The sequence below is a fragment of the Dipteris shenzhenensis genome, chromosome 19 (assembly GCF_047967505.1).
Source record: "Dipteris shenzhenensis isolate YYH24624 ecotype China chromosome 19, Dip_SZ_1.0, whole genome shotgun sequence".
Lineage (NCBI taxonomy): Eukaryota > Viridiplantae > Streptophyta > Polypodiopsida > Gleicheniales > Dipteridaceae > Dipteris > Dipteris shenzhenensis.
The window spans coordinates 53818575-53890663 of NC_141614.1; the positions used below are offsets into that span (position 1 = coordinate 53818575).

Genomic DNA, 72089 nt, shown 5'->3' on the forward strand with positions numbered 1-72089 from the left:
GTTTGTTGGGTTGTAGTGAAGGAAATTGCTACTTGTGTGCCATTTCATATCAAGTTTAGTGTTGCACTAGCATTATTATTTGGTTGCTACACCTAAGACACCACTGCTCTTTGGTGGCATTGCCAAATCTTGGAGCGAGGACTAAAAGGACTCTGAAAGGACCCTATCACTTGAGTCTTAGACCCATGTTGCTACTATAAGTTGGTGGTTGGGCTAGCACATCGTGCGCCAACCCATGCATGTAATCAAGGTTTTGACCTCCAAAAAGGAATAGGGCACAACCTCTATGTAGCAACCTTAAGCTCTAGACTCAGCCTCCACTAATAAGAAAGGAGGGAAGAACAAGGATGTCGCTATGGCATGTCCTTCAACACACAACTTGAAGAGGGAAATTGGTAGTAAACAAGGCGCTTATTCTCATTGATACAAAAAATAAAAGTATCGACTCTCATTGGGTGAAAAATTGTCCGTCCCACTCCAAGGCATTTAGACTAACATAACATATGGTGCAAGATTTGAGGATTCACAAAGATAGAAATCTTTTGGACTTATTCTAGTCTTACAAAGGTATATCTTTTGGAATTGAACAACAACCAAGCTAACTATGACCTAAAAATATGAGCTATATGGTTGGAATTATAACCACTATCGCTTGAAATAGACACACTATACCTTGGACTACGCAAGTGTGGAGAAGCAAGGTGAAGCAACTATGGCTCTAATACTATGTTGTAGGATCTCTATACAAACTCTACACTTCTCTATAATATTAGCATATACAAACATGGATCTGTTGTGGCTGTAATTGCTAACATTGGGGATTTTCAAAATGAAGGTTATCATAATATATAGGCAAACCCTAGATTGGGAATAGTAGCGATTCCTTCGCACTTACACTTTACATTTGGTGCATGCCCTTTGTAGCTACCTTTATGCACATGATGCAACTTACACCATCTGAGTGAACTAGATGGACTTTGTTCCAATCCGATTGAACTAGGTGAACTAGGTTTAGTTTTCCCTAAGGGTCTAATCTTGTTGACTTCATAAACTAAGGGTTTTCCTTCAAGTTCAACTTTCCCTTAATTAACTATTCACATGTAATTTTGTGAATTTCCAATGGTTCCCACTCCTCGTAGGTGGGTCCATGGGCAAGCTAGGCTATTGGTGTCTTCAAAGCCATGGCACTTGTTCAGTACAACTTAAACAAAAACTTTTCTTTCAACATTTTGCTAGGATTTTGATTAATAGCCCTTGCAAGCATATAGCCATTCTTTTCGCTAGGATTTGGGTTAATAGCCCTTGTTGCGAGCATATAGATATTCTTGCCCTTACCAAGGCCATGGCCATTAACTACCTTCCCCTAGGATATATCCATTACATGTCCTAAAATGGATCGTGCCTTACTTATCCAGATCTTATATATATATCTTTGGATTACCATATATATTTAGAGCATATAGAAGATATATCATCGAACTTACCCATTGTGGCACCTTTATAAGAACATTCCTGTTGCAGAGATAGATGCCCATACTAGTTGCATAGGTCCTCACACTAGCAACTCAATGGATTAAAGATGCTTGATCCAATTTGCATTAATTATTACATGTGTAAGGGTAGCTTTAATCCTTACATACTTGTAACATTCCATCCCATTTCTATGGCAATTGATTCCATCAAGTCTTATCATTTTCCACTTTAAAAGAAAATAATGCATTTGCATCCACAATATCTTGGGAGGTCATTGTGGAAAGTCTGTTATTAGCACTATGCTAATTAAGGGCTCGCATCCCCTTTTTGTCATAACCCTTCTTGGGCTCTCTTACCCAGTATGATCCTAATAGCTCATTCTAGGTCTATTATATGTGATTTATATGCTACTAATTAGCTAGTTCATCTTGATGCCTAAGCGAGCATCATCCTCTAACATTAGCTAGGACTTGGAAGTTTGTCTTTCTGCTTCACTGAGAAACACTAATAGGTATGTTAGAATTTAGAGCCAAATATTATCTTAACAGACATCCTAGGCTTTATGGGTCTTATGTGAGCATAATAGCTCCGTCAAGGGTTCGACAACCCTTAAGTATGTGTGCATTTGAATAAAAGAGCCCAATAGCCATTCCATCAAATCATGGAAGAAAGAATATCTTGCTTAGCAACCCCATGAATCTTAAACAATTGGCATCATTTTATGCTATGCTTTCTCAACATCAATCCAATGCTTGGGCACTAATTATTACATCTAATAAGACTTTGGGAAACTGCTGATAGAGATTTTAATACTACATGTAACGAACATTCACATTATATATTTGTCACATGTGAAGAGGGTTTCTTCCATTAAATGAAAAGGGAAGAATCCCATGTTACACTGTGGGATCAAACACTAATATCCATGACTTGTTAGTATGCTTATGTATAATCATAAGAAGTCTTCTTGAGTTCCTTTTAATATTTCTATAGCGGTGCTAGCTCCCACTTTTGATATTTAGAAAGCAGTTCATTCTCACTCTTTGATATTTATATAGTAGGTTGCTCCTGCTCTCTGACATTATATAGTGGGTGTTTTCAATATCTAGGTACCACATAATATAGTATTACAAACTCAGCCATCGTGGGCACACTCATGCTAGGGAACTTTGTGAGGCATCACCACAGGGAACACCTTCTATTTGCGGTTAGAGTTTCGTCAAGGATGACTATGGATTTTCAACTAAAATCAAAACACTTTGCACTGTCAAGCATTGGCATAATGCTAGATTGCTTCTAACAGTGACACAAAATGTATGTGTACAAGCAGAATCTCACTTCCTTTTAAGCGCAAATACTTATGCTGCTATGGATTTTCAAGTAAAATCCGAACACTTGGTAGCATTAGACCTTTGCACATTGCAAGGTTTCTCTCAACTATTGCACCAAATTGCTTTATGTACAATTAAACGTTGAGGCACTCATAGTTATGCTCGCTCTCTCTTTCGAATCTAAGCACTAATCGAGCGAAGTATCTTTCAGATGTATGAGCTTTACGAGCATAACATTAAACTCTTTAAATCAATCTTCAACTAGAGTTTCAAACTTGTTTTCAATTTAGGCTACATCCATCGTACAAGCCAATGCACCAATATGAGTGCAACATCACTTTTGGATGTTCTTAATCTTTAAGGACAACTTCTTATAATCACCATATGCATCATCACTTCTTAGCATTATTAACTAAGAGTAGCCATTTTGAGGACCATTATAGGCAATCCTCTTCTAGCATATGGCTAGGCATTTGGTTACCATATTGGCTTGCCTTTGTCTAGCTCTGGAGGTGAGCATGGCTATTGAAAGATCCATTAGGGTCATTCCCTTTCTAGCGTTTTTTTTTTAAGGGCAAAAAAAAGTGTTTGTACTATGTCTTTAAAAGACATGAAGTAACCACCCAAAGTTTCGATTACACCTAGTTCAATAAGTATATGAGAAAAGTACCTAAAGTTTCGATTACCAACCGGTTCAACCAATACAATTGATACACAAATAGACTAAGGAAACTAAAAGCAAATGGAGATCACACATCATTAATAGACTAAGGGTCTCTTGGTTTAGCTTTGAAATCCTTGATCAATGCCTTGACATCTCAATAGACCTTCTAACCATGTTCACATTTGATAGCTCTGAGCTTTTGTACTTTAGCTAAGGTTTTGTGAGTTCTTCTGCAATCCACAAAAGACCTTTCAACTTGTTAAACTATCCAAGAATATACATTCTTTCAGCTCTTGTCTTGAAAGTAAGAATACCATTCGCTCCTTCCTGATCAATCTAAAAGTCTACTTCCACCAACTCAATGCCTGGAATAGCTTTGTTGAGTTTTTTGTAGGTCTCTTCCCAAGAATCTTCTGCTACATTCCAATTGTCTCATAGCCCTCCAATCCCGAGCTCCTTTGAGTTAAGCTTACTTTCATCGTGTTCCTTTACTTCCTTCTACAATAGTGTAAGCACTTGTGCATCTAAGGAGCTCGCCACTTGTCCTTTGAGCTTCTCTTGAATCTCTCCCTTAAGCTACTTATGCATCCCTTCTAGTGGAGACTAACTCATCGTCTAAAGCTCAGTGGGACTCGGCTTGTTAGTTTGAGCTCAACAACCATCACTCTTTCCTCTAGTTCCTAAAATCTATACTTTAGCTTACTATTCTCCTTCTTGAGTAGCAGAATCTATTGTTGGAGAAAAGTATGATTTCATTCTACCTAGTGTTAGGAAAAGGTGATGCTAATACTACAATATAGGAAGGCTACTTATCTAATTTTTAGCTACCCTTTCTAGCATTTTGCTAGTTATCAAATGTAGTTTATCATTTCAACGATAACTGTAGTTTATCATTTCAATGATAACTGTAGTTTATCATCAAATGTAGTTTATCATTTCAATTATCATGCTATCTAGCAATCGTCTACATTCTTGGGAATTGTCCTATGTCTCCCAAACATAAATGCCCTTTAGAAATGTTTAGTCTCTTGAACATTCACTGTTCTAGCATCTTTACCTAGACTTATGAGCTTATAGCTTAGGAGATTGATCGACGTTTCTCGATCTCGCATATATTTAGATGAATCTAAGAACATGCCCAAACTCATCCTCTAAAAACAAAACACCTAGTGCAGTTTCAATCTCATGATAGTCGCTCATAAGGTTGAAAACCATAAACTCCATCAAACATGATAGTAGTAGTTACTATGACATCCAATTGACATCATCGTTGCATCCCTATTAATTATACCAAACCATCACATAGCATCATTTGGATGCTTGGTACAACTATGGCATAATCTCTAGCATGTTAGCTAGGATTATCTTCTCAATGACCCTGTGGTTGACCTTAGATTCCAAGGGGATCCTAGTCGAGGCTAGATACCCTTTAGGCATCAATCAGATGCTATCTTTTTGTGGCACCACTCATTTGCCTCCCTGAAACACTTGCATGCCTAAGCAAAACATTATCATGTCAAAACTGAATCCCCCACATAGGGGGGTGGACTCCACAGTTTTGTATGCCGATTTGGCAATCATGTACAAGAGTAGTCAGAGCATTCATACCATCAGTATAAATAAATTAGTGTACTATAGTTGGGAAGATCTGTGGTGTCTTTCATGCTTAAGTTCTTTTATGTTCATCTATTTTCCGCACATCTAGTCCCCGCAAGCTATAGGCAAGCTGATATCTCACCAATGGATTAGATGGAGATCTCATAAAAAAGGGGTACAACCATATGGCTACCACCTAACTCTAGGTAGAAAGAGGGATACAACCTATGTGTATATTTGATGATATTGCTAGTTATGCTCATTTTGCCCAAACACGAAAGATACTGCACTCATCTTGGTGACTTTACTTACTATGGGCTAGCATAATTGATATGATTCGGAATATGGAGTTTAGGGGACATTGATCTTTTCCAAAAGATTCATGCTCAAGAGACACTAGATACATAGACATGTTGAGGAATGCATAGACATGCAAGGTTCCCAAAGATGGAGCTATGCAACAGAAATAGGACACCCAACCTCGCCCACATGCTGGTTGAAAGATGCCACTGGAGGCTGGGAATCGATTGCTGAAACAAGGGGCAAGCCCTCTTTATATAGGGGCTGGAAAGGCCTGTTTTGGCCCGCGACCCAGCTAGCCAATCGGCTGGACTGGTCGGGCTGTTTGCTCAACCCTAGGGGATGACCTGGAGGGGGTTGAAGGCTGTCTATAAAAGACACCTCCCCCAGCCCACTTACTACACCAGATGCTTCTATGGAGCCCCAAATCCTGCCGAATATGTTGCAATTTGCTAACCAGGCAGCCAGTTGTCACTGCAACCTAGGCTTGACCCTGGTGCATGTGCATTCCCCTCTTCTGAACTTGTTGCTAGGCGGATACCTCGCAAAGCTTTGCCCTGGTGACCCGAATTGCTCCGCTGTGGCTTGTGACTTTGGAAATTGGGAATGGACCCATGTAGCTCGTGCTTGACTTTTCCCTAGACTAAGGCTCACAACCGGGTCCATGGTGCACGATAAAATATTTTGGGTCAGACTGTGTATCACAATGCTCCCTACTGTTAAGGGCCCATGTGACATTCCCTCCTGCTTAAATTCTGGATGAAGGTAGTTGCTGAGGGACTGAGTGAATCGACCAAGTGAAATTGATCTTGACGACAACCAACTGCTTGAAACTCCCAAAGAACTAGGGAATAACAATCTGGCATTGGTACTGATCGAGTACCACTCCAAGAGGCTGTGGAACGAATGCTCTTCTATGATAGCACTGCTGCCCAATAAAAACTCCTGAGAATCGGTACTGCCACCGCGAAGACTGAAAACCAAACTGCTAAGGCCAATCATCCTACCACGCTAGTACTGCGAACTCCTGATCCTCGGGTGGTATGGCACTCTGATAGGCTCCTGTTGTCCCAGTGAACTGCTGACTGACTAGGCTACTGATGTGGAGGCACTGCACTCTGGAAGGCTAATGGCAGGACACTGGCTACCAGCTGCTGCCATGCACCCTCCCCACTGCGGAAGATCCACCGACATAAAAATGCTGGTGCTACTCCATGAACTGCTGAGGTGATGATCAAGCCACTGAGGCTAGGCAACCACAACTGAAACCCAGAAACTCCAGGATATTGGAAACTAAGGTACTGCTGTTTGCATGACTATTGTGAGAGACAGATGGAGTACACACCTCCTCTACTAACGTGATAACTGTTGAGGATTAAACTCTGCCACCCTCCTCAATGCTGGAACTGTGGGTGTAAATGTCTCCTGAAGAACCTGAGTGAAGCCCGGAGCTGCGAAAAACTGTAGCTGTCTCTCTGAAAAACTCTGAGAGGGGTGGAACTGCGGATGTCTCTGCAAGGAGGTGAGAGGCGACTGCAAAGCATCCCTCCAAGGGGTAGACTTTATTGGATGCTCTCCGAAGGAACTGAGGAGCTGCAAAGCACCCCTCTAATGAATCTACTAAATGGGATATTGCTTGACAGGACTGTGAGATGTCCAGAATTGTTGAGAATACCTCGTCTACAATAAGTGACTTGTATACCTCTCAAAAGGACTTAGAGATGGATGGCATAGTTTGTTCCTAAACTGGGCCTCTCTCCCTGAGGACTAAGACTGATGAGCAGACTGATGAGCACACCTCTTATCAATCAACCCAACTGTAGTCATCACCAAGGGAACTACAGGTGTAGGCACTGGTCACTGCTACTGCTGGTGGCTCGAGATCTGACAAAGAGGACATTGCAATGACTAACCTCCGGGAGTGAAGGATACAATAATGGGGAGGCCTCGTTAACCTCTCTGCTGACAGGTAATTCAACTGATGCCTCCCTAAAGAACTCAGGAAGGGGAACTACAGAGGAAACTGCATGACTGACTATCCTCATTCACTACCAAGGAATCATCAACCTCGGTACTGCTGATAGCTACACTTGCTACTCAAGCTATGAGGGTACTCCCTCCTGCTAGGTCGGACAGTACTCTGGACTCCTGAGACACTCTCTCCTACTGAGCATCAAGACCAGTGGGACTGGAAACTGAGCCCACTAGTCCTGAGGTAGTCCTGAGCAATCGCTGATATCTGTGAAAACTAAAATGTCTCCAAGGCATCACTGATAACTGTGAAAACTATATGCTCCCCTAATAAAGCTAATCCAGCTAACTAAGCTCCTTGGGTGGAAGACCCATAGGAGCTAACTGGATATGATGAAGCTACTGGACAAGTGAAAAACCCTTCTGGCTCAACTGAATGATCTCCTCAGGTGGGAACCCCAAGAGAATAATCTGCTACAACTGGATGATCCCCATGGGTGGTAGACCCAAGAGGCACATCATCTAGGCGTGCTGACTGAGCTAAGCTGGTCCCAGGGATGGAAGACCCATGAGAGCTGGCTGTGAAAATGTCTGCAATAACCCCATGGGTGGGAGACCCTAAGGAACTGCATGTAGCTACTATGGAAACCGAGTGGTCCCCTGGACTAGTGGATCCAAGGAAAGCCACAGTGAGTTGCTGTAGAATAGTCCACTCAACTGTGCTCGGGAATGTAAGCCTCCTGAGTAGATAAAGGACCGCCTGCTTATGAAGAACTGTCTGTGGGTACTGCATAAGAATAGTCCACTACACTGCTCTAGGGTGGAGGACCCCTGAACAGATAACGGACTTTCACTAGTATAGCTGCTGGTGAGGATAGGAGCTGTGATGAGCAGGCCGTGAGAAACTGTTGATGCTGTTAAAGCATCTGCTCTCAGTCTCACCTGCGTTGGACCTCGTATGCTATCAAGTCAACACGGCGTCTGCATCAATGTGCGGCCCCCTCAAGGCGTTCATGTTCCAACAGAAGCCAAAAACGGTCCAATGTTGTTGCATCCCCCTTTGTCTTCTTTTCCAGCTTGGGCTACTAGCATAAGAGCCAATTCTGCTCAGGAGATGATACTCCTTGAATACTTGCCTAAGAGCTGCTATACTGGACGGATCCATGTTGGAAGACCGGTAGACCCATCAACTGCTGCAACAATGACTGCCAAAGGAAAAAAAAATCCCCCCTAACCTTGCCCTGCAAGGTGTAACGCATATGGGTGAAGACAAGTGCCGGCTCGATGCACGATGAAGGGAGAAGAGGCTAATGGAGTATGGTGCTACCACTAGTCCGGGACAAGGACAATATACAAAATTAGATAATATCCCAAACATGCTCCTTCCTTTGCTAACCAAGTCCCCACTACTAAGCTTTGCTGCTAGGACTCCCTCCAACCTATTTCAGATCAGAAGGAATCATACTGCTCTGATACCAATTTAGAATGTGGGGACTAGATGTGTGGAAAATACATGAACATAAAAGGAGAGAAAGACACCAGAGATCTTCCTAACTATAGTACACTGCTTTATTTATACTAAAAGCATAAATGCCCTAACTACTGTTGCACATGATTGCCAAATCGGCATACGAAACTGCACTGAGTCCACTGCCCTAGCTGCAACATGTGGGAGATGGAGCTATGCTGCAGAAATAGGGTATCCAACCTCGCCGTCTGAAAGGCACTGCTGGAGGCTGGGAGCTGAGTGCTGAAATGAGGGGCAAGGCCATCTTTATATAGGCGCTGGAAAGGCCTGTTGTGGCCAACCAACTAGTCTTAACTGGCCGACCAGCCAGTAGGCTGGTTGGCTGGGCTGGTCAGGCTGTTTGCTCAGCCCTAGGGGCCGACCTGGAGGGGGTTGAGGCTGCCTATAAAAGGTGCCTACCCCAGCCCACTTACCACACCAGTTGCCGCCCTTTGGGCACCCCAAACCCTGCCAAATATGCTGCGATTTGCTGCCAGTTGTCACTGCAACCTGGGCTTGACCCTGGTGCATGTGACATTGCCCCATTCTTTTGGTCATGCCATCTCATGGCAAGCTAGCATCCAATCACATACTAGGAGATGATGACGTTTATCAATGTCATGGAGACATACTCAAAAATGGCATGACAGGGCATTGAGGTATGACATGGCTTGAGTTCCAACATCTTTGATTATTTGTATTGTGGCCCCCTCCCATTCACTAGGGTGTTTCTTACCACCCTTGGGTACATATACTGCAAGCCCCTCCCGCATGCTTAGGGATATATTCCACGGGCCCCAGCCTCCCATAGTAGGGTGTTTCATCTTGCCTACAGCCTCAATACAGTACTAGCACATCACTAGCTAAATCCCTTTCTAGAGATTGCTGTGATAGCAAGTTAAAAGATACGTTTAGGAAGAAATTACATCTGGATTCTCTATCAAAAGGATACCTCAGGAAGTCTTGGAATCATCGCCAGGGACTTTCAGGTTGCTTGTCAGATTGGAGTCCCCCGTTCTTGCAATACCTCCAATCATGGCCACTTAATTGACATGTGATGTGCACCCTTGGTTGAACAGGAGATTGAAGTCCTCTTAAGGCCAAGGGATTATTGACAGTCGGCATTGGGGTGGATCTGTCAAGGGTCTCCTCAAGCCAAAGGATAATGCGATCAGTGACCTATTTGTGCAGTTGTGCACTATACTTCCACTAGGCTACTACCTCAAGTTATGCAATCATGCTTATCAAACCATGTACATTGTCTGCAAACAACTGATATACATGAACCTCGGAAGTAATTCTGAGGTACATTATAGCAAGCTCGCAAACATAAAATATTATCCCAAAATCTCACCCCCTACAAACTATTTAGCACCTGCCCTGGAACATACATTAATCCTCCATAGTGAGGCCACAATTACAAAGTGAAAAAGAAGTTAAAGAAGATCTACTCAACTTTTCTTTTTAATAAGAAGAGGAGAGACCACAAAACTTCATTGAGGATCTCAGGGTGAAATCTTTGTTCCTGCACCATTAATGCAATTTGAATGATGGTGTTGCACTACCATACATTAACTTTGATACCTACAAATTGGAAACTTACTTATCAAGACATGGAAATCAATAGAGTGGGCAATCTACATGACCAGACACCCTGTCCAGTTTACAACAGATGCAACCTCCCTGAGGCACCATGGAACAAACTTTCTTGCCAGATGGTGTTGCACTACCATACATTAACTTTGATACCTACAAATTGGAAACTTACTTATCAAGTGGAAATCAATAGTGGGCAATCTACATGACCAGACACCCTGTCCAGTTTACAACAGATGCAACCTCCCTGAGACACCATGGAACAAACTTTCTTGCCAGAGAGACACAGAGAGAGAGAGAGCGAGAGAGAGAGAGAGAGAGAGAAAGAGAGAGTCCCAAAGATTCCCATAAACCAGAGCGTTAACCATTGGAAATTCAAAAGAAATATTCTGGCTAGCTTATTACAGCTGGAGCTTGCTTACACAAAAGCCGAGTCTTCCTTGCCAATTTAAAAAAATTTCAGCACAAGTGTTGTCCAAACTCTTTGATGTGAACTCATTCCTGTTTCCAAGCAAAAAGGACTCCAACTGCTAAGCTGCTCAGTCAATTTTTATTAATCTCTACTGAGTGGGAAGTTAAACATTGGCTCGTTCAGAATACTCAAATTATGATTCAGTTCCAACATTTTATCGGGTGCCCACACCAGGACCACGTCTCCAAGGGTTACTCAGACCACCACCCTTTTAGATGTCACTGAGTTGCAAATCGATGCAAATTCTGGACCCTGGCATCCCCAAAGAGATAAATTAGTGCAGCTTATAGAGATTGAGCTTATGTTACTTTAAGAACAGCGAGAAAATTCAGCCTCATGGATTCCTTTTTTCATCTAATTTTGACCACCTTACTGACTGCATACAAAGTAACAGCATGTGTGTCCTGCTTCCCCATTGTTTTCTGGCAGCAGTTATGTGTAATTGAATTCTCCCAATCATCATTGGAGATTAATCTACGTTTCAAAAGACCTTGTCTTTGTGAAATCGTAAGAAAAGAAACGAAATCACCATGAAAATAGGCTCCTAAATTACAATAATGCAATATACGTGCAATCTAATATCATGTAATTTCTGCATAAATTGTACTCAACAAGATGCAATGTCCCAAAATTAGATCTATCCTCCAGGTTATAATACTTACATACATATGGTCTGTGATCATATAAACACAGATGTAACAAACTTCTGAATTCAATCGAAACATGTTGCTATACACATCCTGCCATAATTTGAGGGCCCTGATTCTCGCTTTTTAGCTGTGCTTTATATGCTGGAATTTAAATGGCTAAAACATCCATGCAAGTTCATACCATGTGTTAATTGTTGGGAAAGCAAACCTTCTTAGGGATGAATAATTAGCAGCCATGGGTTAATAGGAAGAGCATGTGGAAGTTCAGCATGCAAAGGTGGCATTTGAGATGATGGCGCGCACAACTACGAGATGATCACTTTGATTGTGTCGCATGCATTTGTTTAGCAGTACAAAGACATACTGTAGCCTGACTCGTTCTACAGAATTGAAGGCACAGTGCCTTGCGCAAAAGGCCCTGGCGAAGGAGGTAGCTGCTACTACTCTTTGCATGTTGATACAACAACATTAGTGGTGAAAGCCAAAGTGTTCGAGGGCAACATACGGTTCGTGCCTGAAAATGCTATAGTAGATTTGGCTCCCTATGTGTCATGGGCAATCCGGATCAAACAAGGCACAATCTCAACTGTGGTTGCAACTACGAGTGTCGTTGTGATAAAGGTGGACAGTGATGGTGGCGCAGTGGACCAAGTTGTTGCTGATGGGCCACGCGATCAGGACCGCGCAACCGTGAGTGTCTTGGCAGCAATTTGCTATTGCATTGCTTCAAGCTAGAGTGGTTTCTAATCCTTTTGTTGTGTTTGTAGCTCTCCTTCGTGTCAGAATAGTGAAGTGTCCTCAACCGCCTGAACTCAGGCTCTACCAGCCCCAACTGGTTGTCGACAACATCTGTATTACAATGGCTTGTTTCTGTGAGTCAAGGTGTAGTTTTCCTTGATAATGTAGTTCTCCAACAAGGCCCCTAGGTCTGAGGAGATGTAGATGTTTGATCGCCGTCTGGACCTTGGGCTCTACCAGCCCCTGCTGGCTGTCAATGTCTATCTCTACATGGCTCGTTGCTGTGAGTCCAGGTGTAGTTTTCCTTGAAGATGTATTCTCCACTAAGACCTATGCTTTTCATTATGTCAACTCTCTCTTTCTGACTGTTTTGTTATCTGAGCATATCTTTCATTGCATGCATAGATCTTGAGTATTCTCCAATGTTAATGCTGTCACAATCCCTCTTGCACTAATATTTACCCCTATAGGTGGTGCTCTCAACCTCAAACCAATGTATTTTTCCAGTGTATTTCACTGCTGGCTTTGTTTGTTCTATATTATCCCTCTATTGCACAAATGGTGCCTTGTGACATAGAACAAACTACTCTGACCTTCAGTTTCACAGCTAGCTTTACCAATCCTTAAAACCAGCATGAAGCCTTTAACATACTACAAAAGGCAAGTTGATAGCATAAGAGGAGCTATACCAAACATAAAAGACAGAAGGTTAACACCAACTGACCTTCAAAGAGGCTCCTCCAACAAGAAAACCATCGATATCCTCCTCCTTTGCTAGCTCTGCACAATTAGCTCCATTCACAGAACCTGCAAAGATAGAAGTGATGGATACATGCTAGTATTACACCCGTATAAACATTCACAAGGTCTCACCTTGAATTTTGGAATTACTGACAATTCTGCAGGCATTGGCATACTCATCCAAACAAACGGACTACATACAGCAAGGTTAAACTGGAACTTACCTTATTCATATTTGCCTTATCAATTTGAACCAAATAAAAAGCATTCGGTTAAGTGAAAGCATGTGAGGCAAAAAGAACCACAGTATCGTTCATTTACCACCATAGATTATACGAGTCTGAGAAGCAATTTCAGGAGAAACGTTTTCACTCAACCATTTACGAATAGCTTCATGCACTTCCTGTGCCTGTTGTGGTGTTGCCACTTTGCCAGTGCCTATGGCCCAGACAGGTTCATAAGCAATGACCACATCTGACCAACTTGGCAATTCATCTACAAAAACAAAAAGGTCACACATATAATCATGAGTTTAGGAAGAAGAACTTTTGAGACGAAGAGAATATGATATATCGCCAGCTCTTTTTGGATAGGAAGAGGTGGAAACTTATGAACAAGTATTGCCTAACAGGTGGTACTCACCTGCAAATGCCTTGAGCTGCTCAAAGCATACATCAAAGGTCTTTCCTGCTTCACGTTCCTCTAGTTTCTCACCAACACATGCAATGACTTTCAAGTTCTGTCCAATTGCATATGCAGACTTTTTACCTATAAACTGTTCATACACAGATCAGTAGCCCATCCACAAATGTACCTTATTTGATTCGCATGCAAAAAACAAAACAAAAAGGTAACAGTCAGTCTTCATTTCTACTTTTCTGCATATTTATTTCTACATTTTGCTTACATCGCTTGATTCACCAATGATGTGTCTGCGCTCTGAATGACCAAGAATAACCCAATCGCAGCCAATGTCCTTCGCTTGATGGGCACTGTGTAAGATCGAAAACAGTTTTAAGACCACATACTTCCAAAATGCCACCAACAACTTAATGCCACATATCTGCGAACTATTTATTCAAATGTACAAATGCTCAGGGCCTTAGAGAACCAAACTCGCGCATTAAGGAGAAACTTGCCTGATTTCTCCAGTGAAAGCTCCACCTTTTCCAACCCATGAATTTTGAGCAGAAACTTGGATGCGCTTTGTAAGGGACTTTACAACTTGGTCTAGGTAAACAAATGGAGGGGCGACCACAATATCTGCTCAATCATTCAACAATAACAAGGCAGACTAAACAAAATGCCCACTGAATACATCACAATGAAAACTTCAATTTGTATCCTGGTATAACCTATGTGCAAGAAAAAACACATCTCCTCAAAGCAAAGCAACTATAGACAAGTATAGCCTGGATTCCATATACATGAAATCTTACTCTTTGAACTGAAAACTTGGAAAAGTAATGGGCATTGCTGGAAGTTGTTTTACATAAATTACTGATTGTGATTCTTAATGGGAGGGGAATAATTGAGTCATGTTCCATTAGTGGCAAAGGAGTTCACGCTGTGAGGTACTGCATTGATTGAAACCAATACTGACCTACTTCATCCTCCAACTTTGCCTCATTTAAATCTCCTACCAGCTTGGCAATGGAGTCCTTTGAACCATTCTGTGAAATAAATTTTGTTAATCTGCAACCCCTCTCTCTCTCTCTCTCTCTCTCTCTCTCTCTCTCTCTACCAGCAGCTGCCCGTTTCCGCAAGCATATGAGGGCTTGCACATGTACCACTCCAAAACAATCAGGTGTGGTAGACTATCTCATCATCGACTCATATGCAGCCACACGTCATGCAAGAATTCAGAGATGATGCTCAGACACTAGAATCTAATCATGTGTGTGTGTGCGCACGCACATAAATACATACATGCCTTTATACGACTAAAACATATCCAATCTTACAAATGAATCTTTCCTTCAAATGAGCAAAAGAACAAAAGAGAGAGAAAAAGAGACAAGGGAAGAAGGGGTTTGTAAAAGATGTGAAACAAAACTAACAGTGACAGAGAAAAATACTAGTACAAATGAATTAGTAGGTAAAGCTACACTTATGTTCTCATCACAACCCAAGCATAAGCTGCCATTTCGGTTTTGAAAATACTGATTGATTCTCTGAGTCTCCCTCAGGGTTGAGGTGGCATTTTCAGCCTCCGCCTTGGTTTTTTATTAGCCAATTTTGAGCTGTTTTTTTTTCCTCGTGCATTGCATGATGTACTCGCACACTTGAGCTTGCTCTCGCAGTTTTCATTCATACTTAATCAAGTAATTTTCTTGGAAAAAAAATACTTATTGGGTAGGAACAATGACTACTTAATTATAAATTCCCAACCCAAACAACAAAAACTACGACAGCAAAAAGGAAGATAACAAAAGAGGAAAGAAGAAAAGGGAGAGAGAGAGAGAGAGAGAGAGAGAGAGCTTATTAAATGTCTTCGACAGACCAAAGGTTCTATGAGATTGAAAGAACCTGATACAATGAGCTCAAAGGGTGGAGCCTCTTACCTCTAAGAGGTCATCAACACCCAAGACAAATACAACATATCCATAATCATAGCGATACCAATACATAAGAAAAAACTCCCTGATCACATGGAAAGGCGACGTGGCATCACTCTAGCAAGGGGGGCAAGCCTAAGTGAGAACCCAACAGGCTGTGGTAGCATGAAGCTTGTGATGGGGCATTGAGGATGGTACCTCCTCCTTTAAGCCCCTTATTCCTCGACACGTGTGGTCCGGTGTGGTCTCCTAGCTATGGCTTTGCGTCAAACAAGTGCTACTATCACGGTCATGTCTTTGGTCTGGTGAGCATGGATGGAAGGTCCCTCAAATCTAATATGTGCCTCAACCCGTTGGTGGGGCTGTTGTGTCTCCCCCTTTGGTCCTCCGATCCGTCGTCTCCTTGATGCTTACTAGTCCATGCTGTTAGACTAGGAAAACTCAATGATCATGCTCTGAGTGGAGTCTCGATATATACCCTAATCTTGCCTATCTGTGTCGGACGGCCTCATGAATGAAAGCCACTAGGTATTGTTGATTTGGGTAGGACAAGAAACTAGATAGGGGTCCAAAGCCATCCTTGAAGAGACAATGATAGCGAGCTAGGATCTCATAGTATACAGGGCATCTGAAACAAAGAGCTCCTCCAACTCGATCTCTTGTCGATCACATAAAGTAGATGCGACCCACTCTGGGTATACCCACTCTCAATACGAAGTCTATGTGAGAGGAGCCCCAGATCTATATCCTCAAGCAATGGGGGAGATGAAATCCTGAATGTGTATGGTCGTAAGACATCCTCTCGGATATCCTAGTTCACCTTCTGATATGTGAGCGAAACAGAGGGGGTCTCAATGCTATACGGAAAGGGATGTAATCTGTCCATGTGGAGCCCAAACTCTCAAACCATTTGCATTTGCACGCGTAGTAAAACCTCTGATCTTGCTGCCAAAGCCATGGTAACCTACATCGGCATGTGGTACAAGAGCCGTAATCTCTGACGCGGTAAATGTACGCGAAAACCTGGAATATTGCATCAAGCTGTAGTGGGGAGGCTCCGAACTCAGCTAGGACTATCTGATATGTGACTGAGGGCTTACTGCGCATCATCTGTGACATCAAGAGAAGCTAAAGCCTCTCCACTTGAACCCACTCTGTACCTCATAGATCTAGCTCTCAACAAGGATCATGAAAAATGAGAGTGAAACGATTCACTGCTCAAGTCTAGCAAGCACAACGTATCCCTACTCAATCGAGCCTCTGCATCACTAGTCGCATCCTGAAATCGGGCAGAAAAAAGAACCCCCAAGCAAGTATAGGATGCAACAATCTCCATCTAGAGCAAAGTGCTCTCTGTGTGTGGATGCTCGGGATGTATTGAAGATCATGACCTTGGTTTTACCAAGGTTGTGTCTCGCACAAAGTATGCAGTGCATCCAAGTGTCGTGGAGGCCTCTGCTAAGGATGAGAGTAGGACAACATTATCTGCATATAGGAGGGTATAGCAACCGGCGAAGGAAGGGGCATCAAGGAGAATGTAGAGAAAAAGCGGCATAAGGGAAACGATAAGGGGATGTCAAAGAGTAGTCCCTTCTCAAGGACAATCCTCAGGCTACTGCAAAGACTCAAAGAAGTGCAGCGACCCAACCGATCCTGTAGATAGCCTCGGATGCTCAAGGCGACGAAATGGATACCAGTCGGTTGGGTAGCCCGACAGAGAAAGTAAGAGCAGAGGATGCCCAAGGAAATGTAAACACATTCAATCAAAAGTGCAAGGTTGTCGCTGATGGCTAGTCCTGGTGTTTCACCTATCATTCCAAAAGGCACGACGACTTACCCTTCTAAGCCAATAACTGTGCCGAATCTTAGTTTTCAAGGAACTCGTTTTATTGACCCGACCACGAAAGCAACTCTCAGGAAGCTCTGCACGCCAATGCCAACAATTAGTGTCAGGACTTCTTCGATGCAGAGTGAGGAGTCACCCAAAGAATGCAAATATATCCCTGACTTTGCAAGAGGCATCGTTCTTTCGGCCCTTCGGCATGTCATTTTAGGTGAGGGCATAGATCCCTTGTCTTCATTTTAAAAATGTCATGCCTCAGGATCTTTATCTCTGCCAATTGGCATAGCTTCAACAGACCACCTTGAAAGCTTCTCAGATAGTACAACATATTGTGACACATAGTCTTCCACCCACTCCATGAAAGGCAAGATCACAATCAGGTCACGAAGGGTGCCTGCGATTTCTACATGGCGCCGGTAGGCCACATGGGCGACCGGCATCTACAGACAAGAGCCAAATTGGAGAGTTTGAAGGCAACACACGTTGACTTGTAGGTAGAGCACGTAGGGTTGGCACATTAGTACCAAGAAGCGATGGGTCTGCTCCACATCTCATAGAACAAGGTGGATTCACAATGTCGACTCATGATGCATTAGGAGCAAAAGATTAAAGCATCTATGAACTTTGCTAGTGAACTCCAATAAGTTTGTTCACAGAATGTGTCCCTATGCGGCAAGGTGGCCACCCTTGAGCAGATCTAGGCTCTGATGTGGCAGCTCAACAAGCCTCAGAACCATCTAAGTACAGCTGCTCGACCTAGAGGGCCCGATGATGATGGAGCAGTTGGGCCAATAGGCACACACAACCACACAATTGGTGGGTACACACACCTCGACTACCACAGGACATACAACAAGTTTAGAGGCTCTAGCTAAAGGACAAACCTAGACCACCATACAAGTAGTGGCTGCGGACTCGGAGGACCATACAATGGCACAAACGCTTCTACTACTCAACCCTGATTTTCTGGTACCACTTCGCTTAATTGTTGTCCCGGGGATGTTGCTTGGACATAGGCATGCATACTTCACATTTCTGCATTATTCAAACATTGTAGTCCAGGCATCCCCGGAGCGGCATTCGTTTTTGGTTGATCATCTCTCTGATAATCAAGAAGTCTTCTTTGATTTGCCTCTTGGCAACCCCAATGCTTTTTTGGAAGTTCCGCACTGGCAAATTAATTTTCCCTTTCCTTGCATGCCATTGTACTTGCCACCTCCACATGTGACTCCACATGTGACTTGGTTTTCCACCCTTGCAGCAAGTATTTCAAGAAGCATTTTTGGATGAGCATGGTAATCCTACCACATAGGTATTCGAGTGGGTTACAAGTGCAATCAACCTAGTAGTTTGCAAATATCACCAAGCAACAATAGACTCTCTATTTCCTTGTCCTAGCTCCTCAATGATGCCTCTCAACATAAAACAGTAGTCCATCATAGCATGGTTTGCTCGAAGCCTACCTGCCCAAAGCGCTGGATCCCTCACACTCCAAAAATCGACTAAGCTAAGAGTCAAGTATTGATGCACAAATCTTGGACATGACATGCCCCGTAGTTTTTTGGACACTCATGGGATCCCTTGCCTTACGGATCGATACAATGTTGTTAAGGATCCATGTGTGTGGGAAACCGGTGCAAACTGCTTCGTCCAGTAGGTTGGCGAAGATCGGAGCTAGAGTGCTAAGTCCATATGCAATGTACTCAGTGCATAAACCCTCATGATATTTGGCTTGGCTATTGTGTAGCTTGAGAGTTGCATGTTTGATATCATTGATGGTAAAGAGTGAACAAGAAGTAGGGTGAGATAGCTGTGGAAGATCTAGTGCCAACTGATGAGGGATGTCATACAAGATGTGTGCACGTTTGCCAGATGATTAAGTCTGTAAGGGGGTATGGGGGACCTCCGCTCAAGAAACTTTTGCCAGACGTCCTTGGACTTACTACTAAACAAAATGTTTAGTAATTTCTCGTCATTATGGTGGATGAAGTCCCTCTTCTTTCAATGGACTAGACAAAGATATTCTCGTTTGGTCTCTGTCTCAATCAAAAGGTGAAACTTGGTCTCGAATCTGCGTTGACGGCGCAAGGCCTTACACAAATCATCATACCAGCTATTGTAAGGGGCCAATCCAATGGGTGTGGGCGGGTGGATCTAGTGGTGTGGGAAAAAGACCAAAGAGTGTCATCATGAAGGGAGTGGGTAATCAAGGTAGCTCTATCCTTTAATAGGATGATATCATAAAGATCAACAACCATAGCAAAGAGACGGGCAGTGTATGTGGAGCTAAATTGTGATCAAAGTGAATCTCTTGATAGGTAGTGTACGTGTGGTGGGATGTGCTTGGTGGCGAAATTGGGATGGACAAGCTAGAAAACACCTAGGTCGGCTCCAAGTGGGGACCGTGGGATGTAGAAATATAGCAAGTGAGAAGCAAAGACAAGGGCACCAAGGTGTGCTCTGGATGTCCGGAATTCTGCCCTGCAAGAACTGATGTGTTGATCCTTCAATCTCAATATGCTCTTATCCCTGAAAAATAATCTGCAGGCTGGGCTTCTGAATGAATGTCTGCCCCACAATAAGGGCCTTTTTAAACAGCACTGAGGGTACAGGGCCCCCATATTGGCTAACCAGCACCCACATACTGGCTGACCTGGCAGTCTGCCAGCCAGCCCCAGGCTTTAATGTTCCAGGTCAGCCGATCTGCCTCCCGGCCTCTTTAAGGCCTCTGCTGCAGGCGCCTTGCTTTTGGTCCCTGCTCCAGACTGCGGCGGACCACCTATACCTGCCGCAGCACCAGACCAAGCCTGCAACCCTTGCTCTGTAGCCAACCAATCGCAGCTGCTCCTGCCTCTGCCGGAGTGCTGCAGGCCTTCTGTACTGCCCTGTCCATAGTGTACCTGCTGCTGTTGCTGTACCACCTGTAGTACCTTTTGTACCTGCCATACCTGCTGCTGTACCCGCCCAGGTACCTTCACAACCTTGAGCTAACAGTAGATCTATGTGCTGGCCATGTGGCAGCCAGACTGCTGCCCACATGGCAGCCCTAAACCTCAGTCTCCCCCCCATCCTATACAGTAAGTCCTCCTCCTCCATGTGCTCCTCCTATGGGGGCTCACAAGTGGGGAGGTGACCCTCACATTCCAACACCCTGACCATCCCTATGAGGCCCAAGAGGAGGAAAGCAGCTGGGGGTGCAGCCAGGAGGTGAAACTTTGCATCCTACCTCCTGATGAGGTATATAACAGTTAGAAAATACTCAATATACCTTATGCCTTTTTGCCTGCGTATTTTATAAGCCGGGTAGCCAACAAGTCATAAACATATTTATGCCAATCCCAAAAGCCATATGCTTCGCTCTAGCCTCCATGCCTACCTCCAACCGTAGCTGATTCTACAAGAATTCAGTGATAAGACTAGAATAAGTCCAATCATACAAATTTAGAACACCATTCTTTCAATTTTTTCTTCACTTGAATTCACCTCACACACAGAAGCACCTTTTTTGGGCTTGTTTTATTGACACGTCCCAAAAAGGGTCATCATGGATCCCAAATGCGATGAACATGTTTGTTTAAAGTTGTGTATCAATTCAATACACCATCATTGATGGCCCATAATGGCAATTTCATCAATCCCTTGAGGAATAAAACCCTTGTTCCCTTCAGGTCTTCATCACAGAAAAACAAGTAACTTGCTAATCAAGTAGGTCTCATTGTTAGAGACTCACTGTTCCCACCTGTGAGCCCCCGTTTTGTGGGGACAAGGGGCAGTGAGAGTAAGGAGGGATGGGAAAGAGAGACTCAGCAAACAGCAGAGATTTGGGGGGGGGGGGCTCCTTGCCTTCCTAGAAGCATGGACTGGCTGCACAGGGCACCCTTTTATAGGGGCCTGTGGCAGGGCCAGTCGGCCCAACCAGGGCCACCGACCAGGGCCGACCCTGGTCGGTTTTCCAGACTGATCTGGTCGGTCACCAGTCAGGGGACCGACCCTGCTGGTCGGCCATACCAGCAGGCCTGGGCAGTGCCTATAAAAGGCCCACACTTCCCTTCATTTTGGCATCCAGTGCAGAACAGAAAGCCTCAGTTTTAGGCTGTGCTGTGCACTCAGATTTGGCATCTTCTGACAGAGAGAGTTCCTTCAGTTTGTCTCAGCACTTGGCTGAGTTTTGTATTGCTCTCCTGGAGCCAGTTTTCTGCCCACCATCCGGTGGATGAATATATTCTCTCTCTGCCTAAGTTTTCTCTTAGTGAGTATTGTATCTGTGATCAGTTATCTGAGTTGAGTGTTGCTAGAGCGGGAGAGATCTTGGCTGGAGGTTGGAGTGATTCTTTCCTTCTGTTTTCTAACATGGTATCAGAGCCATAGGCTCTCGACTCTTCCTCATCAAAAACACTCTCTGGCAACTCTGTTTTCAGCTCAGTTCAGTACAGAAGGTCAGTTCATTTATTTCTGTTTCAGTTATTCAAGTTTTTTAGCTATTCACCGAGATGGATCAGCGATCAGAAGCCTCTACATCCATTGCTCGTCCTTCCTCCTTCTCCAGTCATCTTCCTTCTTCCTTTATCCCTAATTTCGGTGAAGCTGGAAAGCTCGATGGTACAAACTTTCCAATCTGGAAAGTCAAGATCCGAAGCCATCTGTTGGCACGGAGGTTGTGGAAGATTGTCAATGGGACCGAAGAAAAGCCGAAGGACATTGTGGACAAGAGAGGTGAAGTTCTAGCTGAAGCAGATGCGGATGAGCTCTGTGCATGGGAGGAGAGGGATGCTCAGGCCTTAGCAATGCTTATAGGCACGACAGCAGATTCTGTTATTCCTCATATCCAGTTGGCAGAAACGTCTTCAGAGGCGTGGACCATACTGAAGGAGCTGTATGAAACCGATAATACAGCTCGTATCATCACACTGCAGCATCAGCTTTATAACCTTGATATGAATGAGGGTGATAGTGTTCATGATCATCTGACGAAGGTGAAAGTTGTGCGGGACCAGCTCGCAGCGGTTGGTCAGAAGGTGGACTCAAGTCAATTAGCATTACTCACACTCCACAAGTTGCCACGGAGTTTCAAAAGTTTTGTGACTACGGTCACTGCGGGTCAACGGACAAAGCCAATCAACTTTGAGGAGCTTTGTCCACTCCTACTTCAGGAGGAGGCTCGAGAGAAACTCTTCACGCAAACCGACGAAAAGGCATTGGTTGCCAAAGACAAGCCTGGCAAAGGCAAGTCAAAGGATTCCAAGAAATCAGAGGACGCTGAACATAAGAAGAAAATGAAGTGCTTTTACTGTGAAAAGCTTGGCCACTCCGCCAAAGAATGCCGGAAGAAGAAGGCGGATCAAAAGCGAAAGAGAGAAGCCAAAAACAAAGAAGAGCCTAAGAGTGATTCTGCCAATGTGACAACTGGACAGTTATTCTTACTCAGTGAACATTGTTCAGCTTATGCAGTTAGTGAAGGTCAAGAGGGTTGGTATGTTGACAGCGGTGCTTCTAAGCACATGTCCAACAGAAGGACGTGGTTCAAAACCATGGACAGTACACACCCGGATTCCAAAGTTTCTATCGGGGATAGCCGGACATGTCCTGTGAAGGGCATAGGTAGCATTCCTTTCATTACCACGGGCGGTGAGGAGAAGGATATCTCTAGAGTACTTTATGTACCCGACCTTTGCAAGAATTTACTATCTGTAAGTCAGATGGACAAAAACAACATGGCAGTTCTTTTTCAAGATGGTAAGGTTACCGTGACATCCAAAGGGAGTGGGCAAGTGGTGGCACAGGGTGTTGAAGAGAATGGACTGTACCGTCTCAGTGCAATGTTGGTTCATTATGATCACGGAAAGTCCAAACTTTGGCATGAGCGCTTCGGTCACGTCAGCTATGGAATCTTGGCTGAAATGTCAAAGTCGAAGATGGTGGATGGACTTCCACCAATTACAGGCAAGGATGATGCCTGTAGGGCTTGTCTAGAAGGCAAGCAGCACAGGGATAAGTTCCCACAAGAAGCTTCGTTTCGGGCCAGCAAACCACTTGAGTTGGTTCACGCCGACATTTGTGGTCCAATGTCTACTGCATCATGGGCAGGATCCAGGTATTCACTTCTCTTTGTGGATGATTTCAGTAGAATGACTTGGGTATATTGTTTGGCTAAAAAGTCTCAGGCTTTTGAGAAATTCAAAGACTGGAAGGCTAGAGTTGAAAAGGAGACAGGGGAAGATGTCAAGACATTTCGCACAGACAGGGGGGGAGAATTCACCTCAAGTGAGTTTAATACATTTTGTCGCAAGCATGGGATCAAGCGACAACTCACCACAGCACATACTTCTCAGCAAAACGGGGTAGCCGAGAGAAAGCATAGAACCACCACCGAGACAGGGCTTGCTATGCTCCGAGGGAGAAATCTTTCTAAAGCCTATTGGAGTGAAGCTATCAATACAGCGGTACATATTCTCAACCGGACCAAGACGAAGGCCGTCAAGGACAAGACTCCATATGAGGCATTTTATGGTAAGAAGCCCTCTATTACTCATCTCCGCATTTTTGGTTCTAACGCGTGGGTGCATGTGCCCAAGGAAGACAGGACCCAGCTTGATTCCCAAAGCAGACAATGTATCTTTGTTGGGTATAGTGAAGAATCCAAGGCCTACCGCCTCTTCGATCCAGTAATGAAGCAAATACTCATCAGTCGTGATGTTGTCTTCGCGGAAAAAGAACCTGAACCCCAGGAGGAGCCTCAGATTGAGGAGGAGGAGATTGTTCAACCCCCGATCCCACCCCGTCCCAGATTGACCATTCAAGAGGTTACCCAATCAAAAGCTGATATTCCACCCGATACTCAGGAAGAGCAGATGTTCCAGCAGAAGTTCCCGTTCCTCCTCCCACAGAGAAGCATAAAAAGTTGCCCCAATGGTACCTCCGGACATTGGAAGAGTCTCGTGTCACCTCATTACCCGAGAGTAGCAGTTCCGGATTGCGTCGGTCTCAACGTCTTCAAAAGACCCCATCCGTGAATTTTGCTTTGGTGGCTCAGATTGTTGAGCCAAGAACCTTCGCGGAGGCGAAGGACAATCCCGAATGGCAGGCTGCCATGCAGGCAGAGATGGATGCTATCCTGAAGAACCATACATGGGACTTAGTGGCCAGGCCCCTTCGACGGAAAGTCATTGGCACTAAGTGGGTATACAAACTTAAATACAAATCTGACGGTAGCTTGGATAAGTATAAAGCAAGGTTGGTAGTGAAAGGTTTTGCTCAAACAGCCCGCATGGTTACTATCCGGACAGTGATTGCCCTTGCTGCCCAATTCCAGTGGCCTATTTTTCAAATGGATGTGAAGTCCGCATTCCTTAATGGAACCCTGGAGGAGGAGGTATATGTGGAGTAGCCACCGAGCTTTCAAGATCCAGTGTCCCCATTAAAGGTCTGCAGGTTGAAGAAGGCGTTATACGGGCTGAAACAGGCCCCCAAAGCTTGGTACCAAAGGATTGATATGTTCTTTCAGAAGATAGGGCTCAGTCAGAGTCCTTCTGAGGCAAACCTTTACTTGTTCATTGAGAAGGGATTGCCATTGGTACTCATCCTCTATGTTGATGATCTTATCTTGACAGGTGATCATGTCAAGAAGATTTCACAGGTCAAGGAGCTACTCATGTCTGAGTTTGAGATGACTGACCTTGGGTTATTACATTACTTCCTTGGGATTGAAGTAAAGCAGGCTAAGGACAGGATCTTCATTTCATAGGAGAAATATTGTAGAGAAATTCTGAAGAGATTTCAGATGGGGGATTGCAGAACAGCATTAACTCCCATGGAGGTCGGGCTTAAGCTAAGTGTTCACGACACATCTCAGCTGGTTGATACTCTTTTGTATCGACGATTGGTAGGAAGTTTGCTTTACCTTACCAATACGCGCCCTAATATTTGTTATGCAGTTGGGCTATTATGTCAATTCTCTGCTTCTCCCAGGAAGAATCATTGGAATGCAGGTTTACGAGTGCTGAGGTATCTGAAGGGTACTTGCACCTTTGGGATCAGCACACCAAAGGCATTGAACTAGGCGGGTTCTGTGACAGTGATTGGGCAGGTGATGTTGACACCAGAAGGTCGACGACAGGATATTGTTTCTTACTTGCATCTGGAGCCATCTCTTGGCTAAGTAAGAAGCAACCCACAGTGTCCCTTTCATCTACAGAGGCAGAGTACAGAGCCGCGTGTACAGCAGCTTGTGAGACATTGTGGTTGAGATGGATTCTGGAGGACATGGACGTGTGTCACGAGAATGCGACAATGCTGATGTGCGACAATCAGAGTTGCATAGCTATTGCCAAGAATCCAGTGTACCATGCGCGGACCAAACACATCGAAGTTCATTACCATTTTGTTCGAGAGCTCATCATCGACGACGTGATCGAGCTTACCTACTGCCCGACCGCCGACAATTTGTCCGACCTTTTCACGAAGGCACTCCCTCGAGAACAGATGGAGCACCTCATCAAACGCATGGGGATTGGCCCACAGTTGTGACATTGAGGGGGGGTGTTAGAGACTCACTGTTCCCACCTGTGAGCCCCCGTTTTGTGGGGACAAGGGGCAGTGAGAGTAAGGAGGGATGGGAAAGAGAGACTCAGCAAACAGCAGAGATTTGGGGGGGGCTCCTTGCCTTCCTAGAAGCATGGACTGGCTGCACAGGGCACCCTTTTATAGGGGCCTGTGGCAGGGCCAGTCAGCCCAACCAGGGCGACCGACCAGGGCCGACCCTGGTCGGTTTTCCAGACTGATCTGGTCGGTCACCAGTCAGGGGACCGACCCTGCTGGTCGGCCATACCAGCAGGCCTGGGCAGTGCCTATAAAAGGCCCACACTTCCCTTCATTTTGGCATCCAGTGCAGAACAGAAAGCCTCAGTTTTAGGCTGTGCTGTGCACTCAGATTTGGCATCTTCTGACAGAGAGAGTTCCTTCAATTTGTCTCAGCACTTGGCTGAGTTTTGTATTGCTCTCCTGGAGCCAGTTTTCTGCCCACCATCCGGTGGATGAATATATTCTCTCTCTGTCTAAGTTTTCTCTGAGTGAGTATTGTATCTGTGATCAGTTATCTGAGTTGAGTGTTGCTAGAGCGGGAGAGATCTTGGCTGGAGGTTGGAGTGATTCTTTCCTTCTGTTTTCTAACACTCATTACCTGTCCTGCAAGAATATACTTTTGATCAAAATACTCGCTAATAGTACTGTCTAGCATGTGCCGACTCATATGACTTTATTGGAAAAATACTTCAATTAGGAAATTCACACAACAGTAGCATATTCAACCTGTTATGCAAAAATAAAAATCATTTGGAACTTCAAGCAACATGTGTCATTATGAAAGTTGGAAATATGGGAGAGAACAGGACATACACACTTCCAATTGCCTCCGACGAAAAACTGCAAGAAAAAAAACACAAAGATAACAATCAGCATCCATAAAAGTTGGGAAAAATTTTAAGCAAAGGAAATCTGTTTCCACATGTGACGAATAAGGAGGCAAGGCATCTACAAATCCTGGTTCATGAAGCCTTAAAATTTTTTGATGCCAACTATAAGAGAGCATTTAGTCTCAGAAATTTATTTCAAGTCTCAACTACAACGTACATAGAAGCAAGGGTTACAAAAAATAAAAAGCGTAGAGCAACACTCTCTAGAATGCAAGCTCTTCTTAAGAAGCCAAAGTCATCACCAATACTAAGAGCCTTACACTATACCTAATCAAAGTCAAAGTAAGTGCGAAGTGCCACAATAAATTTTGATCACAGGACAAAGACGGTTTGGCAAATCATAAGGAATGCAATATACCATAGAGACAAAGATTAGGGTATTCATAGCAAATAGTCAATAGAAGGTTCTCAGAGAGAGAGAGAGAGAGAGAGTGTGACTTTCTTAACACCTGCCAAAGGCCAAAAAAGGCCTATGAGAACAAATTCCAATGTGTCTTAAGTCTGAGTTGCAACTTCAGCAGCAGGCAGTGGCAATCTAGGGTTACCAAGGGGAGCACTGACAAGCAGCAGCATAGCAGTCCACATAAGACTGCCACATAGGCAGTCCATGTGGGACAGTAAGGACATCAGCATAGGCAGCCCACATGGGAGTGCAAGGCCGCCATTTGCAGACTGACCCCTTGGCCTGCAGTCTACAGCCTCTTCATTAGGGATGAGCCCCCAGTGGTATCAGCCTCTGCAATGAGAATAGCCACAGATGTATTCACCTTGTGATTTGCCACAGCCATAAGCAATAAAGCTGCAAGCCGAAGTTAGCATACTCAAGTCTTCCACTGTCAATGATAGTCTATGTGTGTATGTATTCAATATAGTAGGCCTGATTCTCTCTTATATCAGTTAGTAATTACTCTTCCCTACTCCTCAGTCAACACCGACCAGGCTTGCAAGAGACAATGTTAGCTTGCATGCTTGCTGAACTAAGTCCTCTTTACTTCTAATGAAGAGATCTTACAACATGGGCCGTGATGATCTCCCAGAGAGCATAGTGTACGTAGTGTGTATGTGACACACTACGTACACAATGTAAGAATGTGTATGTGACACAATGCAGTCAACTCAACGAGGTCCAGCCCTTCCCTTAAGTGGAAATGCCATCCTTGGGAATAGATCTTGTCTCTAAAAAGCTTCTGCTTGATCTACAGGTCCTCCCACCTGTTATCAGTTTCTTGTTGATGTTGTTCCTACTAGTATTTTTAGCACAGTCAAATACAGGTTAAATTGAAAAAGCTTGGGATCAGGTAATCAAATTTATAACTCCTCTAGCTTGCCGCTGGACAAGTCTGTTTCGAGAACCTAAACAGAGTCAGAGCAGGCGTTATCAAGCCCAACTACTAGGTGTAAAGTCAATCACGGTGTCGGTCACTGAGATTAAAACCACAATGCAAAATAGAATGTTCAATGGCACGTGCACTTGGCGTGGTAGAACGGAACGCTGCACCAATGTAATCTACACTAAACAGCGCATATGACGAACTCCCCTAATAGTGATAATAGTAGTAATCCACTAACGTCAAAAACCATAATCAAAAGATATTGTTCAAACACTGGAACAACGTTAATCCATCGTTCTGCAGCCGTATGAACCTGCACAGATACAATAGGCATCGATCCTGATTCCTCAGGGTAACGTTAGCTCCACCTTGCACACGTCTGCAACAGGTCGAAAAAATCAATTGAAGTGGAGATGGTAACTAAGGGAGTGTATCGTGCACAAACAAACCAAGACGACTATAGGAGCATGCAAAGACTGCCGAAATTTTACGATCCATAAAGTGACATGCAAGGAGGGACTAGCTAATAGAATAGCATGCAAAGACTGCCGAAATTTACGATCCATAGAGTGACATGCAAGGAGGGACTAGCTAATAGGATATCTCACCGATTTTTATCAATGTCCATATATATGCATAAACGTACACACACATATATGCAATCGTACAAAACCCTCGTTGAAAGTTAAGTCGCATCTCCTCAGGTGAATAACAGCCCTTAGAGGACTTGGCATACAGCTGAAATAATAACTCTTATACCGGAAAATTGCCAAAATAAACTGGGAATTGAAAGTCACAATTGAATTCTTCAAAAATCGTTTCCTAAAAGCCATCAGATGAGCGCAGAATATGGCCAATTAAGAGCACTTAAGACGATCTGCGGAGGACGTTGAACAGGGGAGAAGAATACAACGCAGGTAAGTTTCAAAACACTTCGATCGCTGAACGGACTAAGCATAAGATCTAAAACTGGCTACTTACAAAGCCCCTCCAAACCCGAGACAAAACCGAGAGGACAGATGTAGGATCTCCACTAAGGGGGCAGGTGAAATGCAGTAGCGCAAGGAGCGGATTAAAGTGAAAAGGAAGATCTGCGAGCAGGTCACTGACCTTTCCAGTTCCGGCCATGGAGACAACGCCTCGGGAGGAGTGAGGGCGAGTCTGAAGCTGAAGATCGGCGAAAGAGGGAGGGGTGCGGAGGGCGGAGGGGGAGGAGCGACGGAGGCCAGAGAATTGGGGGCAGGAGGGAGGGGGGGAAGGCTGGGCGGGGGCAGAGAAGGCAGCGGGGGAAGCCATGGATGAAAGAATTTGGAGAAGGAAGCTATGGCGGAAACCCTAATCAAGCTCTTGGAGCTTCAATGTTCTGCTCTGCTCTGTTCTGTTGCCGCATCTTCTTCTTCTTCTTCTTCTTCTTCTTCGCCCAAACGTCGATTGTCACGCCCACGTGGCATCATATCAACTATATCCTATTCCCCGCCTCCACTTTCGCTTTTCCTACCTGGCACCTTCTCATTCGCCCACCTCATCCCCCTTTCCTGTCCGTCCCTGCCTACGTGGACTTTCCTGATTCCCCTCCTGCCTACGTGGATTCCCCTGTTCGCACAAAACCTCTAACGTATATACAATCAACTGCAACATTTTCATTTTCATTTTTTTAATCACCCATGCCCACTTTCTTTTCTTTGGAACATTTTCATTTTCAGCTGCGAAAAATATTTTCTCAATTTGGTAAACATCTGCAATTTAGTTACATTTTAGCTTTTAAAATCTCAAGTAAAGCCTTCCAAAATTAGAATCCAATCTTCTAATCTATTCACAAAAATGTTTTCTTCTTGTGTGCACTCTTATCAAAAAACAAGTCCCCCCCCATGTGCTAATGGATTTTTTATGGTAGGCACCCTAGAGGCATTGTTTCGGTTCTTTGAGCCCTCCTTGAGCCATGTGTCACAATTGGAGCCATTGATTCTAAAAAGATCCAATGGTGTAACATTGTTTTATGCAAAATTAGAGGTGCTAGCTTTCTTTCACTTTAAAATTCACATCCACCAAATTTACTGAAAAAGCTTATCAAAAAGCTAACGCAACAATCTCTCTAAACACTACTTCACTCTATCGATTCTAGCACGATATCACGGTAGAGAATTTTTGTTGGGCAGGCTCCTATTAGATTACTGGATTTCTTTGATTGATCTCGTTTGGCCTTGTGTCTATGATGTAGGTGCAAGGTGCAGCAACAAGAATGCAAATTGAAGTTGTCGATGTTGGGACCAGCTGTGCTCCATGATCTGGATTCTTCTATGAGCTCGAAAAGTTGGAACTGTAAACAAGAGTGGAATTAGAAGTTGGTGAATTGTGAGACTCTTTTGGGCCAGTCCTTCGTCCCCCTCCGATGTAGGCAAAAGGTAACCATCCATTCGTTCTTCAATAAAGTGCTAAAATAATAATTGAGGCTCAATTTTCAAGTTAGTAGTTACGAGCTCCATGACGGAAGGGCTGCCTACCGCAATTCTAGTTTCTCTCATAGCCCCCTTATTTGGTAAAAATATGCAATTTAGTTATATTTTAGCTTTAAAAATCTCAAGAAAAAACTTCCAAAATTAGAACCGAGTCTTTTGATCTATTGATAAAAATGTTTTCTACACTCCTTTTTATGCCCCTTGGGCTATTAGTTCGAGGTCCTTGTCCATGACTAGACCCTTGTCCTTGTTTTTATGGCAAAAGCTCTCCATCTTAGTGGTTTGGACGTCCCATTGGCATATGAAGTGTACTATATAGGTCTCATATTAATATATTACTCAAAGTCCCACTTAATATAGTACTCTAACCCCCATGCTCCACGTGAATGATGTTCCTTTCTAACACACATGGAAGCTCCACGTAAATGATGCTCCTTGTTTTCACACATTTCAAGAACATAAATAATATCTTCTTTTTATTATGTTCTGTTTGGCCTTTTGTTTTGGGGGGAGGGGGCGAAGGGGGAGAGAAACGGGGGGGGGGGGGCCTATATAGGTGTGGACCATGACCAGCTAGTGTGTGTTTAAACGTAAGGTTTAATTAATGACCTAGGTGTGGACTAGTGTGTGTTTAAACCTAAGGTTTGACCAATCCCAAACACACACCATAAACCTAATGAACCTACTAATTGCAAGCTTCAAGCACTCAAATAACATGAAAGGAAGGTCTCATGTTAGATCATACTTCAAGTGTTCTTTTTAATCGATTATAATTCCTAAGTTAGTAGGCATCAAATCAACTAGAAACCATTGTTATATAAAGATATTACAACTAGGGCATCTTCATTCTACAAGTAAACTTCATGCACGTTGAAGAACCTTCAAGAATGTTGAACTATATCCCTTTATTTTGCCAAGCAGCCATGAAATATATATCAAGTTATAAAAGCTTGTTTGCATCAATTTCTATAATAAGGCGCATTTGAATGTATAAACCAATTTTTTTCTATGCACAATCCAAAGCGTAACATTTTTCAACATTTAATCCATAAAGCATTCAACAAATCAAGCGCACATATCTTTTATTGCCCCAAAGAGCATTGTCCTACTTGCTTACATAAATCTAGGCCTCTCATTATAAGGAGCTTTGTCCTCAAACTCCAATCGCTTTAAGAAAGATAGTATCAAGCTTGATTATGCACACAACCTATACAGTGGTATTAAAAAGGATCGGCTCCATTAAACCATTTTCACAATCTCTCCCAAAGGCAACCAAAATCCCAACATTCTTGATGCATTGGGCATTTTACAAATGCAAGAACAAAGGGCATTAAGGTATTATGCTTGAGTAAAGAAAATAGCACGAATTCCAAAACCCTTTGTGAGATTCGATGATACATCGTACATGTATAATGGGTGGCCTAAAATTATAGGTTTTGTTGAAATAAGCAAGGTTAAGAAAAGATGCAACATATATGCCATGGAAGTTAACATAGGCAAAATGAAGTAGCACTACATCAGGCATAAAGTAATTGTTGTTGTCCATTAAAGATGAAGGTATCTTAAACTGATGATGAAAACCTTTAGCTTGGGCTCCCATTGCCATTTAGCACCTAATGCAAGCCCTTGTACTTTAGTGATCCAATTCCCTAAAAAGTTGTTATAGCATCAAAGAAAATGTGACAAAAGCTCCACGTGAAGGAACAAAGCAACCTCTTATTATAGAGAGTGATAGGGCCCCTTATAACAAAGAGTGTTAGGGCTTGGTTAAACATTATATTTGAACTCATGGTCGTCCAATACCAAAACAAATATTTCTTGGAACACGGTCCCACAATGTGTGAACAAAATAAGATCACATACTTGTGCATGGAGAGTTATGATATGTAATGTGTAGAGACTGCGGGCATGAAAGTTTTTGTTAGAGTTGTGTTGGGTAGATGGGGAGGATTCTTGGTATCCAATGATTGTTTATAGTAAGCTCCAAAGTTGTGTTGAGAGTGACTTGATTATGATAGTTTTGGTATTACACCATGTGAGCAGTTCTAAGAGAGCTTCGAAGTTATATGTAGCTATAGAGATGTTGGCGAAAAGGTAGTTCATTCTTGTGATAGAGTTGGTGCTATGCTGTGCTATCTATATATCTATCTACACCCACACCCCCACACACACACAAACATACTATATGTATACACGCATACACACACACATATAGTGCATGTGTGTGTGTGCGCGCGCATGCACTTTAGTCATATCTACAAATCCTACTATAGACAGAATGACCTAAAGGTGAAGGCATACAAATGAGCTGCATTCACCCTTATGTAGAGAAGGGGACCCCTCCCTGTGTGTGTGTGTGTGTGTGTGTGTGTGTGTGTGTGTGTGTGTGTGTGTGTGTGTGTGTGTGTGTGTGTGTGTGTGTGTGTATGTGTGTGTATATATGTATGTGTGTGTGTGTGTGTATGTATGTATGTATGTATAGGTACATAGATAGATAGATATATAGATACTCTCTCTCTCTCTCTCTCTCTCTCTCTCTCTCTCTCTCTCTCTCTCTCTCTCTCTCTCTCTCTCTCTCTCTCTCTCTCTCTTACTCTCCCTCCCTCCCTCCCTCTCTCTGTCTCTCTTTATATCTATCTATCTATCTATCTGTGTGTGTGTGTGTGTGTGTGTGTAGTCTGTGTGGTGAGAGAGAGAAGCCCCAGCCTAGCCTACTGTATAGCCTTTGGGTGCTTTTCGTACAGCCTTCGTCTATTCTCCGTATAGTTTTGTACAGCTCTGGTCCATATGCTCGCCTAGGTTTTCCCGTCCATACTCTGTCAATTTTGTTTCCATACATCCTATACGGTTTTCACGTCCATACTCTATTGAATTCCCTTTCGTACATTACGTACGGTTTTCTACTGTTCTCTGCTCTCCTTTATTTCCCAGTTTTTTCCCCATGTCCGTACTGTCATTTCAGTCCGTACTCCTGTTGTCCATATGTCACTATTTTCTATCTATACTTTTTTCATGCCGTCATACGTTTTCCTTCTCTACCCTAGTCCCATACTACATATTTGTACCTGTTCGTACTGCCAGTCCGTATTTGGTTGTAATGTTCTATTTTTGTACTTTTTTCTCTTCTCTCCATACTCCTTTGGGCTACTGCTATCTTTTCTTTTTTTCTTTTCTACTCTATAATCCTTACAAGAGTAAAGAAAATAGCATTAATTCCAAAACCCTTTGTGAGATTTGATGATACATCGTACGTGTATAATGGGTGGCCTAAAATTATAGGTTTTGTGTAAATAAGCAAGGTTAAGAAAAGATGCAACATATATGCCATGGAAAAATGAAGTAGCACTACATCAGATATAAAGTAATTGTTGTTGTCCAATAAAGATGAAGGTATCTTAAACTGATGATGAAAAACTTTAGCTTGGGCTCCCATTGCCGTTTAGCACCTAATGCAAGCCCTTGTACTTTAGTGATCCAATTCCCTAAAAAGTTGTTATAGCATCAAAGAAAATGTGACAAAAGCTCCACGTGAAGGAACAAAGCAACCTCTTATTATAGAGAGTGATAGGGCCCCTTATAACAAAGAGTGTTAGGGCTTCGTTAAACATTATATTTGAACACATGGTCGTCCAATACCAAAACAAATATTTCTTGGAATGTTGGTCCCACAATGTGTGAACAAAATAAGATCACATACTTGTGCATGGAGAGTTATGATATGTAATGTGTAGAGACTACGGGCACGAAAGTTTTTGTTAGAGTTGTGTCGGTTAGATGGGGAGGATTCTTGGTATCCAATGATTGTTTATAGAGTAAGCTCCAAAGTTGTGTTGAGTGACTTGATTATATAGTTTTGGTATTACACCATGCGGGTAGTTCTAAGAGAGCTTCGAAGTTATATGTAGCTATAGTGAGGTTGGCAAAAAGGTAGTTCATTCTTGTGATAGAGTTGGTGCTATGCTATGTTATCTATATATCTATCTACACCCACACCCGCACACACACACACACATACTATATGTCTACACAAATACATATAATATGTATACATGCATACACACACACATATAGTGTGTGGGCGTGCACACGCGCACTTTAGTCATATCTACAAATCATACTGTAGACAAAATGACCTAAAGGTGAAGGCATACAAATGAGCTACATTCACCCTTATGTAGAGAAGGGAACCCCTCTCTCTCTCTTTCTATGTGTGTGTGTGTGTGTGTGTGTATGTATAGGTACATAGATAGATAGATAGATAGATACTCTCTCTCTCTCTCTCTCTCTCTCTCTCTCTCTCTCTCTCTCTCTCTCTCTCTCTCTCTCTCTCCCTTGCTCCCTCCCTCCCTCCCTCCCTCCCTCCCTCCCTCCCTCCCTCTCTCTCTCTCTCTCTCTCTCTCTCTCTCTCTATCTATCTATCTATCTATCTATCTATATGTGTGTGTGTGTGTGTGTGTGTGTGTGTGTGTTACTTGTGTGTGTGTGTAGTGTGTGTGTGTGAGAGAGAGAGAGAAGCCCTAGCCTGCCATATAGCCTTTGGGTGCTTTCCATACAGCCTTCGTTTGTTCTCCATATAGTTTTGTATGGCCCTAGTTCGTATGCTCGCTTGGGTTTTCCCATCCGTACTCTGTTGGTTTTGTTTCCTACATCCTGTACGATTTCACGTCCATACCTTGTCGGATTCCTTTCCATACATTACATACGATTTTTTGCTGCTCTCTGCTCTCCTTTATTTCCCAAATTTCCCCCTGTCGATACTGCCGTTTCTATGTGTACGTCACTATTTTTTGTCCGTACTTTTTCCCTGCCATCGTACATTTTCCTTCTCCACCTTAATCCCGTACTGCCTATTTGTACCTATTCGTACTGCCAGTCTACTTGCCGTACTGTTTTTTTTTTTTTGGGTACTTTTTTCTCTTCTCTCCGTACTCCTTTGGGCTACTACTGTCTTTTCTTTTTTTCTTTTCTGCTCTGTAATCCTTACAATCTCAGCTTTTGTTCCTTCTTTCAATGCTTGTCCTATTGTTCCCTTTTTATGTTCCTACTCTCCCTCTACTACAATGGTGGATTGTCCATATGAGAAGACCTATCACAACGAAAGATTGCTTTAGAGCAAAAAGCAAAAGCAGGTAATGGGTCATGATGATCCTCTACATGCCTCTGCAGAGGCTCAGCTATGGTGTATGAAGTAATGCATGAGGGCTTTGAGGATACAAGGAAAAGTTGGAATGATCTGGTTCCTACCACAGGCATCATGATTGAGGTGGATGATATCTTCGACCTGTGAAGGATTATGCCAAACATGCCATCATTATTTTCTTTCCGGGCCGGATGCCTATTGCTACAGATGTTGGCAATTGGTTGACTAGAACCCTGGGTGGTTGCTATGTCAAGAAAGTACATTATGCAGTGAGGGGTTTCTTTGAAGTGATAATGGTTGATGAAGAGCATAGACAGGTTTTACTGAAGCACTCTTTGCTCTTCTATGGCCAACAGATGGTCCATGTACTGCCCTAGTCTGCTTCCAGGGATTATCAGACATTGATTTGGCATCACTGCCCTGTATGGGTAGAAGTTGTGAATTTTCCTTAGTGCATATGTTCTCTATTACCAAAAATCAGCCTCTCTTGGTAAGGTGGTTTGTCCACCGAGACCAAATGACAATTCGAATCGCTTTTGCATTTTGTGGGACACAGATAATCCCACACCGGTTTCTTATTCAGTTACTGCTGTCAATAATGTTTCCATGGGCAGTGCTTTCTATAAGCTGAAATGGCGGCTGTTTGTAGGTGCTTGCTTTGTGAATGCAAGCAATTTGGGCATATGGCTTCACAATGCCCTTCCCGAGATCCCAGAATGCCAGTGCAAGCTGAAATGGTTCCGCCGTAGAGTAAGAATGCCAATGCCTCTCCTGTCGTCAAAAACAAAGGGGTAAAAAAATTTTTTGCTGTTCAAGACAAAGGCAAAGCCCCCGCTGTCTCGAATACTACTGGTCCTCTTCCTATGCCTTCGGCCTCTCCGTCTCCGGTGAAGGGTAAAAATTTGGATGAAGGATGGCAAACTCCTCGCAAAGTTATCTCTCCTAGGAGACCTCTGCCATCCAGGACTTGGAATGGTGCATCTTCACAGGCCAAGACACCAGCTAAAAAATCTAGTATTGGATTGACTTGGGCTACAATCACTGCAAATCATACCCTCTTCCTAGGAGAGGATGTTGCTGCTCTATTGTCTTCCCCTTAGGCTAATTCCTCTTCTCAGGGCAGAGGTCCAGATATTGAGGTGGAGATGTAGACATAGTCAGTTTGTTTATAGTTGTACATAACTGTCCCATTTCTGTAAATATGCTTGACCACATCAAATGTGTTACACTCAATGTACAAGGTTTGTGTGATCGTAGAAAGTGGAAGCTTGTGTGGATGTATATCAGACAATTGGAGCCAAACATAGTGGCTTTACAGGAACATAATCAGCACATGTATGCTGGTCACACAGGACATTTTGCTGGTTATGATATTTTCTATGCTGGAGAGCACTCTTTCTCTGGAGTGGCTTTTTTGGTGAGGCATGATCTTTAGCCCATTGTGGCTCTCAATGGTCGCCATGGTAGATGGATTATTATGCAATGCCTGGTTCAAGGAGAAATATTTGAATTTGCATCAGTTTATGCCCCTCAATCTTCCAATGGTCGAGTGTTGATTTGGGATGCCATGCATAATCATCTGTGGAGACACTATGCATTCATCTGTGGTGATTTCAACAATGCTCTGCAACCAAGAGATAATACTTCGGGCCACACTCATATGTTGGCTTCTAAACAACAGGCATGGTCTGAGTTTTTAGTTCAGTTGTGTTTGGTGGATCTCTGGAAGGAATTACAACCCACACTCTCAGGCTATACCTTTCAACACAATGCTCATTCTTCCTATCAGGCATGCCTGGACAGATGGTATCAGGTTGGCCTGCAACATTGTGATGCCTTTACTTGTCAACTTTGGGTTGATCATGCCTTCACGTATTTTGATCATGCACCTCTTTGGTTGAAGCTCTCCATGCATGACTTTCTTGATGACAGATTGCCTTGTAGAAGGCTTTTGTTGTGAATAACAGTTATCTGGAACATGTTGATTTTAAAGCTATGGTTTCTGATGCCATTCAGCCTCTCTCTTCTCATATGCTTTTTGATCTGGATTATGCACGGCAGGCTTTTGTTGCTTGAATGCAAATTATGGTAAATTATTTATGCGAGCCACATGAGCGACTGTTGTGCATGCTAAACTCACTTGCCAGAGTCTGACTAAGCTTAGTCACCTTCGGCCTTTGTTTTCTTATGAAAGCATGCACTTATGTCATGCCAAATTTTGTCTCCAATCAAATGATCGAAGAAAGCTTGCTAAATGGGAAACCTGATCTCAAAAAAGGGCTTTTTTGGATAAAGGCTGCTCTTTGAAGCAATTTTTCAAAAGTTTGCATTACAAACGACAGGCTACAAATATTTGTTGGGTCCAGATGCCTCATGGTTCTTGGTCTTAATCTCGCTTTGAACTTGTTGATTTTTGTGTGCAGCATTCTCCTCCCATTTTGGGCATGTGGACTTTCCTTCTCCTGAGATTTTGTCTACACGTCAGCTCCTTTTATAGCATGTCCATCCAATCCTTACTCAAGCTCAAGCTTTAGAGCTAGAACTTCCCTTCACTGAAAGGGAATTGTTAGATGCAGTTAAATCTTGTGGTAGATGGAAATTTCCAGGATGGGATGGCCTCACTGTTGAATTCTTTCTTGCTTTTTGGGATATCCTCAAATCCCCTCTGTTGCAAAGGGCTAATTCAGCTTGGGAAAATCAGCAAATGCCCCTGTCATGGAAAAAGGGACCGGTAAAACTCCTTCCTAAGAAGCAGATTTTTTATTTTATCACTGATTGGAGACCAATCACACTCATGCCAGTCATTTACAAGATCATAGCTAAAATTCTTGTTGACCGTATCAAAGGCTATCTACATGATGGGTTGCATCCTTCTCAATATGGCTTTGTTCCTCATAGGCATAACATGGATAATATTGCCAATGCCTATGTTGGGATTGAATATGCCAAGTACACACAGCAGGATTTTTGCTCTTATAGATTGACGTTGCTAAAGCTTTTGACACAGTTCAATGGGAGTTCTTCTCGCAAACAATGATATCCTTGGGCTTTGGAATAAAAATGCAGCATGTTATTTATTGGCTCTATAGGGATAGCAATGTTGCTTGTATTCTTTCTGGAGACATCTCTGAAGAAAATGGACTCTTCGTAGTTCAGTTTGTTAGGGCTGTCCCCTTGGTTATCCTTTGGGCTGGGGACTTACTCGATGACAGCAAATTGATTGGGTTCTAATCAAGCTTCAAAAAAAGCTTGAATACTGGCAACTGGCAACCTGGCCTTTACATGTTTGCCTCCAAATAGTGCAGTCCATACTTGTGGCGTACATTCCATTTTATTTGCCTTTGATCATGTTCACCAAGGCAGATCTTGATTCCTTTATGTATGTCATTATGGAGATCTCTTGGCATTCCAAACATGGTAGAAAAAGTCTCAGACTGCTTTCGGTGCCTTTCGGTGCATCGAATTTGTTCACCTAAAATGCATGGAGGTTTGAATATCACTAATATCCAGGTGCACATCCTTGCTCACAGTAGGGGAAAATGTTGCTGCAATTTTTGAAAGGTGATCAGCCCTAGGCTCTCATGATTCAATCTCTGGTCACACATATTAGTACTCCTGCTTTTGGTCATTGGCAACCCACTTAGTGGGATTTCTTGTTTGGATGCATTGATGGCACTTTGCATGGCTGCCCTATGGTCTCCAACTTGCTTCTTGACTAGAAGCATATTCTGTCTCACTTGGAATGGCATGATCGACAGTCTCCAATGGATAATCTTTGCGGGCTGAAAGCATTCACTGGTCCAAAGTTTTTCAGCCTCCGCTTGCTTTACATGAACCTCCCCATTCTTACTTTATTTCTTTTAAAGGGATCAATACTGTTGCTAATGTAATCAATGATGATGGCTCTATGCTTCCTTTTTCTATGGCAGCCACACAGTATGGTTTGGGTTCTCATTATCATACTTTGTGGCAACAAATCACTTGTATGCTTTTGCCTTTGATTTCGATTCCCTCTTTGGAACTCCAGGATCGCTTAGAGGATTGGACATTGACTTCCCTTAGGTCCTCCTCTCGTTCTTTGAGGCTATCTTAGATTACTGTGCTTGCATTATACAAAATCCTTTTGCCTCAACCCTAGGTTTCAAAAAGGGGTAATTCTATTTGGCGAATGCATCGACTAGCTAAGTGGTGGAGAAAAAGATTGTGGCAACTTTGGGCATACGAGGTTCCACTTCAACAATAGGCTTTTTTATGGCGAGTGCTTTTGGGAATTTTTCCACCTAGACAGTTGCTAGCCCGTGGGCACATTGCTCCTGCTTTATGTCATTAGTGTCTGACTTCTCAGGAGATTGTACTTCATTTATTCTGGCATTGCCCCTCTTCTCAATAGTTTCTAGATTCTCTTCGACAAAGGCTACAAGTGAGATTCCCGACTCTTCTCTATGGGAAATTTTTTTGGCTCTTTGGTTTTCATCCATAGCAACCAGAGGGGGAGGAGCATTTTCCGAGCAAAATCTTCCGAGCGTTCGAGCGAAGGAAAAAAAAGCTTCCAACTATGCAAAAATATGACAAAAATGGATCAGAAGAAAACATAGTTTCACTTAGAAATATGAAAAGTATTATAGGAATGCCTATTTTATACACGAATATTTATGTGAATCTTTGGGAATGGTGAGAACATAATGGGATGGCTTTTGAAGAAACCCACATGTAGAGTAGACTTCTCTATGAAAATTCCCTTATGATCCTTCTTACAACTTTTTACTTAATAGGGGGTAACATTGAAAGCCTCTCTCAACCTATCTTCATGAAAGGGTTTCTCCAAAGAAAACTCATTGAAGCAAGCCATCAAGGTAGTTTCGCCAGCGAAACCCCTTTGAACAAGGTCTTTCAAGGTAGTTTCGCTGGCGAAACTACCTTGGACAGCACTTTTAAAAGTGACATAACTTTCACATCCAATGTCCAAATATAGTCATTCAGCCACTCAAATTGATCGGAAAATCCCATTTGAGCACATCTATGGGGTTATATTTTGGAAAACCTTGAATATATAGTATTAAATATTACATGTATTTTATGAAAGTGATATATAATCCCAAGTTAATACTTATTTACAGTAATTTAAACTTCTGTAGAAACATGTCCATAAATATCTTGTTATTAATACTATAAAAACACTTGAAAGATATTGCCATATGATATAAATGTGTTTAATAAGTAATTATTTATGTATAATATTATTATATTGAGAGTGATTATGAGGGACGTTTCTTAAATGAATTATTTTTCAATACTTTTTTAAGGTAATAACAAGGGTACAAAGGGATGTCTATGAATAAGAAGATTTATGTTATGTAAAAATGAATGAGTGACTAGTCTGTATAATTTTATGATAAAGGGATCTAGTTCTAATGAAAATAAAAGTGTAAAAACTATGTTTCCCAAAGAAATACTATTTTTGAAATCTCTTGAAAAACATGCTCGTATAAACCTGCTCATAGGTTTTTGCTCGTAAAATTGACGCATCCCGACCAGAGTTTCATCTTTTCTTTGTTTGGGCTCACTATTGAGTACTTTGTACTTTATGGGAGCAGACCGCAATTGTAAAGTCTTTAGTGATCCCAAATTTTCTTTGTTTGCTTTCTTTAAGAGTTCTCTATGGCAATCTTTCTTTGATTGCTTGTAGACTCGCCAGATAGATTATGATGCATATTTGGCTTATATTGAGATCTTCAGTTGATGTATTTTCTAGCGCCTCTTTTCTGAGGTGATTATTCTTATACTATAATCAATCAAAGCTTTCACTTTAAAAAAAAGTGTGTGTGTGTGTCACACACACACACACACACACACACACACACACACACACACACAAGTACCACACACACAAGCATGCATGCACATGCACACACAGAGGCATGCGCATTCATGCATGCACACATGCAAACATGCGCACATATATATACATACATATACATATATGTGTGCACGCATGCTCTTGTGTGTGTATGCATGTGTGCACACGTGTGTGTGTGTATGCGATTGTGCGCATGTGCATGTGTGTGTGTGTGTGCACGCACATGCATGTGTGTGTGTGCATGTGTGTGCTTGTATGTGTGTATGCATGTGTGTGTGGGTGCATGTGTGCGTGTGTGCGTGCATGTGTGTGTGTGTGTGTGTTCATGCACGCACAGGCTTTTTCACCCCCAAAAGAAAGTGTGTGTGTGCGCATGCTAATAAAATTTCATCATACCTCAAGCTGCTCATGAGAGAAGGATAAGTAGAAGAGGGCACAAACACAAGTATTTGGCACCATGCTAACCTATCAGAGACTTTACTTGCAAAAAAGGAAATTATTTCCCATCTAGATATGGTTTACCCTCGACTCAAAATCTATTGCTACATTTTCTCATAGTATGGCTTTGCTTCTCTTCTTAATCTTCTACAAACAAAGATCACAAGCTACAAAAATGTCTGATCTATATCGATATCAATCTATTTACAAATAGATAGACACACATGCATGTGTACACACACACACACACAGACACAGAGTCTTGCAATGGCTATTTACACTTTGCACCAAAATTTTCAAGAGCTTTTCTTCTTTATTTGTGAAATGCCAATGGTCTTTGTATAACAATCCAAATTGTTGGGTATAGAATATTCAACATGCTAAATTGGTGTGTCTCTTCATTGCCTTATGATATAAAAGTTTAAGGTTCTTGGCCTTGCTTGTCCATTGGAATTTTGGGCTATATATGGCTATATATACCTCATCTCTTCAATGAGCCCACATCACATCTCTTGGCCTTGCTTGTCCATTGGAATTTCGGCATATATATGGCTATATATACCTCATTTCTTCAATGAGCCTACATCACATCTCTCTACTATGGAAACCTTTGGTGAAGCTATTAGTTTGGAGGTATCCATTCCTATGGTAGCAGTGACTCTTTCTTCTCGATCGAGGTTGCTTTATTTTATTCTCATTCTATTCCAATTTTTCACATGGCAAATAGATATATGTGACGTATGTGAAATTTCATTGTAAGTTATTTCTAGCTAACTTTGAACATTTTAGAGCTTGCACTCTACATAAAACTCGAGCATCTACTCTACTTCATCTTGTCTTTTGTTGCTCATCATGCTAGTCCTAGATCCTGACACTAGATTACCAAGACAAAGTTCCATAAGAAATGACAAACTTGATGTTTGCAAGGTATGGTATCATAGTAATTTGGCAAGTCCAAAGCTCCAGCACTTGACTTTCCCAAAACCTTGCATCCAAAGGGCTTAGCAATCCAAACCAAGTGTGTAGACACTCCATACTCGTTCTCCAATTCTACACCATTGCGCACACAGCCACATCCTTCTTGTAGCCATGTCTTTCACAAACTATAATGAGGTCTCCTTCTTGCCTCACTTTCTTCCTATTATGATGCACCATCATCTACTCTTGAATGACATTTGAGAGGCTTCATCTTAGCACATGCTACAAGTGCATTAGCCACTATATCTAAAGGGTTCACCAGTTGCACTAGTTACTTCTAGTGCATAAGTTCTGGCAAGCCTCTTCAAGTACTCAAGCCATAGTATATAATATTTAACTTGCACAAACTGGCAAAGCATCAGAAATGTTTCTTACAAGATCATTGAAAATTTATTGATGTTTTCTACTACTAAAAAAATCCTTAAGCTAAGGTATTTGTATTCATCCCAATCCCTAGAAGCTTCATCACATGGTAAGAAATGCTTTCTAACTCCAATTTAAATCTTTCCCATGTAACCAAACTTATGCCATCTTTTTGCTACTTTATCCCACCACCTATCTAGTGGCCTTTGTAAACATGTGAGTGGAGTTGTAGAAATTTGTTACGAGTTTGTTACATCATTATCCCCTTCACAAATGGAAAAAGCTTGATCCCATTTTTCAACTAGCCCTCAATGATGTCTAAATTCCTATTATCTGTATAGACTACATATTTCTCCTAGCCAATAGTTTGCTATATTAGGCCATTTGAGCTTATTTTTCTCAAATATTTGAATGCTAAACTCCAGTTCCTTTAATCCTTTACCCTTTTCCTCTCTAGAGTTCTATCAGCAGTGATGAGTACATGCATTACCTTTTGTAGTTCTTCTTGTAGTTATTGAACCATAATATGTCATAATGCATCCTCTAAATTCCCAATTGTAGTGTTCAATGATTGATTTTGACATGCCAATCAGTGTGAGACCTCAAGCATAATCTTACAAGCAGTCTTGCCCATAGGGATGATCAATATTAAGACTAAACTCATTGAGTTTGCATATCACCGCTGCCATTCATGATCAACCAATAGATGATGTATGTCTATTCAGCTACCCATAATATATATGTGATCTACAAATTGTCTCGACTTCTTCTTCCCAAATAGCCTATGTCTTTGTGTTAGTTACCTATATAATAATTCTTGCCAACTAAGATGATCAATATCAAACCAAACTCTTTGAGTTTGCACATCACTTCCATTCACAATCAACCTAATACATGATGTACAACTATTGAGTTATATTTATGTGATCTAGAAGATTTTGTCCTCTTCTTCCTAGATGACCTACATCTTTGCATAAAAATGGTGTAGATAATGTTAGCTACCTATATAGTAAGAGCTATTTCCACTCAAGTTCCAACTATCCCATGGGAGTATAGTTAGACTTCTGTGTGCTCAATTAGACGAGCCTTAAGGTGATTGCCTATCAAGTGGGACAATGGGTGCCTCAAGTGCCGAGCTCCTTGAACTATGAAATTGGATGGCATGGTAAAGAGTCGCCCATAATATTCAAGTTGCAAGAAAGAATACAGCTAAGGGAATATAGGAACATATGCATCAACTTGTGATTTTCTCCTTGTTATAGGCCAGAACACGTCTGCAACAAAGAACCATGCTACTTACAAGAGCCGCATGGAGAAATACTTGTGTTTCTTTATAACTCCTGAGGGGGTTGAAATGAATCTAAAGAAAATGATTACAATATCATTAAGGCCAGTTCTTCAGAGCATGATGACATTGTGATGATTCATATGATTTGTTTAGTTTTATAAAAAACATAGTAGAGGATATTCGGATATTATATAACCATTAATTCTTTTGATGTTGTATAACCATTTATTAAAGGATATTTTGATCATGTATTTTCTAATATTCCTATGATTTGTTTGGTTTTATAAAAAACATAATAAATGATATTTTACTATTATATAATATTTAAGTAATTTAACCTTAGAGAAATTACCTTTGATTTGGGAAAATAATCAACAAGAAGGTTTTAATACATTTAAAAAAGTGGTTGTTGATGGCCTTGTATAAAACATCATTGATCACCTTAAACTATTTTTTCTGGCAACTAATGCAAGCAGGTATATAATAGGAGCATTTTTACTTCAAGAGAGAAAGATGGTAACCTATGAGAGCAAGAACCTTTCATTCTCTCAAGCTTTTGAAGCTGGTTAGCTATGGCAACGTAAGCTTGGTCAAAGTCCTCTTACTCATGAACATAAGGAGAAGGCAATAACATATGGTATAGGCTTTAGTTTATCGGAAAAAGTTCCAATGTGTCTAAATTTGTTGGAACTTTAGCAAAAGGGAGTGGTGATCTAGGGTTACCTAGCAGAGCATTGACAAATAACAACATAGCAGTCCACATAAGATAGCCACGTAGGTAGTCCAGGATGGAACAGCATGAAGGATTCAATAAATGGAACAAAAAAAGGTGTTTATTCAAAAGAGGAGAGGCCCTTATAAGGGCAACTGCTACAATGCATGTGCCTCAAAGGAGAGCATCTCTAGATCCACAAATCACTCCATTGATTTCTCAATCACACACCACACTCCTAGATTCACTCATTCGCCCATACTAACTGACAGCATCAGTCACACCTAATCAGGCACACCTACACACATACATGTGTTCACACACTCACTCATGTGATCACACTCACAACCATAGACCTTATGACCCTTGGTATGATCCCATTACATTGATTTGTCCTTCATACCCCCCCATGAATTGATGACCTCAACCTTAGCAGTAGTCCATAGCAAACTTCATGGCTTGCCCATCTCTAGTGACAACACTCATGATTCTAACTTGGCACTAACTCTAGTTGCATCGGCATTAGACTCATTTGGATGCCCTTGCTCCAACATGATCTCATTCCGACTTTGGTCTCTTGGTTTACAATTGGAAGACTGGACAATGACTATGCATGGGGATTTCCCATGGGTATAACAAGGTAAAAGCTCAAACATGAGACTAACACTCATTTAAGGGGGACATCCCAAGGTAGAGAATCCTTATTGACCACAAACAAAAATTCTAAGTTGAAGATGTGGGGAAATTCCCCCCCTTGATGGCAATCTTTTTCTGGCATCGTTTCCAAGCCACCAAACTATCAAACTCATTAACTTGCTTGTCCATTGCATTGTACTTGGTGTCGATGAAGCAAAGCTTTCCTTCTTTGTGTATCTTCTTGGTATACCAAAGCATAATCTATTTGTGTCAATGTGAAGCAAAGTATCCAATTCTAGGCAAGGTGTTACCACATGGGCAGTGTCTAATGCCTTACAAGGTTTGACAAATAGACTCAAGCAAGTCGAACTTGAGAACATATTCTTTGAGAGCACAAGCATCATATCATCCGCATAGAAAGGCAAGAGCATAATGATGAATATAAGCTTCATTACTGAGTTCTTGTGGTGAAATACAGTAAACATATTCAAAACTTTTAGTCGTGTAAAACCCCCAAATTTTGACTGCTTGGTCAACTGTCTTTGACCAAAATATGAAGAAATTTGCTTGCAGAGACAGAGATCGGCTAGAGGGTGAAATTCACCCTGATTATAGAGGCTATGAAGGGGATCTTGGTGGCAAAAGAAGCCCTTATTAGTGGACAAAATCTATACCAGAGGATGCCTAAAAATATGCGCCAAGTCGCCGATGAGAACTACTTCAAAATCAACTGGTTTTTCTTTGATTTCTCCTTCATTTTTGGACCAAATGCACTCAAACTTAAATAGCATCTAGCTCATAAGGTCACCCAGCCTCCCCTAAGAGGAATTAGAGAGATTTTTTTCCAGCAGCTTGTAATTGGCAAAATAGCGTAGACTGAGTATTGTGTCGGCATGGGTAGATGAAGCGAGCATTTGTCAATTCCTCCTAGCCAAAGGTTTGCCCTAGCATGGAGATGCTTTAGCTCAGAGGACATGGGAAATGGCTGAGAGAATGGAGAGAACAATCCTAAGGAAAAATGAGCATAAGAGGGAAGAATGGAAGAAGAAGGTGGAGGGCAAAGAGAAAGATGATGATGTGGCTCAAGGAGGGCGTGGTGGCTCAAGGAGGAAAGTATGGCTTTGATACCACATGATGGAACAGCATGAAGGATTCAGCAAATGGAACAAAAAAAAGGTGTTTATTCAAAAGAGGAGAGGCCCTTATAAGGGCAACTGATACAATGCATGTGCCCCAAAGGAGAGCATCTCTAGAACCACAACTCACTCCACTGATTTCTCAATCACACACCACACTCCTAGATTCACTCATTCACACCTACTAACTGACACATCATCAATCACACCTAATCAGGCACACCTACACACACATGTTCACACACTCACTCATGTGATCACACTCATAACCATAGACCTTATGACCCTTGGTATGATCCCATTACATCAATTTGTCCTTCAATCCATGTGGGATAGTAAGGACATTAGCATAGGCAGCCCACATGGGATCGCAAGGCCAGCAATTCTCCACCTGGCACCAACAATAGGTACAACAAGGATAGAAGTTGGCTCTTTATAGACTGCTGAACAACCGATCTCTTGCTTATAGACCGAGGAACCCTTTGCAAACTGACCTTTTGGCCTGATTCATCAGCTTGCACTAGTCTACAACCTCTAGTTGTATCAGCCTTTGCCATGAGAATAGCAACATATATGTTCTTTGTGCACATTTTGATTTGCCATAACCATAAGCAATAAAGAAGAAGTTAGCATACTCAAGTCTTCCACTGTGGATGATAGCCTATGTGTGTATCTATTCAACATAGTAGGCTTGATGCATACACATGGGGTTTCTCTCTCATATCAATCCTTGGATGAAGCCAAGAAACCCTAATTAAGCTCTTGGAGCTATAAACATGAAGGCATACAAGCTTTTCTTACAAACGAGCTACATTAACACTTATGTAGAGAAGGGGACGTCCCTGAATCTTGATTTTACTTCTCTCTCTCTCTCTCTCTCTCTCTCTCTCTCTCTCTCTGTGTCTATCTATATAAATAGATATATACATATACATATACATATACATACACATATACATATGCATATACATATACATATACATATACATATACATATACATATACATATGCATATGCATATGTTATACATATGCATATGCATACACACACACACACACACACACACACACATACACTTGTGTATGCTTTTTATATCGAACTCACGAATCAGAGCTAGACCATGACTATCTTTTCTTATTCAAACATCTATTAGTTCGTACTGCTATCAAGCATTAGTAAATCTGTGATATGCTAATAGGTTATACAACCTATGTTAGAACAATACATAAGGATTAATTACGTGCTCATAATGTGTTAATGACAACCTTTTGATAGTGTATATAACTTTGAAAGAACTAAAGGCCCAAAAGACATTGGATGTAATCTCTTGATGTATATTATAGCCCGTATGGAAGACAAACATCACTATCAACAAATGACATTGATATATAATCTCTTGATGGGAGCCTATGAAGGATAATTAAGAAGATTAGTCGTTGGGATTCTTCTTCTTCTTTTTTCCAAAATACATTGCAAGACTATCTAAAAAGGGTGCTAAGATTTATGTGGTTTTTAAGGTATAAATGCATGAAAATTATCAAAGTCTTTTCGTGAAATTGCTCATGTAGAAATGGATCGACACATTGCAATGAACTGACTGAGTTGGCTTATTATGCGAAATGGCTATTTAAGCCATCCATATGGGCCATTTTGGCTCATTGTGTAGTCTCTTCCTCACAAGCTTGAGATGTATACACCTTGATTCTCTTTGCCCCTGGCCATAGCCGATAGTCTCGTTGCACTACTACTAAATGCTAGTAATGTGCTCTGCACATAGACACAGCCATCGTAGTGACCTCCCGAATGGGTCTTCTACTCCTCCCATGGAAGCATCCACAAGGATATCCAAGCTCATGGACAGACATATAGCCTTCGTGGCTTAGTATATGCATGCAAAAAAAGCCATGGAGGGATCAGAAACGGGAGGTCATGGTAGCATGAAGGATACCGCGGAAGCTAAAATAGCTAGCAAGGCAAGAACGGGATCTGGAGCACATAACTAACGGTATGATCGCATGATTATGACTATCTGTAGTCAAGGAATAACTTGCTAAGCATATAAATGTTTCCAATTAGCTATAGCTAGTTAGATTGTACTATGTATTGAGAGTAGTCGGAGCATTCTAACAATGCCCACTCTTCATGAAAGCCATCACGAGCATGGGTGTTATCTTATTACATAAAGGCTTTAGGAGCATGGTAATACACACACAAAGTGTGGAGGAAGTTGCGCCAATGAATCAAGAACACCCACGGAACGTTCTAATTGAGGTTAGTTGATCCCAAGGTTCCCCTATCAAAGCTCCTTATGTGCATATCTCTTTTTGGCACCTTATTTACCTCTCTGTCTTTTGGGCGGCTCATACACTCATGTAACTTACTATGTATATGCTATCTTACCATCCTACTAAACAATTGGCTAAGGAGCATCTTGGATATAGGAAATTTGTCCTAGCTTGGTTTTAATACCGGATGATATATGTCTGTAGTATGAAATTTGATTGGCTTGTCTAAGTATTTGTCTTATTTCTTTTAAGAAAACAAGTACCTTAGCAAAAAGATGCGGTCAAGGAAAAACAACTATGACTTTCACATAGGAATATGATCCTATATTATGATGACCATAACTCCTTTTTTATATACTGGCAAGATAGCCTTTTTTTTTGGGGAAAAGTTAACATTCAAAATATGACGTGAAGTCTCTTATGACCTCCTACTTGAAAATTTGTGATATGAAAATCCAGAAAGAAGGAATTACATACATCATTCACATGGAGCATTTGCATACCTGTGAGTCAAATGTTGAGGTGCCACACAATGTACCACCATCGAAGATTGATATATTTTACCATTATAGATGGCTTATGATATCGATAACAAGTGGAGCTACGCTGTGAAGCCTATAGTCCCACAAGTAAGGATCCTTGTTCTAACTTGTCTTTGTTGTGGATGGATGTAGGTGAGTGGAGCTCCTTCAATATCATTCGATATTTATAATTAAGCAAAATTACATGGTGTTTTTAATATAAACTTTCTTTGTAGAGATTATCTTATCATAGATTGTCTTGATTAATAAGTCTAAGATGGATAATGTTTGTCTTGAAATTTCATACACATATCTGGGGGATGGAGAAGGGAGGAAAACCCTCATCTATTGCCATCCATAACAGTATCCTATCTTTTTCTTGTTCTTTCTTGGTCCATATGTACTTTCACAGGACTATACTTGGCACGGTGATCTACACAAAATGGGTTATAGTGATCTCCTTCTGGCTCCTTCCATTGGGATCCAAGGATTTTTATCTATTATTTCTAGCAAGGAGATCTATAAATTTATCCAATAACATGACAATGGTTTAGTATTTCAAATTGGTGCTGCAACTGGGAACTTTCTACAAAGTCTTCTGACAATGCCCTTTCCACTATACAAAAGCTATCAAAAGTTATTGGTAAGATCATTTCCAATGATGAATCACAATATGAGGAATATAAGAGAAAATCTGACGAGGTAATTAAATCTTTTTATTGCTACCACAATGCAGAGTATCTTTTCAATAATAGTGGAGGAAGGAAACGTAACACCACAGTTACACCTTTTTCCACAAAATTACACTCTCTGATTCCTTTTGACACTTTATCTTAAGAAGAGAGAAATGTCCTTACAGAGGACTTCCTTACACCACACACTTTGGCTCTTAATATCAAGGATATTTCAGTTAATCCCCTTATCCCAAGAAGGATATTAGAAGGCCCGACATTTGCACATCAAGTGGACCATAAATTGTGGTCACTCAATGACTTAAGCATTGCAGCACCCATCACATTTGAAATGTGGGCAGCAAATTACTGAGAATATTGATGCTGTTAAAAAAGAATAGAAGAACATGGCTATTGAAGGGAAGACAGCACATACGGACAACATTATCTTGTTAGAACTCTTTGCACTAAATGATTTAGAAGAGTAATTTTGCACATCAAAATAAGGAATTTTTTGCAGCCGCAAAACTTTATTACCTGCAAAAAAAGTGCTGGATGTTTGGAATTATATGTGCTACTTAAAATACAACTGTAACAATATAGAATTACAATGCCCCAACAAGGTAATGTGGTTTGGCCATGCTATGTGGTACATACTCAATCATGTACACCAATTTATGCATGGCAACACCCTTACAGTCAAAATGTATGCCTTCATACAATGGTGCTCTTCTTTTCTTCAATTCTTAGTTAAGCAAGCCATGATTTTTTCTTGCTCTACCGGGATTTAGTCAATGAAGGTATCAGAGCCACAGTAAGTGATCTAGACATTGATCCATTTCAGGGGCTTAATGGAAAAGGGATTAACTTTTTGGTCAGGTCTCTTAACCCAAAACAGGTTAGAGTTATAGATGAAAGGCAACCCAGAAGTTCTAGAGGTGTAAACAGCTTGACACATGGTATGTGCAAAGAAGAGGAGGCTACCACCCTCCCATAAGTAGAGGTAGAGGGCAACATGCAGTGGACTCCTATGGCTTCAATAGGGGCAGTGATGCTGGGAAAAGACAAGATACTATTGATTTCTCCCCTGGTGGATCATCCGTGATGGATAGCTCAAGACATGGTAACACAAGATATGATGCAAAGGAGGGTAGTAAAAACTCTTCTAGAATATCTCTAGTAGAGGATGGGGATCCTACTAAAAGGATTCTTTTTTGACATAGGTTCACAGATATATCTCTTTTTTGGTTCATGGGAGGAAAGTGTTTAAAAGTACAAGAGAAAATGACTTTTCACACTTCATCCATGTTCTTTTTTATAACCCCTTACTTGAAGGCATAATTTTGAGAGACTTTTTTCTAAATGCCTGTAATTTTTGCAGAGTGATAGTGGAAAATACTATCTTTGATGAAATCTTGTTAACATGAAAACTCCACAAAAATCTACTAGGGTCTTCTCCTAAAGAGACCTTTGGCTATTATACTGAGTTATGATGCTCATGCCACAAATTTGGTAAATTTATCAATAAAAAATGGAGTCATTGGTGTGATTTGAGTATAATTGATTATGAACCATTAAGAAATGAGCTCAAAAAAGGACTTAACCACATACCAGTTAAAAGGCCTTGTATATGTGATGCTCATAAAGCACTTGAACAAGCTTGGAAAAATTTATGCCACATACTTGGCATTTCCCTACGAGCTACTTTAAAATCTTTCATAAAATTCTCTTATGATTGGCTATGGAACCAATACACAAAGTTACCCAACCATAAGAAATTTATGAAAGATGTATGGGGTGATAAATATTTTTAGCAAAATTTGAGAACTCTCAAGGACCGTTTTTTCATGCATGGTATTGACAAGGCTTCTAATAACATAGCATTGGTGTGTTGAAAATTTGCTCATGACTCAGCCTTCGAAAGACTTAATGATGGAGATTTCGAATTAGTAAATACATTAAATTTAGAAGTGAAAATTGAAACTGAACTCCAGGCATTTTTTGTAACACCTCTATCCACTAAATTACCATATGGGTATATACAAAGCCCATAAGAACACTTCTAGATGGATTACCAATGCTGCTAGTTGCACTTATGATGAAATTGGGCTTATCAATACATGCATATTAAAAACATGCATTTCATAACTTAAAAGTAAATGCGCTAAAACGCAACATGAACTCTTTCTAAGAGGTGGAGTCAATTGTTCTTGTTGGTGGGGGATTGAATCCCTCTACGACTACACTCTAAATCTTCCCAACAAAGTATTTAGTATTTTTTCTACAGACATAGCACAATGCTATGAAAGAATTCCTCTAGAAGGGGAACTTGGTCTAGTTAACATCATAAAGAAGGTAATTATTATGACATTCAAGGATAGTAGCTTCAATTTTATCTCTTTTCAAAAAAAGCCACACTCTCCAACTGAAGGTATATGGACTTTAATAGGTGGACTTGAGCTAAACTATGATATGGAGGCAGTCATTAAAATTAATTCATGGCTCATTTCCAACATGTACGTTCAACTTAACAACATGACCTAGAGGCAAAAGAAGGGAATTCCTATGGGCTTATCTTGCTCACCCATTTGGTGCAATCTTTACCTGTTTACTTTGAGTACAAGTTCTGCATCAATTTGGCCAAATAGGGCAAATGGAATATTTTGAAATGGTTTCAATATCCCTTTAGATACATCGATGACCTTTGCCTGGTCAATATACCTAACCCTATGATATTTTGTTCCCTTGGAGATAATTGTATTTACCCTCTTGAGTTCATGGAGATTATTTGCTGATACCACAACTTTTTCCCGATTGGAGAATGGTTGTATAATTCGAACTAGTGCGAAGTTTCTTAGTAGAGAGATCATTATCACATTAGTACATGATGGAGTCTTCATCATCCTAAAATATGACAAAAGGGATTCCCTCCCTTTCAAGGTTTCAAGATTCATAAAAGTGGATAGCAATAGACCGTCAAAACTTTGCTATATGGGTATATGCTCTCAGATTATGTATATCATTTACATTTGTAACAATGTCATACAAGCAACTTATTTTATCCGCAAACTTTTCAGATACTTTTCTGAAAATGGTTGTAATAGCTTGAGGCTTAGGAGGGTTGTTTCTAACTTCCTTAACAATGATTTTCCTGGGACTTCAATCAATACTCAAGATCTAATAAAACTTATTTGATATCACTCAAAGCAAATGCTCATGAGCTAATATATATATTTTTGTCTTAAGTTCTTTCCCTTCAAAAGGTGGGCACCATGACCCCTCTTGATGAGGGGCATGGTGACCCTCGTAGAGTGTGGGATTGTGATTGTGCGGGTGGATGGTTGGGTGCACACACACACATACACACACACACACACACTTACAACTGTGTATGCTTTTTATATTGGACTTGCCATCAGAGCTAGACCATGCTATCTTTCCTTATTCAAACATCTATTAGTTCGTACTGTTATCAAGCATTAGTAAATCCATGATATGCTAATAGGTTATACAGCCTATGTTAAGACAATACATAAGGATTAATTACATGCTCACAACCTTTTGATAGTGTATATCACTTTGAAAGGACCAAAGGCCCAAAAGACATTGGATGTAATCTCTTGATGTATATTGTAGCCTGTATGGAAGACAAACATCACTATCAACAAATGACATTGATATATAATCTCTTGATGGGAACCTATGAAGGATAATTAAGAAGATTAGTCATTGGGATTCTTCTTCTTCTTTTTTCCAAAATACATTGCAAGACTATCTAAAAAGGGCACTGAGATTTATGTGGTTTTTAAGGTATAAATGCATGAAAATTATTAAAGTCTTTTCATGAAATTGCTCACATAGAAATGGATCGACACATTGAAATGAACCGACTGAGTCAACTTATTACATGAAATGGCTATTTAAGCCATCCATACGGGCCATTTTGGCTCATTGCGTAGTCTCTTCCTCACAAGCTTGAGATGTATACACCTTGATTTTCTTTGCCCCTGGCCATAGTCGATAATCTCGTTGCACTACTACTAAATGCTAGTAATGTGCTCTACACATAGACATAGCCATCGTAGCCACCTCTCGAATGGGTCTTCTACTCCTCCCATGGAAGCATCCACAAGGATATCCAAGCTCACGGACGGACATATAGCCTTCATGGCGGGGACGAGCATTTTCTGAGCGAAATCTTCCGAGCGTCCGAGCGAAGGAAAAAAAAAGCTTCCAACTATGCATAAATATGGCAAAAATCGATCAAAAGAAAACATAGTTTCACTTAGAAATATGCAAAGTATTATAGCAATGCCTATTTTATACAAAAATCTTTAGGTGAATCTGTAGGAATGGTGAGAGCATAATGGGATGGCTTTTGAAGAAACCCACATGTAGAGTAGACTTCTCTATGAAAATTCCCTTATGATCCTTCTTACAACTTTTACTTAATAGGGGGTGACATTGAGAACCCTCTCTCAACCTATCTTCATGAAAGAGTTTCTTCAAAGAAAACTCATTGAAGCAAGCCATCCAGGTAGTTTCGCCAGCGAAACCCCTTTGAAGCAAGTCTCCCAAGGTAGTTTCGCTGGCGAAACTACCTTGGACATCACTTTTAAAAGTGACATAACTTTCATATCCAATGTCCAAATATAGTCATTCAACCACTCAAATTGATCGGAACACCCCATTTGAGCACATCTATGGAGTTATATTTTGGAAAATCTTTCATATATAGTATTAAATATTACATGTATTTTATGAGAGTGATATATAAGCCCAAGTTAATACTTATTTATAGTAATTTAAACTTCTTTAGAAACATGTCCATAAATACGCTATAAAAACACTAAAAAGATATTGCCATATGATATAAATGTGTTAATAAGTAATTATATATGCATAGTATTATTACATTGAGAGTGATTATGAGGAATGTTTCTTAAAGGAATCAACACTTTTTTAAGGTAATAACAGGGGTACAAAGGGATGTCTCTAAATAAGAAAATTATGTTGTGTAAAAATGAATGAGTGACTAGTCTGTATATTTTTATGATAAAGGGATCTAGTTCTTAAAAATCTCTTGAAAAACACGCTCAGATAAACCTGCTCATAGGTTTTTGCTCGTAAAATTGACGCATCCCCTTCATGGCTTAGTATATGCATGTAAAAAAAGCGATGGAGGGATCAGAAATGGGAGGTCATGGTAGCATGAAGGATACCACAGAACCTAAAACAGCTAGCAAGGCAAGAACGGGATCTAGAGCGCATAACTAATGGTATGATCGCATGATTATGACTATCTATAGTCAAGGAATAACTTGCTAAGCATCTAAATGTTTCCAATTAGCTAGTTAGATTGTACTATGTACTGAGAGTAGTCGGAGCATTCTAATGAAGCCCACTCTTCACGAAAGCCATCACGAGCATGGGCGTTACCTTATTACATAAAGGCTTTAGAAGCGTGGTAATACACACACAAAGTGTGGAGGAGGTTGTGCCAGCGAATAAAGAACACCCACGGAATGTTTTGATTGAGGTTAGTCGCTCCCAAGGTTTCCCTATCAAAGCTCCTTATGTGCATATCTCTTTTCGGCACCTTATTTACCTCTATGTCTTCTGGGTGGCTCATACACTCACGTAACTTACTACGTATATGCTATCTTACCTATAAGAAAATAATACAGCATCTGTGCTCAATAGATAATAGGATCTCGTATGCAAGAGAGAAAACAAGATAGTATGGAGAATAAAAAATTTGATTACTATAGAACTGATACAATAGAAGGCGCTACCTCCCAACCGTGCACTCCTGTGAAAGAAGCTTTGATGGCATGCCAGAAACAATAGAAGACGAAGGCTGGATGCTAAGGAATCAGGGTTGCTGTAGCCAGTGATGAAATGGGCTTCACGGGCTTGCTCTTATATAGCCACCAGTCATAGTCAGTTAGGCTCAATTGGGTGGCCGACCCAATCCGCCCAAAACAGTCAATTGGGGGTCGGTCCCAAAATAGGCCACCGACCATACGATAGAATCGGTGCGCAAAACAGAGCAACTAACCTATGGTTATCGTTCGGCCCACAGCCATCCGAGATCATCTGAGGCTCCAAACGGGCCCTGCAACCCAAGAGTGGGCTGCCTCAGGAAATGCTCCATCTACCCTCAGTGCGGTCAATCAAGGGATGCCTTCTCGCACTTACATGTAGCCTAGTTGGCAGTGTGCCAACTCTATCTGAAGTCATCCAGCCATCAGGCCACACATGGCCCCCATCTGGTGTCCAAACTAGGATCTACTGGATAACCGAGCTACTCAAATGCCTTCTCCTCATATGGGGGGCTTACAAGTAGAGTCAGCTGGTTCCCACATAGTTACATGAGAGTGGAGCATTGATATCTAACAACCCCCCTCAATGTCCACCCGTAAGTGAACTTACTTTTTCGGCCCAATGCCAAGTCAATGAAGATGCCTCTCCAGCAAGTCTCTTCCAAGAGCCTTCATGAAGATGTCTGCAGCATTCTCTATAGTCGGACAGTACACCAAGTCGACCTCTCCATCCATGATCAGCTCGCATACAAAGTGATATTGAATCTCAATGTGTTTTGTGCGAGCATGGAACACCGAGTTCTTTGCAATCGCCATGAAACTCTGATTGTCACATGATAACTGTGTAGGCTTGTTCTGCACTGCAACCATGTCCCCCAAAATCCTCCTCAACCACACTCCTTCGCAAGAAGCAAAGCATGCAGATTTGTACTCGGCCTTGGTAGAAGAAAGAGCAACTATGGGTTGCTTCTTGCTGACCCATGACACAACTCCAGATCCAAGTGAGAAAGAGTTGCCTGTCACTGATCTCCTACTGTCCACGTCTCCTGCCCAATCTGAGTCACAGAATCCGGTCAAGATGTTGCCCTTGGTATAGGTGATGCCATAATCAAGTGTGCCTTTGATGTATTTTAGCACCTGTATCCCTGCCCTCCAATGGTTCTCTCGAAGCTTATTGGAAAACTTGCTTAGTACACCAGTCGCAAAGTTGATGTTCGGCCGTGTGTTGCATAGGTAAATCAAGCTACCCACAAGCCTTCTGTACTGTGCTTCGTCCACCAGTGGTGATGAATCCTCGCTTGAGAGCTTCGCATCAACCTTCATAGGGGTACTAATTGTTTTGCACTCAACCATGTCAAATGCCTTCAGTATCTCTCCAGCATACTTCAGCTATGAAATGAAGATCTATTTCGGCTCTTGCCAAACTTCAATCCCCAAATAAAAATGCATCAGTCCGAGGTCTGTCATTTCAAACTCTCTTCCTAGCAAATGCTTCGTTTGCGAGATCTTCTCTTCATGGTTCCCTCTTATGACAAGGTCATCCACATAAAGGACCACGATCATACACCTGCCTCCTTCTCTGAAGATATACAAATTTGCATCAGATGGGCTCCTCCTGAACCCGTTTTGTAGAAAGTAGGCATCAATTCATTGGTACCATGCTCGTGGGGCCTGTTTCAGCCCATAAAGTGCCTTCTTTAGTTTGTAGACTTTACCTTCTGAACCGGGGATCTCAAAACCTGGTGTTTGTTCCACGTATACCTCCACCTTGAGATCTCCATTCAGAAAGGCAGATTTCACATCCATCTGAAACATGGGCCAACTTCCCTGGGTAGCTAAAGCCAAAACACTACAAATTGTGGTTAGTCGAGCTATGGGAGCAAAAGTATCTTGATAATCAAAACCATGTACCTGTGCAAATCCTTTTGCCATGATCTGAGCCTTGTACTTATCCAACGTGCCATCGGACTTGTACTTGATCTTGTACACCCACTTGGTTTCGATTACCTTGCGCTTTGGTGGTTGATCCACAAGGTCCCAAGTGTTGTTCTTCATTATGGAGCCATACTCCGACTGCATAGCCTCCATCCACCTATCATCGCCCTGTGCCTCTTCAAGACACTTGGGTTCATTAGCACGAGTCACTTCTGTCATCAAAGCATAGTTGACCAAGTGTTCCTACGCCCTTCTTTGCTCCTCTAATCTCTTGGACCGGTGGTGTTTGGATGGTTCCTCCTCAATGGCTAGAGGTTCTTTGCCATCCAAAAGCTGCTTTACCCACTTCGGGAATGGCTGTTGTTGTTGTGGTTTTGCAAGCTCTTCTTCATCTTCTTTGTCTTGAATCCTCCCAAGCACCATCGGGGGAGTTCGGTCTGCTGTTGGTGGTAATACTGGATGGATATCATGTTCCTGGTTGTCTAGGAAGGAAGCATCCTCCTCCAATTGATGCGGCTGTTCTGAGAAGACCACATCGCGACTTACAATTACCTTCTTTATAACAAGGTTATAGAGATGGTAACCCTTCGCCTCTTCACTGCAGCCCAAGAAAATACACTTCTGGCTCTTTGGTTCCCATTTGGTCCTGGTAGCATCAGGGACATGCACAAAACGGTCACATCCAAAAACTCTAAAATGTGCAGCTGAAGGTTTCTTACCAGAAAAGGCTTGCAGTGGAGTCATCCCGTTCACAACCTTCGTGTAGCTACGATTGAGGATGTAAACTGCAGTGTTACATGCTTCAGCCCAGAAAGTCTTTAGCAAATCTTTTCCTTTCATCATACTCTTGCCCATTTCACAGATGACGCGCATCTTGCATTCTGCTACTCCATTTTGTTGTGATGTATGTGGCGGGGGTTTTTGCCTCTTGATTCTATGACTTTTGCAGTAACTTTCGAATTCAATCGATGTGAACTCTCCACCTCTATCTGATCTCAGCTTTTTCACCTTTCTCCTTGATTTTTTCTCGACCATTACATGCCATTCCTTGAACCTACTGAAAGCCTCGTCTTTCATCTTCAGGAAGTATATCCATATCCTTCTACTGTAGTCATCGATCAGCATCATGAAGTAGAAGGAACCACCCAAAGCTTCCGTCTCCATCTTTTCGCAGAGGTCCATGTGAACGAGCTCTAGAGGAGCCTTTGCTCTGCTGGCCTCTTTAGGAAAGGGCTGTCGATGTTGCTTGCCCATCATGCAAGCTTCACATACATCGGGCAGATATGAAATTATCGAATTGAACTTTGAGGTCCCGATCCCTGATCGCAAAAACAGACAACAAGTTCCTCTTGATATTTGGCACATAAAGAACATCGAACAACTGTTTTACAACTCCATCTGACTTGAGAGCAATTGTACCTTTTCCTTTTGTTGGACATTTTGCATCATTGCTGATTGCTACCATGATGTCATTCCCTACTGGCTCTAGAGAGGTATACCAATCCTTCTGACTGGTCATGTGGTGTGATGCACCACTATCAATGATCTAAGGTTCATCCACAGGTACATGAACTGCCTCCGTGCAAATCTCCTCAATTACTACAAACAGATCTATTGGTACTGCCTGCGCCCTGTTGCTAGACTCTTTCTTTACTTCGTTCTTCTCATCTGCAATCTTCTTTCGGCACTCATTTTGCTTGTGCCCTGCCTTGTTGCAATAGAAGCACTTGACCTTCTTCTTTCTCTTTTTATCATCAGAAGAAGATGGGTTACCAGAGTCCTTACCCTTACCTTTCTTTGATCCGGTCCAGAAAGCTGCAGTCCTCGTCTTTTGATGCATCTCCTCCTCCAGAAGCATCACACTGAAATCTTCAAAGTTGAGGGGCAGATTTATGTTATGTGTATTCAGTGCCATAACAAGACCGTCGTACTTTGGTGGGAGAATCCATATGCACCTTCGTGCTAGATTCTCGCTGGTGATGGTGATGCCAATTGCAATCATTTGATTGCGCAGATTCTTCACCCTAGTGATGAACTTCTTTGCTGCTTCAGACTCAGACAATTTTTCGTTCGCGAGTTGAGTCTCCAAATTCTGAATTCATGTCTGATTCGTGGTCTCGTACTGACTTTTCAAGACCATCCATGCCTCCTCCGCTATGGTGACATGTTGAATTAACGCCATGATGGAATCACTAACATTGTAGACAATAGAACATAGTGCATCTGCATTTCTTCTTGTCCACGCGAGAATCTCATCCACAGTTGGTACTATATGTTGTCCTGCATTGGCTAGATCCAGTCTCGGAACTGGCCTCACGTCCACCCCAGTAGCAGTGTCCCAAACCTCATATGCGCTTAGGATGGTCTTCATCTTGAACTTCCAGAGAGGATAGTTAGAGCCGTCCAACTTTTCGCTTTTGCCAAATGGTGGGATTCGTAGTCTTGCGGGCTGGGCCATCTCTCACAATCTGCTCGCAAATAGAAACACACTACCAAATCTTCTTGCTAGAGTCAAGGCTCTGATACCATGTAAGAAAATAATACAATGTCTGTGCTCAACAGATAACAGGATTTCATACGCAAGAGAGAAAACAAGATAGTATGGAGAATCAAAAATTTGATTACTGTAGAACTGATACAATAGATGGCACTGCCTCCCAACCATGCGCTCCTGTGAAAGAAGCTTCGATGGCATGCCGGAAACAGTAGAAGACGGAGGCTGGATGCTAAGGAATCAGGGTTGCTGTAGCTAGTGATAAAATGGGCTTCACGGGCTTGCTCTTATATAGCCACCAGTCGTAGTCGGTTAGGCTCAATTGGGTGGCCGACCCAGTCCACGCAAAACGGTCGACTGGGGGTCGATCCCAAAATAGGCCACCGATCATATGATAGAACCGGTGCGCAAAACATAGCAACTAACCTATGGTCTCCGTTCGGCCCACAACCATCCATGATCATTTGAGGCTCCAAACGGACCCTACAACCCGAGAGGGGCTGCCCCAAGAAATGCACCATCTACCCTCAATGTGGTCAGTCAAGGGATGCCTTCCCACACTTGCATGTAGCCTAGTTGGTGGTGTGCCAACTCTATCTGAAGTTGTCCAGCCATCAGGCCACACATGGCCCCCATCTGGTGTCCAAACCAGGACCTATCGGATAACCAAGCTACTCAAATGCCTTCTCCTCATATGGGGGGCTTACAAGTAGAGTTAGTTGGTTCCCGCATAGTTACATGAGAGTGGAGCATTGATATCTAACATTACCATCCTACTAAAAAATTGGCTAAGGAGCATCTTGGATATAGGAAATTTGTCCTGGCTTGGTTTTAATACCGGATGATATGTGTGTGTAGTATGAAATTTGATTGGCTTGTCTAAGTATTTGTCTTATTGCTTTTAAGAAAACAAGTACCTTAGCAAAAAGATGCGGTCAAGGAAAAACAACTATGACTTCCACATAGGAATATGATCCTATATGATGATGACCATAACTCTTTTTTATATACTGGCAAGATAGCCTTTTTTTTGGGGAAAAGTTAACATTCAAAATATGACGTGAAGTCTCTTATGACCCCCTACTTGAAAATTTGTGATATGACAATCCAGAAAGAAGGAATTACATACATCATTCACATGGAGCATCTGGATACCTGTGAGTCAAATGTTGAGGTGTCACACAATGCACCACCATCGAAGGTCGATATATTTTACCACATTATAAATGGCTTATGATGTTGTGACATCGATAACAAGTGGAGCTACGCTATGAAGCCTACAGTCCCACAAGTAAGGATCCTTGTTCTAACTTTTCTTTATTGTGGATGGATGCAGGTGATTGGAGCTCCTTCAATATCGATATTTATAATTGAGCAAAATTACATGATGTTTTCAATATAAACTTTCTTTGTAGAGATTATCTTATCATAGATTGTCTTGATTGATAAGTCTAAGATGGATAATGTTTGTCTTGAAATTGCACACACACACACACACACACACTACCCACACACACACAAGTTTTGGTAGCATGCTAACCTATTATAGGCTTCACTTGTGAAAATGGAAATGATTTCTCATCACTATGGCTTACCCTCTACTCAAAATCTACTCCTACAATTAGGCCTTCTTCTAGTAGCTTGCAAGCTACAAAAAGATTTGATCTATATCCTATTAATATATAAATGGATAGATAGACGTGTAAGCCTAATGGGCACATGGAGCAAGTGGACACTTTGCAAGGTGCTAAGTTTGGAAATATAGAACTTGTGCATAGAAAGTGTAGACATGAGAGGCTTTGTTAAAGTTTCCTTAGTACATTCCAAAATTGTGTCAAGTGATTTTCTTTATGATAGTTTTGGTATCACACTATGCGAGTAGTTCTCAAAGAGCTATAAGGGGTTATAGTGAAGTTGGCAATGATGTAGTTCATGCTAGTAGTTGGTGCTATGCTGTTATCTATTTCTACACACACACACACACACACACACACATCCTCCTTGCAAAGGATGAGCTGATATAACCATATATATGAGTTTAATAATAGGATGTAACGGACACATATGTGTAGAGAAAATTGGGACTAAAGGAATACTTATGCAGAGATTGGTTTACGTGATGGTATAGTTAGCTCCCATGCCATAATTAGGAGTTATATGATTAATATCTTACATTTACCTATGGGAAAGGTTATACATGAAGATAAATGGAAGGAAATGTAAGACGTGATTCCTTGGAGGGGTAGAATACATGGTAGATGTGGTGATTTAGAATATTAGACACATGGAGGATAAACCATTGAAGAGTACAATGGATTGTACCATGGGGTCTCAATGAACCATGGGGTATTATGTAACTCTAAAGGAAAAACCCTAAAGTACCCATAACCAACAACATTTGACAAGGGTCTCCCTCATTAAACTGGTGGTTGATAACATTAGGAGAAATGAGGACCCAATTGAGGTACCATTGACAATGAAAAGAGGGAATATGAAAAATAAATGGATTACTTACCGGAATATGGTACCAGGACCTACTGGATAACCTAGCTACTCAAATGCCTTCTCCTCATATGGGGGGCTTACAAGTAGAGTTAGCTAGTTCCTGCATAGTTACACAAGAGTGGAGCATTGATATCTAACAATAACTAGAGATCACCGAGTTGTCTCAAAATTCCATGTTTATGGTATACCCATACAAAGGACAATAATTTACTCCCAAAATTCTCAGTATTAGCCAAAAGTTGTAAACAAAACATCAACTAATATTATAGGATGATCATATGCATCTATCCATTTTGCCGGTAGTATATAGTGTGCTAGTTTAATCTTCAAAAACCTTCATCAGCAAATCTGATTGAGAAGTGTGCCAACTCACCTGCATTTAAATAAGGACCTTTAAATGTGGGACTACAGGCCTCCATGCTAGCACACAGTTGTTATCCTTGTCACCCAACTTGACTTGCAATGATTCATATTATGGCACTTGAATTCCCAAAAAAATTAAATGGTAAACAAATGTATACATTTTCAGTGAATGGTAATAAAAATTCCAAGTAATAAAGGTCATAAATAAGAATGATTCCTGTATGTTCCTTTCCCTATCCACTTATATGTGATTAGGGATCTCCTTGCTATTGTTCCCAGCTTCTTTTTTGTTTATTAAGTGGGGATAGGATATCTAATTGTGTCCCTTGCCTTAATGCTCAATAGTGTGACTTGCAAAACCTTATCTTCATTCTAATAAGTCCATATGATGTTAATATCTCCACAATTTCCCATTTAATAACTCAATTAGACTGAATGTGAAAAATGGATTTCAAATGAACTCTTTCCAATAACTGAATGAGAACTAAATGATATTAAATACTATATGTTGCCATTGAAATAAAGTAGATTAAATCTGCCATGCAATATACAGTGCCAACCAGTTTTCCTCCATTGTGGAGTCCCCTTTATAAGATAGCTAGAGAAAGTACAGTAGCTAAATTCTAGCTCAAATATGTTCAAAAAAATCCTAAATTTTAATATAATTTACCTTGCTGCCAACAATGGGCCAGCCTATCCTCAACTATGCTTATTAGACTAGCACCCTGTGGATTGTCGATATGGTTACATCTATCAAAGGTGTTCAAAAACCAATTCTCGAGACATACTTCATCTATAAACCTCGTATCTCCCCTAGGTTTGAGACCTGTGAATCTCTGGCCAACTCTTTTGGTGCCAAATCACTTGTACAGTCGATTCCTGGTGGGCATATTTTCATAGCTCTAGGTCTCTATGAACCTGCTAAAGTGTGTTTATCAAAGAATATGTGTCCCAGGACAGCAGATTATATCTGGTACAAATAATACACCTACATTAATCTACTGCGCATAATCATTTCCTATTCGTGAGCTCACTAGCTCTCGGGCCCATCATCGCTCCTCCTCGTTGACCGAATGTACACTATCCCAATTAATCATGGTCGCATGTTACGGGGCTTACTGATGAAGCATACCACATTAGACCTCCGTGGCTACGTATCGTTCATATTGCTAGATCACGCATGCAACCCCGACCCGGTAGAGTATATCTCCTACATAGTTGGTAAACTAATCCAATGACCTCTATGCATCAGGCATCAACATTCTGGAATTATAAAGTCGTGTGATACCAAAGTCAAGCGAGTGGGGAGAAATAGTACAATGAGAGTAGGAGACATATCTAACGGTTGTAGTCTTTAGACTATACATAAAATATCTCGTGGTGCAAACTATAGTTTATTGCAAACATATCATCCTCTATTTATCACTATGACTTTGTATAATAGTGCTCAGTGATTTCAAATGATCTCGTTCATGGAGCATGAGGGTGTCAAAGCCAACTCAATGGAGGACTACCACTATCTGGGCTACCCTTGGGCATGGATGTGCGTATTTTTTGATCATCAAGTATATATAATAGCTTGTGCCCTAGCAAAATGAGTCGAGGATAGTTGTTTGAAAGGTATTCATGCAAAACTATCGACAAAGAAGCACTTTGTCACCCCACGTATGGGAGCATGCTTGGTCTTCTGGTTTTTGCTGTCTACGGCTACGCTCTATTTCTATGTGGTGGTCATGGTGGCACCTCGAGTTATCTGTTTACCCTTTAATCATGGTCATTATAGTTGGGTTGGGGAATGCTACCCTTATGTGAAAAAAAGGACGATTCTACATAGAGGCAAAGTCAGACACAGAGGTCTACCACATGTAGAGAATTCTAAGGCTTCCCCGTGTCTCCTAGAGACACTCAACTAGTCACTGGTTGTCAGTGTTCTGCATATACCCTCATTCTATCTAAAGCATTCGTTTGTAAGGAAGGCATCTCGAGTAGGAGGATACGTAAGGAAACGAAGTGCCAGTTAGGGAAAATGGCTAAGCCACACTTCCACATCAAATTGAGGAGCTCACTGGTCAGTCTACCTTTGCTCCTCTACCAGGGCATAGCCAAAAAAGACAAGGTAAAACACCCATTCAAAAAGCCATGACTGCCTTTAACTCTGAGCTTCCTAGAGGAGGCTGAACCGCCTATCCCACCTCAATCTCCCAACCCATTAAGCCCCTCCCTATAGTCTTGGTACCTGAGGGAGGTCCATGCGTAGTCAAGCATATCTACCAAGCTCTCTGTGCATCTCCTTGGAGTGTGTAGCGTGCAACCAGGTTTGGTGAAATTTCGTAAATTGTTCCTCTCTTGAAACGTGCATGCCTCTGGTATAGGTCTTTCACATTCCCTTGAGCTTGCAAGCAACTTCGTGACCTTGTTCCAAGCTCCCAGTTCCTTTATCATGTGTTTTCACCTTCCTCTTCTCATTCAATCAGTTTTGGAATGTTGAATACTTTGCTCCTCAGCTTTGGTATTTCCTTTGGATCCCGTATACTTTGGAGGATGGGGAAGATGCTCAAACTGAGGAGGTCCCTTGGTACTCTTCCCCCAATTAATTTTGGTTGTTGCTTTTCCTTGTCTTGGTCAAGGCGAATCCCTGGCTTCAATCTCCCTTCTATTCCTAGTGCTGTATCTAATGGCGTCTAATGAATTCCCTACTATCCATATTTACAATGGTAAGGTGGAAAAGGCCTTCCTACTAATGTACAATTTGAGCTATTTTGTTCATTCCTATCTATTATTTTCTGTTTCTACATTGGATCCTTTGTATCCTATCGATTACTTGGTACATCCATAGGTTCCTTTTAGGTTTCCATAGTATAATTGATGTGGTCCTATGAATCCAAGGAATAGTCCATTGTACATCTATGCATCTGGTGGGATAAGTCATGGTTCTACATATAATACTATGCAACATCTTACATGGATAAATATCTCCCATGTAGCTATGGTATATTCCCTTATCCAAGGTAATCCTATTAGTAATATGGATACTAGTTTTGTAGTTAAAATAACAAGAAGTAGTGAGCTAATGCACATCCAATATATGCTTCCCTTAGCCCTTCTATCTTCTATAATTAAATGAGTATTAATTCAATACAATAATGTATTCCTCATCATATAAAACCCTCGGCTACCATGGCTCGAAGTTGGAAATATGTATAGTAAGGTCAAATATGAAAGTATCCTTCATAAGTAATTGCTACCTTACCTTTAGTATAAATGTATCAACTATATCCGAATATACTTACTTTCCATGTCTCCATCTCTACATTCATCCTCCACCCATGTACATACTCCTCTTTCCCCTCTCCCTCTCCCCTTGTGCCATAGTCTCCCTCTTCTTTCCCTCCCCTCTTAATCCCTTTTCCCCACCCATGTTAATGCTCCTCCCCTCACGTTCCCTATTCCTCTATGGCCCTCGAGCATTGCCATACCTGTCCTCTAGCCTCTTGTCTTGATTTCTTTTCCAACTAATACCAGTTAACTTTGTCGAGAAGAGTTTTATCTTCGAGATGAGACTTTTGGATTTTAAGGAGGGGAAAGAAGGAACGGAAATCTTTCCAAAAAAGAAGGGAGATGCTTTTCAAAAGGGGAGTAGGGTCCAAGCTTAGGCATAAACAGACGTCGTGGAAGGTTTGGATGAGTGCTTGAAGAGCAAGAAGTGGATTTAAGGGTGTGATAGGAATGTGATTGAGGTCATAACGAATGTGGGAGTGGAGAAAGGGATGATGAAAGAAGCTAGGGTCAGAGGTACAAATATGAAGTTTGTTATCAAAGGATTTGAAACAGGATTTAAACCTTTTGAGGGAAGTGCAAAGACAAGACGAGGTGAAGTTTTCTGATAAGAAGGCAAGTTTAGGCTTGTAGAGAGATAGGATCTAAGGGGAGGCATATATTTCCAACTAAAAGCAAAAGTGTCAAAGGTCTGAGTAGTGTCTGAAAGGGAATTGAAATGTAAATGTAGAGTATTTCTATAAAGGGACTTGGGATGGACACCAGATGGGGGCCATGTGTGGCTTGATGGCTGGACGGCTTCAGATAGAGTTGGCACACTACCAAGTAGGCTACATGCAAGTGTGGGAAGGCATACCATGACTGACCGCATTGAGGATAGACAGAGCATTTCTCGGCACAGCGTTGCGGGGCCCGTTTGGAGCCCTAGATGATCTTGGATGTGGCTTTGGGCCAAACAAAAACCGTAGGTCAGTTGCTCTATTTTGCGCCATGGTTCTAACGTGTGGTCAGTGGCCCATTTTGGGCCGACTGGGTCGGTCTCCCAATTGGGTCTAACCGACTATGATTAGTGTGGCTATATAAGAGCAAGCCCATGAAGCCCATCATCATCACTGGCTACAGCAACCCTGATTTCTTAGCATCTAGCCTCTGTCCTCTACTGTTTCTAGCATGCCATCGAAGCTTCTCACATAGGAGCGCACGGCTGGGAGGTAGCGCCATCTATTGTATCAGTTTATAGTAATCAAAATTTTGATTCTCCATACTATCTGCTTTTCTCTCTTGCATACGAGATCCTATTATCTCTTGAGCACAGACGTTGTATTGTTTTCTTACGATTATTACTGCTGTTATTATGCAAGTCTTTGGCAGAACAGTAATTTATATTTTGCCACCTTCCATTAGAATTGATTGTATGGGATCTTTGGAAAAAAGGAGGATTGCTAATGACTGAATTGGGACACCTTGTAGTCCCCTTCCAAGTTATATTCAATTGATTGTATCACGGAATCTTTATTTCCTGCAATGCCAATATAATGATCTATAGTATTCTTTGATCCAATTATGTGGGGAACAGTAAGACTTGGGATTTAAGGGACTTTGGAAAATTCCATGGGTGATGGGTGTAATTCCTGTAATTACAAAGACTAGATTTGAAGTTGTTTAATGAACTAAAGAAATGAATGATTCAAGGGCATTGAAGTCATACGATTCTGAATGTGTCAAGGATGTTGGATTGAGATATGGAAAAAGAGTAGTAGAAATGTAGGTTGAAACACACACATACACACTTCCCTACTTGTGGAAAAAAAAAATTCACACACACACTTCCCTTCTTTTGGTAAGAAAAAGCCCCCCTAGTTTTGCCTTGTTTCTTCTTTGAAAAATCCCACTACATCCCTATCACAATCCTTTTGTAAAAAACTTACACACACACACACACACACACACTTACACACTTCCCTTATTTAACCCCCTTTTTTTCAAAATTTCCTATATTTTCATTTAGTTAGGGATCTTGTCCTAATTTATCTTTCCTTTACTCCCCCCTCTTTTTAATTTAATTTTCTAATTAAAAAAAAAAGAAAAAACCAACCCCCCCTCCCACTGTATTTTATAGTCCTCTATCTTTTCTCCAAATAGCACTTAGATTAAGGCTTTCCTTAGAGCCACCTAAATTGCCCGCCTCTCTAGAATATTTATTAAACCCCCCCTCGCCTGCTACATTTCCAACACACACACTTACCTCCTTTGAAAAAATCCCACTACATCCCCCCCCCTTTAACCCCCTTTTTTTTATAGATACGTTTCCTATTTAAATCCCCTTATTAAGTTTTGCCTATATTATTTTTTAATTAAGAATCGTGTCTCTATTTAACTACCCTTTACTCTTAATTAATTACTTTATATGAGAAAAATCCCAAAACCACCGCCCCCCTCCCAACCAACCGCATTTTTTCCTAATAGCACTTAGCTTAAGTTTTTTTTTTCTCTCGGCCCGCCTCTCTAGAATAATTATTAAACCCCCCTTAAAACCGCCTACCTACCTGCCTTCCAAGAATAGCTATTTTTACACCTAACTACACTAGCGCATATCTACCCGACTACCCAACTAATGTGCCTATAAAATGCCTAGACTACCCTCCTCTTAACCCATTGACCAAGCTTACTCCTAATCAAATCCCACTGCTTGCTGCTCCTGTGATTGTACGCCTTGCTCTTGTGATCATACACCCTACTTGCTGCTCCTAGTCATCAATACCTGCTACTGCTACTCTTTGTGATAAGCCACCTCCATAGTTCGTATTAATCCTCGATGCTCCTGCTCCTCAATCATTTCTCCCGTGCGACCTCGCCTCCCTCCCTCCTATACGTATACCAGAGCCTCTACCCTCTTCTCTTGACATAACCCCATGAGTGGCCTATGACTGCTCACGGCTCATGAATTCCCACTGTGACCCACTACTCATGACTCTCGATTGACCACGGTTGCCCATTGATTATATGACTGTGCCTTGACTGTCGGCCCACATGGATACTCAAGTATCCTTTTTGCTTTAACCACCTTCTAATTTTTGGCTGTGCTTACATATTACCCCCTCTCCTCTTCCACCCTTTGCTCCCTAGTTTACCGGCAGTGCTTACCCCCTCTCCCCCCCTATCCCATTCTTTATTTTAAGTCCCCCCTCTATACCTCGTGAAAAAAACCCCCTTTTTTTAATCCTTTTTACCCCCCTCTCTTGTTTCTTTTCTTTTCTTCCCGCTGTTTTTTTTTTGAAGTTAATAGCTATCTCTTAAGGTAGATAATTTAATACTTATTCATTTGAAATATTAAAAAGTATATACCTAAGCTTAGTGATGATTAAAAATAGCATAGTTACGCCTTATTCTCTACCTCGTTTCTATGGAAAAAAAAATTTGTTTTCATGGACATAGTGGCCTTGAAATACACCCCATGGCTCAATAGAACATAATAACAATAATTACCGTAGACTATAGCCGAGTTTATGTTACTTAATTATTAGCGTTAGAGATTCTTCTTTTCTAGTTAATCTTTTCTATTTTGTTTTAGGGCCTATAAAGGGACTTTTTTCAAAGTGACAAATTTTTTTTTCAATGGTTGATTTTGGCCGAGTATCTTAAACACTATTTACCAATGCAATCATATCTTTACTTAATCTATTTTTCATATATTAGATATATGTTCCTACTAGTATCAAGATATTCTTTTTCAAATCATTTTTTATTAAATATGTTCTAGTAATATGGGTGAGATGCCCCGCCTGTTCCTCCTTCTAAAGAGAGGAAGCTAATCATCTCGTGTAAAGATGCATGATCCCCCTTCTTGTACTTTATAATTTGTTGATAATATGTTTTCATTTCAGAATCCTAGTAGGTATCTTGCTCTTTGGTATAAGCGATAACAAGCTAGGGTTTACAGGCATTACCTATCTTCCCTCACGAAACTATGATGTTCTAACACATTGTTTTGTCTAGATGGTGGCAGGTAAGTGGACCCCAACCTCAGAGTGGAGATTACTAGATGGATTTGACACTTTGTACTTATTAGTATCCATATGTCAAATAATCTTGAAAATAAAAAATTTTCCACCTTTTCTTGAGCATCGTGTGCCGTGTTGTTTAGAGGTTTCTTTTTTTAAAAACACACACACTCGAACCTTGTTAACCTTTGGCCAAGTTAACCATGGGTCATGTTGGTAATCCTTGGTTGGTGGACTACCACATTTTCCATGTCACGTGCCACGTTGCTCATTAAAACCATTTATTGAGTTAGGCAAGAACAAATGTTTTTCAATGCATAGCTCAAGACTTTTTTTACATGTGTAACAGGATTGCTGGAATGATTTCTTATTGAAACTTGGATTCAAAGATGACCTTTGTTCCCCTCTGGCCCAAGGCATTCAGACTATACTTGCATGTTTTCCAAATAGTGGGTTCCATCAGAAGTTGATCAAGTTTGAGAAAGAAGCAAAGAGAAAAGACACTCCTTTTGCTATTGGTATTGCTTCTATTAATGACTGGCTACAATTACTCAAAACTTTCCGAAAGGATCCACACATTGCCAATGCAGCTTTTGATTTGTTTTTGTGGCGACTCATCGATGTCAACACTTTCGATGAGCAAGATTTAGAGTTCTATCACAAGGCTCTCCTAGCCATTGTGAACAAACTCTTACTGGGGTAAATAACTTACCCTTGATTCCCTTACCTGCCCAAATTGCTTGTATTCCCTTGAATCCTTTGGTTGATGTTGATGGACTTGAACAAATCCTGAAACCTAACCTCGCCATCAAGTCCTCCAAGGGATCAGTTAAGAAATCAAGGTTCTCCACTCCACATGGATCCTCAACTTCCAATTCTTCCAAATGCAACATGCGTGGAGCCAAGAGATACAGTGATGCTTCAGACATTGAACAAATCTCATTTGAGTAATGGCCCCCAATGATCGTTGA

General features: G+C 41.5%; 1 protein-coding gene across 1 annotated transcript; it reads right to left on the minus strand.

Moving 5' to 3' along the window:
- Positions 1–10788: 10788 nt before the first annotated feature.
- LOC147890645 (triosephosphate isomerase, chloroplastic-like) lies at positions 10789–29643 on the minus strand. Its single transcript, XM_087390735.1, has 9 exons — positions 29349–29643; positions 26831–26857; positions 14643–14712; positions 14179–14302; positions 13947–14031; positions 13682–13814; positions 13361–13534; positions 13023–13105; positions 10789–11162 (listed from the first exon to the last, which is right to left on the minus strand). The coding sequence occupies exons 1-9, from the start codon at positions 29532–29534 to the stop codon at positions 11106–11108; spliced, it is 939 nt and encodes a 312-aa protein (XP_087246861.1). The 5' UTR covers positions 29535–29643; the 3' UTR covers positions 10789–11105.
- Between the last annotated feature and the right edge of the window lie 42446 nt (positions 29644–72089).

Bases quoted from the DNA above. Each gene is read 5' to 3' on its own strand.
- LOC147890645 (XM_087390735.1), bottom strand. From the start codon at position 29,534: ATGGCTTCCCCCGCTGCCTTCTCTGCCCCCGCCCAGCCTTCCCCCCCT. The intron at 14,032-14,178 runs GCAAGTTTCTCC...GATCTTACACAG, and splicing joins GCTTTCACTGGAGAAATCAG to TGCCCATCAAGCGAAGGACA. The intron at 13,815-13,946 runs GTAAGCAAAATG...GTGTATGAACAG, and splicing joins TCATTGGTGAATCAAGCGAT to TTTATAGGTAAAAAGTCTGC.